Genomic DNA, 72,089 nt, shown 5'->3' with positions numbered 1-72,089 from the left:
AGCGATTAAATGTGTTAAGATTGATTAGCGGTATTTGTTGTAGAAAATTTTTTGTAACAGTATTTACTCTTAAACATACATGCATATAGCGTTTTTAAGGGTCATTAAAACAAAATATATAATCACTATGATTGCATTCCGATATCTATTGCTGTTTACAAAATAGTTTTAATTGTAATTGCGCTTTCAGTGTACAATTTGACGAAGATTAAATGATTTGCAACAAAAGTGAAGTATTTGGGAGGTATAACGCTAATTGTGAGAAAAAATCCGTATAGATTTACTAGATCATGATAAATATAGATTGAAAGTTTGGTATTTTTTTCTTAGGAAATAAGGAATGACATGCATTTACATCATATATGCAAAAATGTAACAAAATAATAAATCTTTGCAGAACAAAATATCTAACTAATGTATTAGATTCTCTCTTCAACAGGTATCGCATGAAAACAATGAGAAAATTAAATTCAATTTCATTGTATTTTAATTTTTTGAATAACAATACTTCACCTTAAAACAATTACTTTTTAACAGAAGTAATTATTATGTGCAACAATAAGAGTCTCTTCTACTATTAAAAACTCTGTATTTCGTTTCATTTGGTGATTACTGAGCTGTTGATATTACAACTTTGAATCATTGCGATTTTTAGAAAGTTTTTTGAAGATTTTCTATGTTATTCTTTAAGAACAATTTTTTTGAAGTTCAAATGGGATTTCTTGCAAGACTAATTTATAACATGTAAGTGAGTTCTTAGTTTTCATTCCTTCGTATTTTTTGTATGAAATTAATTTCATTTATATTTCAGAAGTTCTTTTGCTAATTCATGCAACAAAATCTTTTTCATTTTTTTTATTAAGTAAAAGTTAGTACTATTTAAACTTATTTCTAAGAGTTATTAGGTTATTTTCAAGGAAGAAAATCAAATATAGATTTCATAATTAGTTAATGCATTCCAGATTTCACCCACTGATATAAAATTATGGTAATTGCTCGTGTAAAATTATTTTCAAGAAAGTCATCAAATACTAAGGATTTTGATGGTCGAAGCCAGAGCAGTTTTAACTATCTTAAATATAATTTCAAATTCCCAGAGATATAATGTGGCAACAGTAACTATTTTCATTAGTTTCATCTTAAAAATTTAGCCAAATTTATGGCTTTTTATCCTTTTTATCCATTCGATACCGGAAATATAAAGAAACTTTCGCAGTTTGGACTAAATATTTATTTTAATTTTGGGAATAGAATTCCGAAATATTTAAAAATGGTTAACTATAGATATGACCTTTGACTAGATTTTTTCTTATAATTTTCATTTAAAAAAATACACTATCAATGTCTGTCTCATAATAATCATGACTGACGATTGATTATTAAAGAGTCTACAACAAGGCTACTGAAGGAGAATTTAATTCACGTCACATTACAGACACCGGACGACTAAATGACTTTCGCAATAATACACAATAATCACAAGTCTTTTCTGGATTACAAAAAATAATTGTAAAAAAATTATTATAATTTCACATATGGTTGTTTCTATATATTATAAAGGGTTTTATAAATATTTAATGAAACCAATTCCGTCAGTAAATATCAATATGCTGCTCGAAGAATAACATAGTGATATTCCATTTCTCACATAGCCCAACATTTCGGTTCTCTTACTGCACAAGCAACTACGATCCTATTAATGCCATTTCTATTAATATCTTCAAGTGGCGTTACAAAAATTATGCTGTTTATGTAACCCCAAAAGAAAAAATCTACACGTGTTATATAAAGTGAGCAAGGAAACTCTGGCAGATTGTGATGCGCGGGGATAGAACCTCTGTCCTTGTGGTTAGCAGTCCAGGAACATAACCATTATACTAAAGCAATTATTTGGGTAGAAGAGCTGTTAACTGGCTTATATGCTATTCACCACAGACTCTCCCTCCAATGAGTCGGAGGTGAGACGAACGATATGGATGTTGAGTGGTGATGTACTTAGCTGTTGTCTTAATGGGCCTGTACCCAGTTGAGTAGCGCCAAGCGTTATGGCGAGCGTTTTGTGGTTGCTGATGCGCCAAGTGAGTCTGACGGCTTTGGGTTGCTGCGGCCTTTTTGTGTTGCTGCGTCGTGAGTCTATTCACCCTATCCTAGTGAGGTGATGATGATAAATTTTATGTGGTTGAAATCCTTGTAACTGACACACAATGAACAGTTCCAAGAGTCTAAGCACACTTTTGCCGTAATAGTTCTTTAATCAAGAAAAAAGGTTCAATAATCTTGATACTCAAAAGGCAGCCCCAAACATTCCCTTTATTGATATCTTCTTGCACCTCCATGGAAACGTGTGGATTCCAAATATGAGCATTATTCCAATTCCCCCTTTTTTCAAACGCATGAAAAGTCGATTCATCGGAATAGAAAATATAATTTAAATAATTGTTGTGGATTGAAATTCGGTTAGGAATCGCAATTGAATATTCAGCATGTTTATGATTGATCATTTAACAGCAGAGCTTGAGGAATTTATATTTCATAAGCAATCAAATTAAGACAACTCTTACCCAAAAGTATTTACAGTTCACATGATGCACTCCACACAGACTTAGTAGGACCTGCTCATATAATCGATGGAAAGAATCCACTTTTAATTCCATTACAGTAGGCCTATAATTCCTTAAAAGATCGCAAATGCTACCAGATTTTTTTATAATTTTCCAAACCTTTCCTTAACTGACTTCATGTCTGAAGATCTTTGATCATAACACATGACAAATTGAAACACATTGAGCTTTTTTTCCTTCATTGACACCATTTTGATAAAAATTGAGTGCAAAATAATTATGAATGCATTGGTTACCCAAACTACAGGAGAAAAAAATTAAGAATAGGACTATTCAATAATAAAAAAAATATACTATTATATCCAATAGTATTTTCGTTAAAAGTTTTGGTAATCAGCTGAAGATATTATTATCATATTAGAAATTTAAAAATTGGTCATTTATTTATTCAGTACTGCAACTTTAGAATTAATTAATTAAGGAATTCATATCTTATTTTGTCATTAGTATGTAAAAAGTAGTTTTTTTAAAACAGAAATGTATAAAAGCTCATAATATCTCTCTCTTATTTATTCGTTGCAGCGTTTACAGTCTGAAGAAAACACCTGAACCGAAACCCAGAATTATTCTAAGGAATAACTGGGATCTCAAACACTATCTCGAAGCTGAAAAACAGCGATACTGCAAAGATATGCAAAATTACAATCGCATTAAAAAAGCAAAGGCATTTCTAGGCATACAACACAATAAAAAATTCGAATTTATTTTTTGAATATTTATAAATTATAATCACAAAGTTTCTTTTCAAAACATTTCATAGATTACCCAAATAATCCAGCAATAAAATATCCAAATAGTCTAGTAAATTTTCATCAATTTTGGGAGCTACATTATAAGTTGTGTCTTGGAAATGATCCAGAGTGTCTTTCAACAACGTTTTTTATTGAAGAACACCATAACTTTATAAATAATTTGTTTGGCCTCAAAGGTTATACATTTTCGTTAGCCAACTACATCAAAATAATGTGATTCTTCGAGATTTGCAGCCTGGGCATATCCATGTATACCAAGAAGAATTTTAATGATGTTTCATCATTTCCTATGTTTAAAGAAAAAATAACACAATTCTATCTCTATGCAGAAAATCATGGGTGATCTGAAGGCGTTTAAAAACTATGTAATGATCACAGATTTTGAACCAAATTGCTTTGAAATTCCAAGATATAAAATCATCTCACTTTCACCGTTTGATAAATTATACACAACAAGCGGAGCCTCCAGTATCTGAGAACTTCACCCATCAACCGATATATTCTAGAAATTTTCTAGAAGGATATTTAGAGCTGAAAGTGCCAGTGGAATCAATCTTGTGATCCTGAATTTAATCGCATTTAGGTCATTCATTATGTAAAGAACATGGATCAAATAAAACCGAACACCAAGAATAATCTTACATTCTGGTTATTTATCATTGGATATTGCACTGATTATTTATTACAGCAACGATTAGCATTTTTGGACTTTATCATCTGAATGCTTACACAGTTTTCATTCTTCTTTTATGCTGATTATTTGCTTTCCTGAAATAATAAAGGGAAATATCATGTGGATTCAGTGTATCTAAGAAAGTCATTTTTGCCCTCAACAAACAAGATTAATTAATGAAAATTTAAGAGACAGAGAAAAGTCTTAGCTATGTAGCACTGAATACTGAGTTAAACTGGCTTAGAAGACGTCTCTTTGAGCCAAGCTATAAAAACTTTGTAACTGCTCTTGCCGGATAAAATAACCAGGTTAAATGATACAATCCATTGGATTGCTGTGATACACATCGTAGATATTGCTCTTTTCAACTTCTCAAGTAAAGGGAAATAAGCAGGTTTAAGTCCTATTTCACACTCTTTCGTGTTTCTCAAGATTGGTAATCAGACATACCATTGATACTTTTCAATGTAAAAACCAATTTTCAACAAAAGACATCACTCGTCTTCAAGTAAACATTCTTAGGTAAGATAAAATCAGACATCAGAAACAATGCTGATTTCCATTGACTTGACATGAAAATGTATCACAATTCTTCACAATTTTCCATATATTTTGGAAAAAAATGCCCATTTTCTTTGAATTGAACTCAAATTTGTTTGTAATTTAGATTCTGTGAATCGTGATAGGAGATAAGTCACCTCGAATTCACACACACAATTACCCTTCACAACGAAATCGAACGTATTCGGGAAAATAGAGATCAAATAAATGTATCTATCAACCGAACAGACTTGTTTAGCACTTTGAATGTTATCTTTAGATGAAGCATTTTTCTATATAATAAGCTTTCAAAAAAAAATAATCGTAGTATAAATTTAAAAAACAAGCAAAAAAAAAAAACATAAAAAATGGGAAAAAATCTAATAAAATATCATTTAAACGAAATTCCCTATTGAAAATGACTAAAGGTAGCAAAGCTGAAAAAGAAGGAAATAAAACTGCAAGAATTATTTCAATATCTTGATATGGATGACATACATGGTATCAATTGTCCAGACTCAAAATTCTGACGAAAAACTTAAGCAAAATGTTTTTAAAAGGGAAAATTAGTGGAAACAATGCTCCATGAATTGATTAAGAGATTTCAAACAGCAAGAAAACAAGCGAAACATAAGAAAAAACATAGTTCTCTTAGTTTTCTTTTTTGTATGGAGAGTATGGAGGCCAGATCTTTCCCAACGAAACTCAGTAAATGTCATAAGCTTTCACAGCTGTCTCCAAAAATGACATTTTTCATTCCACATTAAAAGAATACAAGTAGCATAAACCACACTATACATGAATATTGTGTTATGACCAGTTTTTTGGTATTCATGAAGGCAAGTAATATAAGTACATAAACATTCTTGGCTCGAACATGTAGAAATCCATGATCTCGCACATAATTCTGAGCGAGTCTCTAACAATAGTTTTAAAATACTCAAGCGCCGACAAGGCCTAAGGGTAGTGCGTCTTTCCTTAATCTGGGCGCCCCAGGTTCTAGTCCTGGTTCGAGCATGGTTGCTCTCTACCTTGTGTTCTATCTGTGAGGTGCATGAATGAGCCCCCCTGTAAAAAGGGGTTGTGCAAGCGAATGTGTGTGTTAAACTGTGGGTGAGTGAAGGAAATGTATGAATGAAGTCCGCCCCTTAAAAAGTGTTGAGATGCAGGAGTAGCTAAGACGTACTCTTGGCCCTAGATGGCGCTACTGAAAATAAGAGATGCTCTCTCGACTTAAAATCCCTGACTTTTTCAGCCCTTATTTAACTCCTAATGATCCGGGAATCAGCCTTCCATTTCCACAGAAAACAATATTCATTTTATTTCGGAAAAAAGGAATTAGTTCCAAAGATCGCATGATAAAGAAACATTGTCATTGTGATTAAATCCTTAAAATATTTACGGATTCACGTTGATATTTTATTCAACGGACTGCAACATATAAACAAACCAAAAAATAAGCCATCAAAATGCAGAAAAGTCTTAAAAGAATCGCCAGTGACACTTTGAGAATATCTTAAAAGTTCCGAATTAAAGAAAAGATGGCTGAACGACCCATAAGTCATTACTGTTGGACTTCAACCCAAAGCATGTCAGGAACAGAAATCATTTTTCAATCAGAGACCGTTCTTGCTCTACATAAGAAAGCATATCACACAACCCAAATTACAGCCTTACTAGCAATATTGGCATTCAACCCCTGCACATGTAGTACATTTCGACGCAAGATTGGTATCAATGTATCGACTTCGAATCCCTCTTGTCCTTAACATAACATCTACCCAACTGCATGACGTGGGAAGGAAGACAATTGGTTGGTCTACTCACCCTTCACAGCATCTCCATTTCTATAAAATATCACAGAGAGATTAACGTATTAAAATTAATAATAATAAAAAAATAACAACATTAATATATTCATAGATGACTTAAAACTTATATAAGAAGTTCGAGTTCAGCCCTCAACCTTGATGAAAGAAATCTAGACCTAACAGTGAAAGGACTGCATAACTAAAATTAGCTTTTCAGTTGAGAGAACCGCATTTCACGAAGCAGTAGACTATGGATATCAATACCCAAATAATATTGCTTTCAAGATATATATAGACAATATAGAAATTATCATGATATCCTGCAATTAAAAGAGTAAATCCAAACAGCGAATAAAACAGTTACAATTTTTGTGTATCCAAAAATAAAACTATCATTGTTGAAAACGTATAAAGGTAACTTAGAGAACATGAAACAGACCAACAAAAATACGTTATAACATCAAATGAATATTTCTACGCACTAACCAAGCTGTCTAAATAAATTATAAGTACAAGAGAATGAATTCTTTTAAGAATGGTAACATTTTGGCTCAACGGTAATGGAGATAAAAAAAGTCTGTAACACCATTCCCTCAAACAGTCTTAGTCCCTTCAGCTGGATTAAAGAAGAAATTTTTCTGGCTGAATTTGGTCCATTCTCTGTCCTACCAACCCTTTTGGCAATGATCAATGGGACCGGTTTGGATCAGCATGGTACTTCACAACGATACGAATTGCTTAATTATAGCATCATGGGAATAAGAGGAAAACAGTAAAAAAGCCTGGAAGAAGAAAGACAGAAAAGACTACATTTCTTCCTGGCAAAAAAATCCATAAAATAATTAAATTATTGGTGAAAATCAGAAATTCCTTTCTACATCCTAGTTTTCAGCTTTCACATGTAACCATTCCAACAGCTTCACAGATTCTCTTCGCCCATTTATATATACTATATTCATCTCTGTAAACGAGTTTCTGTTCGTGTCGCTTATTAATCAAGTATCAAATGTTTGATGTATCAAGTATCAAACATATAAATATCAAAAGTATTAAAATGTACATTAAAATTTTTTACTGCTTTAAAATCCATTATATTAAGGCAATCGATATAATAAATACTAAATTGTTATAATGTAATTCTTTCATTATTTTTGTAATTATTTCTGTCACAATTGCAACGTTGAATATTACTTAAATTGGATACATTATCTCTAGTTATGTATATAAGTTCTTTCGGCACTTTGGGATTATCCCGTCGACTATTTTCGCCAAACCCGATATTATCGCCAAACAGTAGCTTTGCGCTAATAACCGTAAATTTATGATGGCTATGTTTTTCATTATGATGGCGCCAAAAGATTGGTGCATTTTCATCAATTGTTTGGCTTATTTTTACGAGCTTTGACAAGTCGACGGCATAATCCCATTCTTTTTGTAAATGCTATTATCTATTATATATGAAAAATAATACGGGATATTATAAATTATTATATATGAAAAGTGGTTATCAATGCTAGAACTTCTAAGTGGCAGTTTTTTTAATGCAGCCAATTCATATAAGGTCACAGTTCATATGATTAACATCATTGAATAAATTATCTAATATTAATCGTATGTTATCTGACTATGTGCAGTAATAATATCCCGTCCCCACCTCCCTCTCAAAAGTGGAATGAAATAGCAACAACCGATTTGATACTTATCACAACAGCATAGAATCGATTCCAATTCTTTTCTGTGATACTGTTATTGATTACAAGAAACAAAATAAGCTACAGTGCGCTCAGTGCGTTTTACAACCTCCAAACAAGGAAAACGACAACAATCGTCGCTATTTATTTGTGCTACTGAACTCTCATTTCTCACATAATGAAAAGGCTTTTGAAGATATAAATCATTCCTGGTTATCACTGAAGAAAAAAGCCAGCGAGATCTCATAACATCCTCTCTTCCTCTTGTATAATTATTCGCTCCAGATAGAATTCCAGATCCTTCTTGATAAAGGTGACTGATCTGTGCTCTTAATGTCTGAACACTAAATGGCACACAAGATTGATCTGAGAATGATTGATAATTATTATTCATGATTCTGCTTTTCTATTCCAATACCTATATAAGTACGGATGTGATTGAACTTCATAAAATAAACACAAGGTGGCGCCAACATATACACATCTGAATAAGCATTGCATAAGCAATCAATTATATATATATATATATATATATATATATATATATATATATATATATATATATATATATATATATATATATATATATATATATATATATATATATATATATATATATATATATATGGATGACTTAAATATATGATGGTCTAAAGGAATTTTAAAAATGCTGGGCTCTCTTAATAGATTAATTGTTGACCGATATTTTCCAGATTTTATAAATAAAGTTGATTGATGGAATTCCAAATACCGTTTAGTATGCTAGTAGCATTTAAAGATATTCTCTATCAGTGGATTCTATCTATCTATCTATCTATCTATCTATCTATCTATCTATCTATCTATATCTATATATATATATATATATATATATATATATATATATATATATATATATATATATATATAATCATGCACCGCCGTCTATAACGCTGGATAGAGTTAAAAATATCTCAACCCGTTTGATTTGAGTCATTATATAATGCAAAATTCCAACTTCTGTTTTGCCATCAACAATGGAGGTAAGGCTTTTTTAATGATTCATTATATATTTAAGACTATTGCTTATATTTTTTTCAGCATATTCAATTTTCTAAATTCGAAATTGCATTTTATTCTGTTAGTGGATCATTATTTGTTTCAATCTGATTTGTAGAGATTTGTTTTGATTTCATTGCTTGCGGGACTTGTAATTTTATATATGTATAGCGAAAGTGTACTGCAAATAATAATAATAATAATGATAATATATATATATATATATATATAATCACCCTGTAAATGCTCATGATATTTTCTACCACAACTTTCGTTAGTTAATCTGTGGCAATTTGAGGTATTGTTAACAGCTAGTCCTAGTAATACTATTACATTTCATGTTTTCAACAAGAAGCACTTCAATTGGTTTAAATGCGGAAAGTACTGGGGGAAATTTCAATGTTATTTTTCGTCAAGAAGCAGCAATGAAAAGGTAGCATTATCAAGAGGATAGAGATAGGTAGGTAGGAAAGGTAGCATTATCAAGAGCATCAAAAGGGTTCCTCTGTTTGTGATAATCATATGAAGATGTAATGGATCTGATTTAATGGACCATTCTTCGTTCTAAAACAATTTTTGAATGTCTGACATCACGAATTATTGCTGCAAGTTCAATGAACGTCTCCAGTCTTGGTGTTCTTGTGAAAGAAAAGTCTAATTAATCTTTACACTGAAGAACTACCCTACTCATTTGACATAATAACGCCCCCACCTTCCCACATATGACCGTACATGGTTGCAAAGACGAACGAAGATTATTAGGTATCGTGTAATTTGTATGTCTCTCGATAAATTCAGATACTATTTAAGGAAATAATGCTGTTTTAATGCAAAAGAGGAAAATTGTACTATTAATTAATTCCTCGAAAAAGAAATATCGAATTAATCTATAAACTAGTAAATTAGTTTAAACATGTAACCTTACAAGATCAATCGTCTGAAGTATGACATGATAAAATTGTGAAGACAAGCGAAAATTAATAGTTGCAAAATTATCATATCGCCACAAGAAAATGATACTACAAGAAAACATGAATATACAGCAGCAAAATACTACTAAAGCCTACACAAAAGTGACATTAGCAGTAAGTAAACATCAGCATGCTAGCAGTAAATCTCTATTAAACAACTAGAATAGTGCAAAGCGCTCTAAGTGAAGCCGCTGAAAATCAACATTCTAAAAACTTCACTCAATCCTTCGTTCTTTCGATTTGACTACTGAATATTTATTCACTCTCATCAGTGTTTATAATTCTCGTGAAAGGGAATCGAATGTTCTAGACAAACTCTAAAACTAGGATCCTTTTAGAACCTATCGCCGAGATTCGCGAATATTCGGTACTTTTCATTTTTGTAGCCAAGTCGCCAAATGGTTATTAATTTTGTTGCCAAGGATGAGAATTTTTCATTGGACATCCATTCAGTATCCATTAAAACTAGTTGTAAAATTCTTTTTCTTCCTATGAGACTAATTGAGCCGGGGAATGATATTACAAAGTCATAACAATATTTTTGATAGCTGATTGAGATATCATATGAAGAAAAAAACCTTCTTTATTGAAAATAGTGAAAAACTATTCTTTTAGTTAATTAAAATCATGAAATGTCCGACAAATGATAAAAATTCTGTATTTGAATTCATTTATTTTTAGCATATATGTGATGTATGCTAGTATATGTGTGAATGTATTTTTTTGTATTATGCATTTGAAGAATTTCTATACAATTAAATGTAATATAATGATTTATTCTGAAACTATTCAGAATAATAGATATGAAAATACATAAAATAATGTATATTCTCAATAGAAGACACGTCATATTTAAAAGAGATATCAGTCACAAGATTTAGTTTTTTCTTATTAATTAATTATTATCATGTTTATAAATATTTTTCCTCGTAATTATTTTATTATTTATTTATCTTGAGATTTGCAAATTTATCTTTAAGTGTAACATATTTTTATCAAAATAACTATCGCATGAGCTTTTTTGAATGAATCGATGCAATTAAAAAACATTTATAATCTGCATTTTGGCAATCACTCGATGTCTCAAGAACTAAAATCACGTGATTAAATGGTTCATGAGAGAGAACAATGTTTAATTTATATCTTTTCACAGAAATGATTCTACAGAATTGAATCTAAATATTTAAAGAATTTAAATAGAAAAAATAAACGGTTTTGATGATTAGTTTAAAATTTTGAGTTATGATTTTATTTCTAAAACGATTTTTTATCTAAAGCGCTTATTGGTGCATGAAATGAATGTTGTTTTAAATAAAAGACTGTTTACAATTAAAATTATTTTAACGTTGTCATTTAATAAAAATAAGCTAATATTATAAATATGCTGTAATTTTATAAATAATTTATTTTTATCTTTATTTTGTTAATCCTATATCGATTATGTTCCAGTATTCCTATTATTTATTTATTAAATTGACATCTTGTTATTAAACTATTAAAACTCTTTGGGAAGCCATTCCTCTTCAACAACGATGACATCGGAAATGGCAATCTACAGTCTTCAAGCGACTTGGCCAGTTACTCATAGAACAAAAACATTTTATTTTCATTCATAAATATAATTAATATCGTAGGTAATTCAATACATTTCAGTCAAATATGCTGGATTTTTTTATATTTGAAACTACTTTCTGTTTTGTTCTAAAATCTAAGGCAATCAAATTAAGAATCTAAGAAATTTAATGAGGAATGAATGAATGAAGAAATAATGAATCTAAGACAATTTCATTAAAAAATGAATAGCATATTCTGCTTTGAGAATCTTACACTTTACAAATTAAAATTTTAGTTCCTTATTTTGTGTAGGAAGAATAAAGATGTACTCATTTTTTACTGTCTAAATTCCATTCAGCTCTGTTCTATTTTAAAATTCTACGACGTTTTTAGTTGTTTTATTGTAACATTTCCTTCCTTTAGTACCGGAGAACAAGCCGAAACGGAGAATAGTTTACTGATAGTCGTCGTCTTGAAGGAAAATCAGATTTTTCATTTCGATTACAAACTGTAAGATAAACAATCATCTAAAATAATAATAATATCGTTATACTTAAGTTGAAAACAATATCGCTCACTCATCTCCCAGATATGTAGTCATTGTGCCCGTAGGTTATATGCAGAAACCAGTTATTCAAGAATCGCTTTCATTTCAGAAATATAATATTACTCACCATTTTTCTTCCCTTTTTTCATTTTTCTTTTATCCTTTGTGATTTTAAATTCGAAAAAAGTATTGTTCTATGTAAAAAGAACACAAAAAAATTTTAAGGAAAAAAAGAACTCAATTTCCAACGGTAACTTAACGAAACAAAAGTTGTTTATCAACATCAAAAATATTCTTGAATCTCGACGAGTAAACGACCGTTCGGTTTTCTGCATTTCTCGTTCTTTATTATTTATTTATTTTTATTCTTTACTCGCAGACGATAAATTCTAGGCTCTTAATGAAGGAAATTGCGTTCGATTTGCGAATTCAATAAACATTTTTTTTTCTTTTATTCTTGACCAGTAAAAGGTCATCACCATTTTGTCCTTGACTGTAACTTTCACCTCACATCAAAAACGATAGGGGAAAGAAATAGAGGGGTTTTCAGTTGAATTCACTGTTCGTTGAAGCATTTCGGTTCATTACATTCTTTAAACTTTTATTATTAATGTTTTTATTCTATCTTATTCGGAACAGCTTTCGCAAGGAGAGTTTCTTTTATTTCTTTTATTCTTTTTGTTCCGATCCTCTATTAAAGTGCTGTTTTTTTTTTTTGTTTCTTTCTTTGTTTCTTTTTTTTTTTTTGTGCTTGGAAGTCTTTTAATAGTATTTACATTCAGAGAGCAGTTTCGCTCGTTCGGTATATTTAATCACTAGGAGATGTTCCGGTTCAAAATTCGCAGTAAAGAAAAAAATTAAAAAATACAAAAGTTTGTAATCATCATCCATTGTTTCCGACGCATTACACACCAGAAATGCTGGTTCAATAAACAATTTATCTGCAGGAAATAATTACTTTTTTGCTATGCCTAACAGTTCCGATAAAATAGTAATTAAAATTCAAATATAAAGGTAAAAAAAAGAATAAAAACAAATTTGAGCTGCTGAAATAGTAAATAGTATTCCGTAAAATCTTTCGAAGGTTTAGATATTCGCAAGGCATCGTAATAAATAGAGATTTATTTTAAACGAAGCAATCATCAGAAATAAGTGAAAGAAGTGTATAAGATGTAGATGAATTTTTTGCAAATAACAGACAAATAAACAAACAGTTTAAATATAATTTTACTACCAAAATTCGAACAAAAAATGATTCCAATGTGAAACTGGCTTCAATCTTTCCTACCAGATAAATTTTAACGTCGAAAAAAATAGTCTTATTATTTATAAAGGCATTTATGACAGATTTATTTTATGATTCGGAGCTCAAATTTTCATACTTAATAGAATTTTTTCTCACCATTGGCAAAATTATGTAATAGAATTGACAACATCTACTGTTATTTCGCCAAATCTTGGTTCAGCTAATCGCTAAATCTCGGACCAATCGCCAAATCTTGTCAAGCCAATCACCAAGTGACGGCAGAGTTCTCCAGTTTTTAGTCCTTTATAACATATTTAAATTTTAAATACTGAATATTTTAGAGACAGATTTATATATTTGATTAAAGATTTGTTTAAAAACGAAACAAACACTTTTAAGGGAAAATGAAATGGCTGCTTGAATTTATATCGCAACATCAGAGACGAATAAAAATTACTTTTCGTTCTAAATTTAATAAATATAAAAATGATATTAAAAAGATTATATTTTTAATATATTATTTTTATATATGTATTTTATGTATAATTATATATTATTTACATATTATATTTTATGTATAATATTGTATTTATATTAAATATATAGACGAAAGCAATAAATTAATTATGCACAACTAGAAATTAGTAATATCTTCTTTCATTTACTTTCTGTCTAGCTAAATATAATACACATATTAAAGGTAAAGTTATACTTTACTTAAATATACTTTTAAATTTGCGTTAGTAAATGTAAGCCATATTCTTTCAAACAAACGTGATTTTTTATTAATCTTACAGAGTAATTCCAAAATATTCTTCGGATAATTATTCAATACATTTTCAAAAAATGTTTCAATTGTGTAAATAATTACAAAATAGAAAACGGAAACATTTTGATTTTTTTCGAGAGAGTTTTAAGTATCTTCTTTTCGTTCTGTAGCTCACATCTCTATAATATCCCAATTCTCCCAAATATTTTGTATATAAATTTGCGTTAGTAAATGAAAGCCATATTCTTTCAAACAAGCATGACGTTTTATTAATCTTACACAGTAATTCCAAAATATTCTTCAGATAATTATTCAATATATTTTCAAAAAATGTTTCAATTGAGTAAATAATTACAAAATAGAAAACGGAAACATTTTGATTTTTTTCGAGAGAGTTTTAAGTATCTTCTTTTCGTTCTGTAGCTCATATCTCTATAATATCCCAATTCTCCCAAATATTTTGTATATAAATTTGCGTTAGTAAATGAAAGCTATATTCTTTCAAACAAGCATGACGTTTTATTAATCTTACACAGTAATTCCAAAATATTCTTCAGATAATTATTCAATATATTTTCAAAAAATGTTTCAATTGAGTAAATAATTACAAAATAGAAAACGGAAACATTTTGATTTTTTGCGAGAGAGTTTTAAGTATCTTCTTTTCGTTCTGTAGCTCATATCTCTATAATATCCCAATTCTCCCAAATATTTTGTATATAAATTTGCGTTAGTAAATGAAAGCCATATTCTTTCAAACAAGCATGACGTTTTATTAATCTTACACAGTAATTCCAAAATATTCTTCAGATAATTATTCAATATATTTTCAAAAAATGTTTCAATTGAGTAAATAATTACAAAATAGAAAACGGAAACATTTTGATTTTTTTCGAGAGAGTTTTAAGTATCTTCTTTTCGTTCTGTAGCTCATATCTCTATAATATCCCAATTCTCCCAAATATTTTGTATATAAATTTGCGTTAGTAAATGAAAGCCATATTCTTTCAAACAAGCATGACGTTTTATTAATCTTACACAGTAATTCCAAAATATTCTTCAGATAATTATTCAATATATTTTCAAAAAATGTTTCAATTGTGTAAATAATTACAAAATAGAAAACGGAAACATTTTGATTTTTTTCCGAGAGAGTTTTAAGTATCTTCTTTTCGTTCTGTAGCTCATATCTCTATAATATCCCAATTCTCCCAAATATATCGGATCATGCTGTTGTCTATGTTCACTAAACTGCTTGTAATACTGTTCTGGCTACTTTTATTTGTCATATAGTAGATTAATCAGAATCTTTTAATCTAGTAGTAAACAGGTGGTCTAAATAGGCTGTGTAGTTTGCTAATTGTTTCTAGCTTTAGCATAGAATGTAATAGTTCCCAAAGAAATCTGAAATAATTTAAATACAAATTTCAATATCTGCTTTATCTTCCTCTAATTAGCTTTGAAGACTATTATTAGCCCTTTAGCACACGTGCCCATTTTCTGAGCATTAGCATCGCTCAAGATCATTTTGACCCCAAATTGTCAGATACTTACCCATTATCATATTGGCTATTTGTATAAAAATAAAATATTGTCAGAATATATAAAGGCTATTTTCCATAGAAATATGTTCTTACTTAAGATACAAATGCGAGTTTTAATAAGAAAAATCAAAATTGAACTTATCCCCCTTTTTCCATACCTTTTCTGTATTCATTTCTATTTTTCCCATTCCATTCATATAAAACTTATTGTTTTTAATACAAGTTTTTTTTCGATGTAAAAATATTGGTGAAATAAGAAAATCTACATTTTACATATAGTTTACAATTGAAATTTTTTAGAAAAAGAAGCTTAAACATATCACTTTGAAAATTCATATTTTTGTCTTTCATTATTATATACATACTCAAAAAATACTTTTATTATTTTTCATTCAAAATAAAATGAATTGTTAACATAAATTTCAAGATAATTTATTCATATTATATTTTTTATAATGATTTGTTACATTTTTTAAAAGCAGCAAAGGATTCGATTAGATTTTCTGGAGTATTCAGAATCTACGTTTTGTTTCGGTTCAGTATCATGACCACTTTCCAAAAGTTCGGGTCACCAATGTAGCAGATTGCGATGAGTGAGGATAGAACCTGGGACCTTGTGGTTCGCAGCCCAGTAACATGACCAAGATACAAAAGCAATTGCTCCGGTAACGTAGCTGTTAACTGGCTTATAAGCTTTCATCACAAATATATGACGAACCAGAGCTATCATCGTTCTGTCTATAAGTACTAAGACTTGCGAGAATATCTCTGAATCTATGTTGCTAATTGACATGCTAATAACATTAAAAGAATGTGAAATGCTAGAGCACACCAGGGTGGATTTGACTCAAACCCTCTTGTAAAAAATGAGATTTATTCTTTCATTGATTTCTGTTGTTCTAATCTTCCTCTTCTAACTCTCTTATAAAGATATAACGAGTAACAAGAAAAAACTTTTATTTATTCCTAGAACTATTATGGATTTCTTAACAAAAGTGAGAGCGTGGGGTCAAAAAGATTCCGTGTGGGAACTGATGGGTTAATAATGTTAAAGTTAAAACATTTAAAAATTCAATAATTATTTAGAATTATTTTGTATATATGTTACCGTTAAAGTATATAATACAGTTATTTCATAGAATAATTGATAGTGTCCGTTAAAGCGTATAATATGTTATTAATTTGACACTTTAACTAGTTATTCTATGAAATAACTAGGCATTCTATGAATTAACTAATGAGAGACAGTTAAAGTGTAAAATAAACAATTTATCTAAAATGAAATTAAACTAATGATAGACAATTAAAATGAAAACGAAGCAATTTATCTCAGCGTATAAATGGTATTTATGGAAACGTACCATAAAATCATTTGTTACAACAAGGATTACTAAAATGACACTTGGAATTACAAAGAACATTATTTCTAAAACAAACAAACAAAAAAAACATAAATGCAGTAGGGGTGGAAGGTAAATGTATTTGTCGTGCGAGATATATGATATAGATTATTTTACACTTTAACGGGCTGCAGATCGTTATTCTATGAAATAACTAGTTAAACCATGAAATTCAAGAGAGTTTTACGTTTTAACGGTCACGATCAGTTATTTCATGGAATAACTAGGTATTCTATAAAATAACGGATTTCATACTTTAACGGTAACATATATATAAACGATGCACTAACATTTAACTTAAAACTTATCCAAAAACTTTTTTGCTAGAAGTTCCATTAGTATCATTTGTTTCCAAAACTGAATAGAAGAGTTTTTTTTAAAGAGAAAAAAAGTAGTGACAGCAATTTGGACGCAAAACAAATACTCGGCCCGACAATAAAAGAATTTCTTTTGTTTGAGCGGGAAAAAAAGGCAATCAGTCATCTTCCAAGCCAATTTTTTGATGCAAAAGCTGGACTCGTAGTGTTATTGGAAGAGAGGCGAAATATGGGTAAATTGTCCAATAAATTTCGTTTTCGTAAATTATTATCCTTTTGTCCCTTTTTTCAGTGCGAAAGGTCTATTGCAGCCGAGAAAGTAATGCTTAGTTCTAACTTTCTTGGTAATTTTTGCTTCCTTTCTTTTCTTCTGAAGTTTGAGTTGATAAAACATAAGTCAAGAAATTTCAGGTGTAACTTCTGAAAATTTTAAATAGTGATTTTAAAATGAAATAATGTAGAAGTCTTTAAAATGACTATTCTATTTAAATGTGATTTGCATTGTTATACACTTCTAATTTATAAACCTAAACTATTCTATAACTTATTTTCTCCTTTCTTAATTTTGAAATAATAAAATGAAAAGTAAAAAAAAAATTCGAAATTGAATTCTGAATTTAGGTTTAAAATTGAATAATAAAGAAAACTAAAAAAATGATTATTCTATTTAGAAAATAACTCGAGTTATTTCGTGTCTCTAACTTATTAAGTACAATATGTTTCGATGACAAGCTTCATTACTTATATGGTAAAACTTGGTTTGAAAGTTTTCTTAGTTGTAATTTTTTTTCTTTTTATTAACATTTACCTTTGAATTTTCCCTTAACATAAACATCATTTATATTTCAAATTTATGTTGAGTCATTCAAAAACAAAATCAAAATTATAAATTACAAAACACAATACATTTTTACAACTCACTATCTACAATTTTACAAAACATTTATTACAGAATTATTTTCTTTACCTTTGCATCATTTCTCTTTTGTGCTGGTTAATAAATAATTTTTCAAGATTCCTTAATTCATTCAAGAACTTAAAAAAAATTCGAAATTGAATTCTGAATTTAGGTTTAAAATTGAATAATAAAGAAAACTAAAAAAATGATCATTCTATTTAGAAAATAACTCGAGTTATTTCGTGTCTCTAACTTATTAAGTACAATACGTTTTAACGACAAATTTCATTACTTATATGGCAAAACTTGGTTTAAAAGTTTTCTTAGTTGGAATTTTTTTTCTTTTTTATTAACATTTACCTTTGAATTTTCCCTTAACATAAACATCATTTATATTTCAAATTTATGTTGAGTCATTCAAAAACAAAATCAAAATTATAAATTACAAAACACGAATACATTTTTACAACTCACTATCTACAATTTTACAAAACATTTATTACAGAATTATTTTCTTTACCTTTGCATCATTTTTCTTTTGTGCTGGTTAATAAATAATTTTTCAAGATTCCTTAATTCATTCAAGGACTTAGCTGAATTTACTCAAAAAAAATAATTAAAATATATCTTTTGATTAAAAAAGTTGTAAGTATTTATTGAAAATTATATGGTTTAGATTGAAATTTCATTTTATAAATATTTAAAATACCGCACATTATTTGTTTATTAAAGTTACTCGTTTGCTTATTGATATTAATGTCTTTCAAATTTGAAACTCCTCAGTTATAGTAATTATTTTATGCATCAAAAATGTTACGTAATAAAAAATTGCCATTTTTAGTTTAAAAATTGTCGTCTAATCTTCATGTATATAGCATTGTTCGATTTAATTTTTCGCCGGCGTTCTTGCATAAGGGTAGCGCGTCTTTCCTGTGATCTGGGCGTCCAGGGTCTGAGTCCCGGTTCGGGCATGGTTGTTCTTCCTCTGTGTTCTATCCGTGAGCTGCGTGAATGTGTCCCCCTGTAAAAAGGGATTGTGCAAGCGAATGTGAGAGTTTCATCTTCATATGAGCTAGAAGTAAGACTTCTGCCCTCGGTTAATCAGGGCTATTTACCATCAGAAGCTAGTGCACCCCATTTCCGTGGTAACGCGGACACGACATAATCTTTTAATTTTTCTTAAATCGAACTTTTAGATGAATCGAGTTCTTTTAATATACAGCCAATTCCGAATTCGTCAAGTTGCAATTTGCATTTTTTATTCAAAATAAATAGTTTAGCTCCTTGATTATAGCTCCTTGAAAAAAATTTTTATAATTTTTTTTTCATTTTAGCATGTCCTGAATATCTTTATTATATATATTATTTTGAAACGTGTTCTTATGTTTTTTGAAGAAATAATACTGAAAATAATTTTTGAATTTATCGGCTTTACACCGCTAGAACACTGACAGCATGAAAGTCACTTCCACCGTTTTATGAATAACCGGATGTCTATATGACCTTCTCTAAAAATAGTTATAAGCAAGGCTATATCAACATCTCAGTTTCAAAATAGCTTCATTTTCGGCAATTATTGCACTAAATGCGAAACAATTCTCAAATTTTAGATGGAAAAAAAATTGTTCCTAAGAAATGATGAGCTTGATGTAATGATACAAATTTCTCGCTTTGCCAGCCAACTGTAGAACTTATCTGAGGTTTAATCTGAAAAAAAAAATTGATATAACAAAAAAAAAAAAAAGAGTGAAATAAAAAATATCCAACTAAAGAAATAAAAAAAAGTATGTTTGTTTTTTCATGAGCCATCTTTTTTTTTTTCCTGAAAAGAGGGAAGATTTTCTACTTTTAGTAAAGGAATTTCTTGTTTTTCTACATGACAAACGGTGGTACAAAAAATTTTCTTATTTATCTCAATTTTCTCAAAATTTCAATCAGAACTGTCTATGTTGTCAGCTGATTGTCAGCATAATTGACAGTATCATAAAAATCTTTCTTTTTACCATTTGTCATAGCTGTCAGTAAGTTTCTAACAGAGTCGTTTATATATTATCCAAATATTAATGTAATTAACAATGGTAAATAATTTCTACCATTTATCTGTTGCTAACAAATGTTTAAGAATGCCATTTACGGGTTTATATGACAGTTAGCATAACTAATACTGGTGCAAAAAACATTCTTTTCGTCCATTCATTTCATTTGTCAGTAAGCTTCTATTTATTATTCTATTATTTACAATTAAAAAAGATAGAATAAATTTCCTTTCTTTTATATTCATCTCAACTATTAATAAACAAAGATAGAATAATTAACGTGGTTAACAAAGATAGAATAAATTTCCTTTCTTTTATTCATCTCAACAATTAATAAACAAAGACAGAATAATTAATGTGATTAAGAAATATAGAATAAATTTCCTTTTCTTTATTCATCTCAAATATTAATAAACAAAGATAGAATAATTAATGTGATTAACAAAGATAGAAGAAATTTCCTTTCTTTTATTCATCTCAACTATTAATAAACTAAGACAGAATAATTAATGTGATTAACAAAGATAGAATAAATTGCCTTTCTTTTATTCATCTCAACTATTAATAAACAAAGAATAATTAATGTAATTAACAAAGATAGAATAAATTTCCTTTCTTTTATTCATCTCAACTATTAATAAACAAAGAATAATTAATGTAATTAACAAAGATAGAATAAATTTCCTTTCTTTTATTCATCTCAACTATTAATAAACAAAGAATAATTAATGTAATTAACAAAGATAGAATAAATTTCCTTTTTTTATTCTTCTCAACTATTAATAAACAAAGAATAATTAATGTAATTAACAAAGATAGAATAAATTTCCTTTCTTTTATTCATCTCAACTATTAATAAACAAAGATAAAATAATTAATATAATTAGCAAATATAGAATAAATTTCCTTTCTTTTATTCATCTCAACTACTAATAAACAAAGACAGAATAATTAATGTGATTAACAAAGAGAGAATAAATTTCCTTTTTTTATTCATCTCAATTATTAATAAACAAAGATAAAATAAGTAATACGATTAACAAAGAGAGAATAAATTTCCTTTTTTTATTCATCTCAATTATTAATAAACAAAGATGAAATAAGTAATACGATTAACAAAGAAAGAATTGATTTTTTTTCCTTTTATTCATCTCAATAAAGTTTTATCATGGAAATTTTAAGGGTTGCGGGAGCCATTTTTAGCAAGACATTTAACATAATTTTGTTAAAAAAGTATAATGAGTAAGTTGATTAACTAATTATTTATCAATATTATGTTAATTAATAATTGATTAATTAGTAATAATTTTATTCGTTATGTCTTTATTATCTTAATTACAATTTGTCTGCGGTTTATTTAAATGCACGTGCAGCCAGTCAGATAGAAGCAAAATGACAATCCGATGAAAACAACCCTTTATATTTAACATGGATAGACAAATATAAAGCAATTAATGAATAATGTAAAGACATCGCCTTTTCCTCCAAGGGTTTTATCATATTCCTCATGTTATTTTTTTTCCCAGGCAGATTCTTGACTTAGTCGCAAAGTATGCATACACAATTAAGAAAGAATCTAGATTTTGCTATCAGAAAGAAAGGAAAAAAAAAAAAAAAAAAAAAAAGAGAAAGAATATAAAGTGGGAAAGTTTTTTTTTTTTCATCATTTTTTTTCTCAAACTTATATAATATGACATTTTGAGTTTAACTTCGAATAAAAATGAAGAGAATGGAGAGTACATTTTTTTATCTATTCCTTTCGATACATGGATCAAAATTTGATAGTTAATTATAATTTGGAAATCAAAAATCATTTATAATTTTCTATTTTTAGTTCATTACACTTTTTAAGTACCACTTAAAATAAATAAGTATACTTAGATATATTACCCTTTACTGTAATAATATTATATGTCAAATTTCATCTAATCCATTGTATTTTTTATTTATTTAATTCACATGAACTCAAACGAATAGATAGACCATCAGATAAAATGTTCCAAAAATTGTATTTTTTAAAAACTCTTTTCAATCGAAAATTGACAGAAATCTACAATTTTGAAGTATAAAACATATATCAAATTTCACTTTTTGTAATTCATCATGTTTCCGTTATCAGAGACAGACGTACAAGCAAAATTCCAATAGTGGTTTTTTGTTTTCAGACTTCCGAGATAGTGAATCTCAAACATGCTTATTCATCAAAACTTCAAGGTGAAATTTTTGAAATAATAATAATACAATCGTATCCTTATATAAATGCTAGGAAGTAACATCAAAAATAAATTAGTAAAAAGCAAATTTATTTATTGCTTATAATTTAGAAGGCATATACTAAGGGTGAAGTTGAATATAATATCATTAATTTAAAGAATTTCCTGTCATTTTATTTTTTATTCAAACAGTAGTTTAAAATAGGGTCGTTCACTATAGGCTAGACAGGCTGTGGTTTAACACAGCACAGACAGAAGAAAAGAAGGATGCAGCACTACTTGTCGGAAAAACCGGTATTCTTTAATGACGGCTTGCGAATCGGAGATCATACTCTTTTTTTCTTTCTGTTTATGCAGTTTGTCAACCTCAACTTCAACCAACTTAAGGAAACAATTAATTTCGTGCTGCCATCTATGTACTAAAATATTAATTTAAACTATGTGTAAAGTATATAGTAAAATTTCAGGAATTTTGGAGGCAATTTAATTGGTGCTGCCATCTGTGTATGATGAGTTGTAAAAATGTGCAATTTTAGAAAAATATTATAATACTGAATTTTAATTAATATTAAAATACGCATAAAAACAAATTTAGAATAAAAAAGAATTTTTTTTTAAATTTAGAAATTGATAAATTTGTGCTAAAAATTGTTGCATAAAGATCTTTTTAATTTTTTCGAAAAAATACAGTAGAATGAAAATAATTCCATAGACCATTCATTATATACTAGATGCAAGATATTTATATTAGAAATTATAATAAATGACAGTAATGATATTAATTACTGTATTACAAGTTTTCCTTTTATTTTATAATGTAATAATAATCAGTTTGCATAGAAAAAAAACTGGAATTTTGAACATTTAAAATATTTTAGTTACAGAATATGCAATTTTACATGCTTCAGAAAAAAAAATTGGAAAGCTGATAATTTATGATAATTTAATATAAAATCACAAAAGCATTTTGTGCTTTGGATTTATGCTAAAATATTTCTCTTCAAAAAATCATTATAAATATGCAATATTGACACTTATTTATTTGGAAGTGAATGAAATTAACCAATTTCAAAATAGCAACAGAAATTGTATTTATTCATAGCAACAAAAGTATTCGAAAAATGAAAATGAAATATTTGCAATTTAAAATTGATACTAAAAAAACTGCATTTTAATCCATGTAATTAGAAAAGAATGTCCAGTTATTTGGAAAATGATATATTCGAATAGAAGATTCCCTATTCCCTGATGTTTATGTTCTTTTTTCACCTCCTTTAATTTCAGTAGTTATAATTTCATGTTTGTAAAGGCGGGATTTAATTTAAGATTAATCATTCACTTTCTTATTCAGCAGTGTTTTAAAATTTCATACCCTTTTGCTTTCTTGAAGGAAAATGCATTATATTTTATATATTTTCACTTAATTTTCAATTTATCAATAAATTTAATTGAGTTTTGATTCCATACTAATAGCACCATTTATCAATGTTTAAAAAATAATTTCGGAATTCCGTTATATACATGAAAATGAATAATAAACTAAAGACTAAAATGTGATAATAATCAAAATTAAAAAAAAATCTGCTTTTCAGTTTACTGATAAATGTACTTTCTGAAACTGACTTTATTAGAATTATTTATATTAATTTATGTTCTTTGCATTTAAAAAAATAGAAAGTGACGCTGTGAATCAGTAATATTTCTATGTAAGAATGGGCAGTGCGATGTGATTCTTACATGGCTTTTTTTCTTTTTTTTTTTTCTAACACATATTTCGACGTTTGAGATATAGTACTTCAAATATTTTTTCTGAAAAAATGGAAAGGAATTATTTTGGTGATAATGTTAAAAATTAATTTTTTTAACATAATTTAAATTTTATATTTGTATAAATTTATATAAAGTCATCACATATATTAGAGTTTAAATTTTTCTTTGAAATCTTTCATTGCATTTTACAAAATCTTTTTTTGACAGTTTAGTATGAATTTTAATCAAATTAAATATAATATATCTAACAATATTTCATCAATTCTTTTCTAGCTAATGATTAAATAAAAGCACCAAGACATAATAGCATTAGGGATCAACGTACATTTGACATTTATTTTAAATGAACTTCAGTAACACTAAAGTATTTTAACTGCAGTTAATAATTTGCATTTGTGAAACCCTTTTCTGATTCGATATTTTTACATACGCAAGTGATTATCTGGGATTTACACCTCTATTCCTCTGATCTCTTAAAAAGTGTAAAAGTGATTTAATATTATAAATCAAAACTACAATAAAAAACTTTTTGTCATTTTGGAATGGCGAGAATTTTCTTTAAAAACGTATACATCAAATACTAGTCCAACGATCCATAATTTGAAAAGATTCCACCAGGAACTTGCGGAACTGCCTTAAAGTTACTAAATGCAAATGGAGTATCTTCGGAATTATACTAATTTCAATCTGTTTCTGTAATATTACTTCCCATGAAGTAAGTCTCCTGGTAAGGAAGACAATTTTACGAATAGATCTGATGGATGCTGAATGGCTGAAGAATTAATGATTTCTTAGTTTTGGCGATAAGTTTGGCAAACATTTGGCGACAAAATCAAAGATTCCAGTAACAGCATGAATCTTGGTAATAGCTCCATTAGGACGTGAGTAAAGTCAATCTTTATAGAATATTCGTTGCATTGTCACGGAAATTATGAAAAGTCAAGACACAAAGTTAAAAGTCAGTCTGTTTTGAGTCCGTAGTAAGGAGGTGAGTTCAACGAGTAGTCAATGATGAGTAACAGATGTTCGGGAGGTGTGTATAATAGAATGAAATCTCTCTCCCTTCAGAGTTCTCTCTAAGCTTATTGTACTACCATGATTGTTTACTACAAATTAGCTGCTTTTGAGCTGCTATTATTGTAAGTGCTGTTCAAGCTTCGACTGTGTTTTGTTGCCAGTGTATTCGTGCTATCGTGTAGAATAAAATATCATTATTTGCTATTGAATCTGTTTCGACTGTTTCGTTGAATACCCACATTAATGAAGCCTTGTTTTTTGGGATTTTAAAATTAGATAAGTAAGAAAATCACAACAATTTCTGTTGTCATTTATTAAACAAATAAATAATTTATTTATTTGCTGTCATTCTTTTAAATTAATTTTTTACATACTGTCATTTTATTAAACAAATAATATTTGATATTTTACTTATTACAGAAAAATGTTAAGAAACTAACAAGCTTACATTAATTTAATCGAGTTTTGTTTTGCAATAGGTTACTATTAAGTCTGTTTTCTCAAAGTAAATATATTATTGTCGTAGTTTCGCGTCTTCAACAGAAGATCTTTTATTAATGAAAATAACATTTGCAACTAATTAAATTTGGAAAAATTCTCAATCAAAATTTTCTAATTAATTATGCATTTTTTGCCTCATAAAACGTAAAATAAAAAATCAATACTTATTAAAAACTTAATAATTTTTTGGGAATTAATTTCAATACCCTCATAAAAGTTGATATTTATTCTTTTAAATTGAATAAATTTCTTTCTTGACGTTTTAAAAAGATGAGAAAAAAATGTAATATGCCCTTCAAATTCAGAAATATTCCTAGAAAAGTAAAATCATATTTTATTTTATTTTGCTGAAAAGATAAAGACATTTAATTTCAGTAGATGGCAGCACGGCAGTGCTTCCATGATTCTTAGTATGATTGTGCAGTAATTCAATTGTTACTATAACTTGGCTCATGCCAGCTTAGGTGAAAGAACTCAGCGATCAAGCGGGTCTTAAAAGAACAATTTTGCCTAATATTCTTCCTGTTTTTTTTAAATCTAAACATTTTTAAAAAAATCAATCTTCAACTTTCAGATAAAATCGATGTGTTCCTCTCTTCCATCTGAAGCAATAACCTTTTACAAATTTAAAATTAAGGTGACAAGATTGCATACAAAATTTCTTTTATTCAAATTTTCCTTTTAGTATTCACATATCCACGAATACGCAACTCAACAGGTAGTCAACTCTTTGGTGGATTTGGTACAAATCTTCATGAATATTTACAATTTTTTATGATAAAATCAATCTTTGCCTCATTACATTTTTTAATTATCATACTGATATGCATTTGAATAGACGTTTTGTGTTGATATGCTTTTGTATAGACTTAGAAATATTTATACTAATCTACAATTTTGGTTAAAAATTCATATAACAAATTTCATTTATTTAGCTGTTGTTATTTTACAGTTATGACTTTCACAGGTCGACAAACAGATGCAATTAAAAAATTTTTTTTTTCTTTCTGATTTCAGATAAATTGTAAGCATAGAGAGAGTCATCAAAAACTGGAAGTGGAAATTCTTTTAATGACTAAATTTTTTCCTGTTTATATATATATATATGCAGAAAAAAATCAATTCTGTCAACTCCGATTTCGTACGCTCTAGTAATGCCACCCAAAGCATATTTTCTGCACGTTTCTCCCTACCAACACTTCCAATTAGGTAGTTTTTTCGCAAGTTTTTCATTTCTGGGCCAAACCGATCGCTGTTAATATCGGCAACAATGTCTTATCATTATCGATCTATGCAAAAATTATCTTTTTAAAAAATGTAATACATACACTCATTTTGTATCAGCAGGGTTCTTTTAAAAATTTACGGTTACTACCGAATTTTCAACTACCTTATATTTACTTAATATACTCTAAAAATTTATTTATTATTTTGGCAGTGATAGATGAATAAAAAATTAAAAAATAAATGTTTGGCATCTGGAGATAGCAAAAAAAAAAACAAAAAAAAAAAACATAATAAATGTTAATTGAATAAAATAAATTGGTTTCATCTTATTCTATTAATAAATAGAATAAAAGATAAAACTTTAAATAGAAATAGAATAACAACAACAACAACAAAAAAAATAGCATAAACATCTTCTTCAATCATTAAGCATGTTGATTTTAGACACATGGAAATTAAATACATAAAACCCTTCTATGTATAGAAATTCTAATCATTGCAGAGATTTTCTTCACATTTTTCTCACAATACTATGAAAAGTAAAAAGGGCTTTAAAGGAAATTTTTCGGTAATTATTTAAATAATTAATTTTCGATGAGTTAAAAATTGCGATTTGTTAAATAATTTTATGTTGAATGCTGCTATTCCCATTGAATCTAAAAACACAAATATTTTAAATAATTTAGCTTATTTTTTTCCTCTAAATTGTCGTTTGCAATCTTAATAAACAAATAATCATCTTATAAAAATATTAATAACTTACGGACTAAAATATATTCGATGGATTTTAAAAATTCTGCTGTGTATTTAAATTGCCATTTTAATTTTAACCAGTTAAGTGGTCTCCCATAAACTTTCTCGCATACTCACTAATAAATATGTTTCTGTATTATTATCCAAATGCCATTGGCGAACAAAAATTATGAAAAAGCCAAAATTAGCTAAAAATTCCTGTTTGATAAATCGCTGGAATGCGGTTATTACATAAGCAGCAGAACTATAGGTGTGTTTGCCGACCAATTGAAATCAAAGTCATGGAATTATAATTGCAGATACTTAAGAAATACTTAATTGGAGATACTTAATTTTGAATTTTCTGATGATTACAATACTTTCTCTTTGTGCACTTCGTATTCGAGAAACTAGAAAAGTCGTAGAAGATTAAAGGATTTTAGTATTTTGTAATAATATATATAAAATATTTTTTGCATTAAAAATTTTGGACATGAAATTATTTTTATCCCCAATTCCATTAGCTAATACAACAATAAATTCAAAACGATTCAATTGATGTCTTCCGGATGAAATGGTCTTTTTTTTTAATTAGCTTCAGATAATTTTTTTTAAATTAACAGCTCAATTAAAAAAAAAGAGAGATGGCTAATAAAAGACGAATGCCTTAAATTTATGTACGTTTCTTATAATGCTAGCTGTTAAATAATGTTACATTCTAATCAAAATTATGTTAATATTAAATATTTATCAAGAAGTAGTGACTGTTCCGCCTTAGAGACGCCTTTCCCCTATTCCAGCTGTAGTCATCAGGAAACCGGCGCATGCGCAGTTTCTGTTGAACTTTGATACGCTTCTTTTTTATTACTTTATGATTCAGAATTTTGTAATGCCTATTAGAGATGTAACGGATGTGTCTCCTGTTGCTGTGTGTGCGCGTGCTTTTGTGATGTTCTGTTAATGTGCTTCAGATGTCTTCGTCAGTAGCTGCTTTAGGTATAATAAATAGAAAAAAGACAGATCAGGTCCCCTTTATTTGATTACCCACGAACATTTTGGCGCCCAACGTGGGGCCTGATCTAATGGAAAAGCAGCTATAAAGATCGAAAGGAATCAGTAACCAGAAAGGTGAGCGAATATTTTCCTTTATTTAAGAGAAACTCGGACATTTAAAATAATTTAATTTCATGGATTGGAATGTCCGAAGTTAAAAGGAATGAATGTAACAATATAGTGAAATTTGATTTTTATTTGAAGTTGAATTTTTGTTACATATTAATACTATATTCGCTTTAAAGATATTGGTTACTGATAGAATACTATTGAAATATTGATTGATAATGTATGAATAAATCTAAAATTGATATTGAAATTTGATGTATTAGAAATACAATTTTAATTTTGGAGTTTTTGAATATTAAATATAAGAACGATGGATGAACTTTCTAAATTGAGAAAAACCAGAGGTTTGCATAGATCTTCAGTTACAAAGTACATTAACAAGATTAATAGCGATTTGGAAGAGAAAATAGATTCTCTTACCACCAAAGATTTGCAAGAGGCCTTAAATTATTTGAATATATCGTCTACACAGTTAAAAGACTATGATAAATTTATACAAAATTTAATCAAAGATGATAAGGAATTCGAAACCGAAATTGAGTCGGCTTTCGAATACAATGAAAAAATCATAGTTTGTTTGTCCAAGTTATCAGCGCAATTAAAATGTTTACAAGACGAATCAGAGCGCCAATCAATATCATCAAATGTTTCTTTATTAGGCGCTACAGGAAATCCTAATTTAGATGCAATAAACAACACTCAGGAAAGTTCAACCATCGTACCTGTAAACGAATATAATTTTAAGACCATAAAATTGCCTAAACTTACAATTGAAAAATATTATGGAGACCCCTGTTGCTGGTTAGAATTTTGGAATCAATTTCAAAATTCTATTGATAATAACAAATCTCTGTCAAAAATAGATAAATTCTCATATTTAAAGTCACTATTAGGGGGTGCGGCCGCTATTGCGGTTAATGGCTTTGCGCTCTCAGACGAGAATTATGATCAGGCTTTAAAATTGTTGAAACAAAGATTTGGCAGAGAAGAACTGGTTATTAACGCACACATGTCAAAATTACTAAATCTTGTACCAGTAACTGATTCAAATAATATTTATGGTCTTAGGAAGTTATATGATACCGTAGAGATAAACTTAAGAAGTTTAGAATCATTAAAAGTTACTTCAGAGATGTATGGGCATTTACTCTATCCCATTTTAATTAAATTGATTCCCGAAGATCTTGTCCTTGAATTTAATAGAAAAAAAGTTGATAATTCGGTGAAGTTCGAATTTAATGTAACTGAATTACTAAATTTTTTAAGAATTGAAATTGAATGTAGAGAATCCTCTGCGTTTATGCATACCTCAAAAGGCGATAGACGCAAAGAAAATTCGCTCCCGAAAGCGAAACAGAATCCTTTCAACAACTTCAGTCGAAACACAGCTAGCTCGCATGATATATTGCGAAGTCCAAGGTCAAGCGCAAAACCGAAAGATCTTCAATGTTTTTCCGCGTCAGCATTAAACGAAAATTGTTTATATTGTAAAGGAGAGCATCGATCGGAGTTATGTTCTCAAACCGACTTAGAAACGAAACTAGGTGTTTTAAAACAAGATGGCAGATGTTTTTTATGCTTGAAGCCAAAACATCGAGTTAATGAATGCCGCCAGAGAAGATATTTGACATGTGAAATATGTGGAAAGAAGCATAATAAATCTATTTGCTCTCAAGCAGAATCTAACATGTCCGATTTAAATAAAGATAATAAGAACGTAATTACCGCAATTTCACATTACGATAAAAACAAAACAAGCTTCTTTCGCGGTAATATATTTCTTCAAACATGTGCAGCCCTAGTACGCAATGATGAAACAAACGAATTTGAAACAGTACGACTAATGTTAGATAATGGAAGTATGAGAACATTTATAACACGTGAAGTTTCAGAAAAATTAAAGTTAAAAGTAATAAGAAAAGAATCTTTATCGGTATACTCTTTTGGCGCTAAACAAGCAAAGGAACATTCTTACAATATAGTGAGAGTAGAATTAAAAAACCGTGAGGATCCCTCTTTACGTATTGAAGTAGAAGCTTTGGTTACAGAAAACATTTCAGCCACTACTCTTCCTGCACCTAACAACAATATTACTAAAACGTACAATAAATTGAAGCATTTACAGCTAGCTGATATTATTGATAATAGAGGCAAGAATATCTCAATATTAATTGGTGTAGATTATTATTATGAAATCGTTTCAGGCAGAATAAAAAAATTAAATAACAAACTGGTAGCGACTGAAACAATTTTTGGTTGGTGCTTGCAAGGTCACGTAGGTTTATCAAATGATTTAATGACCATGAAGATTGTAGTAGATGAAAAGGATATTTCGGACCAACTTAAACAATTTTGGGATCTTGAGAATTTAGGGGTAGAAGGGGTTGAAGAGGATGATTTCGAAAAACATACTGTAGATAAAGAAATTATGAAACAATTTGAAGAAAATATTGTTTATCAAAATAAAAGATATACTGTAAAGTTTCCTTGGAAAACAAATATGAAAGAATATTTAGCTAATAACTTTGAAGTGTCTAAAAGGAGGTTTTCGCATTTAAAATCAAAATTTATTAAAGATAATTCGTTGTTTTTAGATTATAAAGCTGTTATTGAAGATCATTTAAAAGAAGGTATCATTAAGAAAGTTATAACATGTGAAGAAGAAAAACCTTCATTTTATTTGCCTCACAGGGCGGTAATAAGGGAAGATAAAACTACCACTCGTTTGAGAGTGGTATTTGACGCGAGTTCTCATGCGAAAGGACAGTTGTCGTTAAATGATTGTTTACATACTGGTATCAATCTCATTCCAGATCTTTTTGAGATTTTAATAGGTTTTAGAGAACAGGCTGTTGCCATAACTGCCGACATAAAGAAGGCCTTTCTGCAAATACAGATTGCCGAAGAAGATCAGAATTATACTAGTTTCTTCTGGACGGAAGATCCGGAAAAGGAAGAAGAGGAAATTTTCAAGATGACTCGAGTTCTTTTCGGTGTCAAATCAAGCCCCTTCCTCCTTGCAGCTACAATCCGACACCATCTAAAGAGGTATGTAGAACAATTTTCTAATACTTGTCAAATGCTAGAAAAATCATTGTATGTCGACGATTTAATCTATAGCCAAAGAGACTTTGATTCAGCTTTTAAAATAAGCCTAGAATGTTATAACATCTTTAAAGAAGCGAGCATGGAATTAAGGAAATGGAAAACTAACTCAGTTGAGCTTCGTGATAAATGGAGAGAGGCAGGTTTAGAAATAGACGAAGAAAAATATTCAATTAATGATAACTCTGCTTTAACACCTTGTAAAGTGCTAGGATTGGCCTGGGATTCCGATTTAGATGTATTCCAGTTTGACACTCGAAGCTTAGAGAAATTCCTGTCTAAAAAGATAAATTCCAAACGATATGTTCTTCAAGTAGCTGGACGCATTTTTGATCCAGTGGGGTTTTTAGGACCTTTTACCATCAAGATAAAATGTCTAATACAGGATATTTGGTGCTTGGGATTAGACTGGGATGACCCTCTCCCGAAAACACTGACCACTAAAATAAATGAATGGTGCGAAGAAATAAAAAATTTGCATCTTATTAAAATACCTAGATATTTTTTCGCCGAAGCGAAAACCACTGAAATAGTTGAAGCTCAACTACATTGTTTCTCCGACGCCTCTAAGAGGGCATATGGAACTGTAGCGTACATTAGAGTCTTATTGAAAAACGGGGAAATCAAATCAAATTTGGTCGCTTCAAAAAGTAGAGTAGCCCCTCTAAAGACACTTTCGATTCCAAGATTAGAACTAATGGGTGCTCTTTTAGCAGCAAGACTAGGCTGTAAAATAGTTAAGTGCATTAACTTTCCTGTTACACGATTCTTCTGGACTGACTCTTCAATTGTTTACTATTGGATGAAGGGTGACCCTGAAAGATTTAAAGTGTTCGTAAAAAACAGAATTAAAGAAATCCAAAATATAACCAATCCCACTGAATGGAATCACACTCCTGGAACTGATAATCCGGCTGATCTAATATCAAGAGGGTTAACGGTACATGAACTGAGAAACTCTAACTTCTGGTGGCATGGGCCAAATTGGTTGTTAAAAAATGAATGTAAATGGCCTAAATTAGCTAAAATAAATAATGAGACAAATATCAAAGAAGACGCAGACAATTTAGAATTGAAAAAGAATGTTCTAATAAGTTCTACAATAGCAAAAGTAAATCCATTAAATGATGATTTGATTAAAAGATATTCTTCTTTCAGCAAATTAATAAGAGTAACTGCATGGTGTTTAAGATTCTTACATAATTGTAAATCAGCTCTGCAAAACAGAAAGAAAGATCATTTAAATGTAAAAGAATTACAAAATGCTACAAATTCTTTAATAAAAATTATACAAATGAGAGAGTTTGAATTTGAAATAAATTGTCTAAAAAGGAATAAAGTTCTTCCAAAGAATAATCCCCTTCTGAACTTAAATGTATTCTTAGATAATGATGAACTTTTAAGAGTAGGCGGAAGATTAAAATTTTCTGATCTTCCAGATTCACAAAAATTTCCTCTACTCTTACCAAAGAAACACCATTTCACAGATACACTTATAGAATACTTTCATAAAAAAGCACTCCACTCCGGTGTTCAAACTACTCTGTATTTAATTAGACAGCAATACTGGATACCAGCTGGTCAAGCCAAAGTAAAAAGTGTAATCAAAAGATGCTTAACCTGTTTTAGAGTAAAAAATAAAACTATTCAACAGATGATGGGCGATTTACCAAGAGATCGAGTTATCCCATCTCGACCATTTGAAAAGGTGGGACTCGATTTCGCTGGTCCCATAATTACTAAACCTAATCTAAAAAGATCTAGGGTGACTTTAAAATCATACATTGCAATTTTCATATGTTTTAGTACAAGAGCTACTCATTTTGAAGTAGTGTCTGATTTAACTACTGAGAGTTTTTTAGCTTGTCTTAGGAGATTCATAGCTAGGCGGTCAAAACCCTCAATCATATGGAGTGATAATGCCACTAATTTTAAGGGCGCAAAAAATATTTTGGATTCTCTGCTAAAAGCATGCAAATCGGATTCCGTGCAAAGATTTTGTGCCAAGGAAGGTATAGTGTGGAACTTCATACCTCCAGCATCTCCTCACTTCGGTGGATTATGGGAGGCAAATATTGGAGCTATGAAACGGATCTTGTTGAAGGTGACTAAATCAACAGTGTTGACTTTTGAAGAGCTTACTACGCTGGTGACACAGATTGAAGCAGTTTTGAATTCAAGACCACTGTGTCCTCTTTCTGCCGATCCAGCTGATCTTCAACCTTTGACACCTGGCCATTTTTTGGTGGGAGCACCACTGTTGTCAATACCAGAACCCAGTGATTCCTTGACTAACATTTCTTTATCTTCTAGATGGTCTCTCATCCAGTCTCTTAGATCCAAATTTTGGAAAAGATGGAGCCAAGAATATCTCAACTCCTTGCAGTCTCGAGCTAAATGGAAACTACCTGAACTGAACATCAAACCCGGACAGCTGGTACTCCTGAAGGATAATAGCAAGAGCCCCATGGAATGGAACTTGGCCCGAATTGGAAGGACATATCCTGGAACAGATGGACTAGTCCGTGTCGCAGACATCAGAACCCCTAAAGGAATTTTTCGGCGAAGTATCAACAGACTCTGCCCACTCCCTTTCGAAGAAGGTGTTGGACAACTGTCCAACGCGGTCCGGGATGTTCCGCCTTAGAGACGCCTTTCCCCTATTCCAACTGTAGTCATCAGGAAACCGGCGCATGCGCAGTTTCTGTTGAACTTTGATACGCTTCTTTTTTATTACTTTATGATTCAGAATTTTGTAATGCCTATTAGAGATGTAACGGATGTGTCTCCTGTTGCTGTGTGTGCGCGTGCTTTTGTGATGTTCTGTTAATGTGCTTCAGATGTCTTCGTCAGTAGCTGCTTTAGGTATAATAAATAGAAAAAAGACAGATCAGGTCCCCTTTATTTGATTACCCACGAACAGTGACAATAAAATACAAAAGATGGCAGCAGAGTGGGAGTTAGTCTATTTGTTTATTTATTTTATGTGACTCCTTTCTTAATACAGTGGCTCCCAAAAGTGTTCGTACACCAACAAGAATCAATTAAAAACCTCATTATATATTCTTATTTTTACATGAAAATTTTTTCATATCATATTTTTACAGTTCTTAATAAAGCAGTGAAAAATAAATTTTAATTAAGATGCAAATTATTTTTTTAAAAATGACAGTAAATAAAATTGCACAAAAATAGGACACAAAAGTGATCATACACTTTAAAAAAACATCACTAAATATGATATTTTCTAAATTTTTATAAATGTTTAGTATTTATTAGGATATTCTTTATTCTTTATAACAGCTTTTAAACGTTTGGGCATAGATTTAACTAAACGGTCGGTTACTTCTGCACCGATCTTGTTCCATTCTTCGATCATTACTGCTTTCAGTTGAATTTTCGATTTAATGTCGTGACTTTTTATTCGGACCTCTAATTCTTTCCAAATATGTTCTATAGGGTTTAAATCCGGTGATTGAGCTGGTGTTTTAAGGGTTTGAGGGCAATGATAGAGGCAAAAAAGACGAACATTCATGGTCGTGTGCTTAGGATCGTTGCCCTGGTAATACACAAAGTTGTTTAAAATGCCCAATTTTTGTGCTGACATTTTAAAATTATTATTGAGAATATTTATATAAACTCTACGATCCATTATACCATCAATGAATACTAAATTGCCTACTCCGGCCGCTGACATACACGCCCAAACCATAACACCTACACCGCCATGTTTTACTGTTCCAACTAAATTCTTGGGATTAAGTTCTTCGTTTTTTTTTTTTTTTCTCCATACAATGATTCTCCCATCCGACCCAAAGATGTTAAACTTACTTTCATCTGCAAATAAGACGATTCCAATAGCTCTCTGGTTGCTTTATCATAGATTTGGCAAATTTAAGCCTAGCAATTCTGTTCTTCTGACTTACAAAGAATTTTCTTCGTGCAGAGCGGCCATGTATACCAGCATTCCGAAGAATTCTACGAATAGTTTCACAGGAAATAGAAGTTCCATTTGATTCATTATATTGTGAAGTAAACTTTATTGCACTCAGACGTGGATTTTTTAGAAATTTACTCACAATATTTCTGTGACTTCTAGCTGACAGAATTTGAGGGCGACCATTACGAGGCTTGTTTGCAATCCTTTTTCCCTCTCTGTAACGTTTTATTATGCTTTGCACCGTTGAATGAGGTAGATTAGTTATAGTTGCAATTCCTCTAATTGATTTTCCTGCTTTAAAATGAAATATAATTTACTTTCGTACGTCTAAACTCGTTTCTTTACGAATGCGCATCATATCTAAGAATAAAGTAAATAGAATAAATAATTGTGATATTAAATACTGAAATCAAACGATTTTAGTGTATTTTTCAATTAGAAGAAAAATAAGCCTCAAAAGATATTTTTATGATGAATTTAAATAAATAATGTTTGGATGTACGACGACTTTTGTGTTCTAATTTTGTGACATTTTTTATTTATTTATTTTTTAGAACAATACTACTTGATTTTTTATAAAAATATTTGTTCAGTTTTATTAAGAACTATTTAAAGATGCCATTAAAAAAACCAATTAATAAAATGCTTTATTAAGAAGTATAGAACACAATTTCTGCAAATTTCTTTAGTGTACGAACACTTTTGGGAGCCACTGTATGTGATCAGTTTATAATATAAAATGGAATTTATATAGAAAAATCATGGAAAAAGTATCTAGAGTAATAAAATTCTTGAAAAACGATCCAGAATTATTAGTTATTCTTTTTTTTTGTAAATAAAAGCATTTTATTTTCACGATAATTTATAACTAACTAATAAAACTTCAAACAAATTTAACTTTTAACATTTTTATTTAAGAAGATCTACCAAGTAGAAAATAACGTATAAAATCAATTATATGAATAATTAATTGTCCTGTATATAATAAATATGCTATTATTTTTATAATTATTTAAGAAGAGCTTTAATAATTCAGTATAAACGCACACAGAACGCAATTCTAATATTCCAAAATTTTTAGAATTTCTATTTTTTATAAAATTATTTATTTGACACCATAAAATAATATACAATTGGTTATTCTGTTGTTCGATCCTTTTGTTATTTACTGGTGTACCATAAGATACTAGAATCTACAATCTTGAAATAATGAGATATCAAATCTGAATTTGAGCAAACTAAAGAAACCGATAAAGTAACCAATTACAAAATTTCGGATAATTGATTTATATTAAAAATTTCTCCTCCTTCAATTCAGACAATGTTACTTAATGATAATTCAAAATTAGTATCTCAAGAATCTTACCTCTTTAAAATCACTTCATCGATTTCTGGTTCAGAATCAATTTATCCTATCCTATTAAAAAAATTAATATTTCCAGACAACAAATGTCTTCTGTCATAGACGTATACCGATGAGTTTTCAAACCAACAAACAAAAGCGTGATTTTTCTATGTTCCGTTAAAACTTGATACGTATGCATCTCAATGGCGCCACATCTTTTTTTGTATTTTCGTTATTTTTTATAGAATATAACCAGGAACATGTGTTTTAAGATTAAGCGAGAAAAGTATGTCATATTTTCTTAGCATAATGTTAAATCGTCTGTGCTGACGCAACAACTGAAATTTTTTTTTTTATAATTTGTTGTTACAGTGGCGTATTCTAGATCATTTCCATAAAAAAGATATAAATTAACATTCATCATGAATGAAATCATAAAATCACGTAAATTATATAGTTATAGAAATCTAACGGGAGACGTCTCTTTCTTTCTTATTATTTGTTCTGATTTTGAATAAAATATCCCCTGTGCTTAATTTGGTTGATCATATATCCATCGGTGGATGATAGCAGATAATAGAACATGAATTATGTACGAAACTTCATTTAATATTACAGATAAGAAAAATGTGATAATAAATATAAATGAAAAACATTAAAGGTAATAAAATGTTTCTGCGAAAAATTTTAATTTAGGAGGGATAATATTGTCATGCTTTTTTAAAATCACCTTGATATTTGTTTTTTATTGCATTTGTATTATCTGGAAATCGATATAATTAAACTTTTATTAACATTATATGTGGAAATAACAAGTTCATAATTTCCGTAATTTTCGGATGTACTAATTCTTACTTTATTTAAGTAAAAGTGGGAAAAGCGGTCCTTAAAGGATTTATTTTGATTTAAGCAATATCGGCCATCTTTATAAAGAGGTCTGGGTCCAAAAAAATCTTTTGGAGCTATAAAATATTTTTTTAAAGATAAAAATAAAAGAACTAAAAATAAGCATTAAAAATATATTTATTTAAATACGCTTCTTTCAGGTTTGTCGACGCTCATATGATGGGACATGTAATTTTTGAAATACCTGTAGGGTACAGCATCATAATTAAAACTTTTAATAAATTATTGTCAAGTCAGAGAGAACTTATTTCCCTACGTGCCTTCCTTTTTTTTCTGATATGCGCCTCTCAGACATTTTCTGTACACCAACGATGAGATAGTGGTACGATCCCCAAGCATTTGATTAGAAGCATCATAGAAATTTGCCAATTCTTATCGGAACGACTCACTATCTTTGAAGATCGTAGGGGTGGGAGTGAGGTGGTTATGTTCTTGTGGCACTCCCTAGAAATAGCATTATCTTTTGTCCATTTATTCCCTCTACCTGACTGAAATTTGCATTAGTTCATCAGGAAACTAAGCATGTGGGTGCAAGAAAAGAGAAAATTTATCTTTTGGTGATTTGCCCCCCCCCCCCCTTCAACTCGTGGGACCCCGCTGAGTAACACCCTCTGCATCCCCAATGGAGGGCCCTGTGTACAAATAAAGAGCTATGAAGCTTTGGTTCCATGGTAAGGTGTTAAAAGATGAGTGCACTAAATTCGTGGAGTCGATATCAAGAATTCAGTAGATAATTATTGTTGAGGAAGAACATGTTTCAAACTAATACAAGCATTAATTGGTCTAAAGAATGTCACAAAAAGATATAAAGGTATAATTTTTGTAAAATATTGCTTTTTTTTAAATTTTGTCCTAATAAGTTTATATTATATAATAACTGAGTCAGATAATTTTGAAGAGAAATGCAAAAGAGAAAAAATGACAGATAAAGATATAATTAACATCTCTCATGTTACCAGTGAAGCTACAGAAGTTTAACCAACTTGAGAAACGGAGAAAAAAATATTCCGGACGCATTTAAGACGACACCAATTGATTAATGATAGTAATTCCCATTTGTACAGAAGTTTTCTTTAATAAAATTCTTTAAAAACAAAAACAAAAATCTATTCCACTCTATTTCCCAAGTTTCCTTCTAAAACTTTTTACTACTTAAAGCATATCCACCAATAGAAAAGTTTTATTATCGTTAACTATACATTGACTATGAGCAAAACTGAAACTAACTATAAAATTTATTAGAATTCTGGAAAAGATTCCATTTGTGATATTGCATGTTTTGTTTATTATTATGCACTTACTATTGTTGGTATAATATTGATATTCTTTGTAGGTCGGAAATGTTGATTATAAAATAGCGCAAAAAAGGTGTGCATTCAAAAAATAGCAAGACATACATCACCAAAATATGATGTTCAAAAAAATAATTAGCTTTCTATCTCTAGGGCTTGAACTTTATTTTTTTCTTGGTAAAGAGGCTTGATTTTTGATCTAAGGCCACATTCAAGATTTTATGCTTCTGTCCAATAGATATCATGATTTTGATGAATGGTTTGCTCATTCCAAAGCAAGTGAATATGCTTATATTAAAAATTTTATTTCTACTTTTAGGGCTTTTGATTTTGAATTTTGGGTGATACACTACCACATGCCTATGTTTTTATTAGAATTTTTAACCTTGAAAATAATTAATTGATACCAATCAGAAAGTACGCTTTAATGAGGTTTATCTATAATTTTATCAATATACTTCAGATAAGCTTTATACTCCACACAATTTAAAAAGAGAAAAAAAGGCAAATAAATGACCAACAACAATTTACTTTTTATATATCTTTATTAAAAAATATATAAAATAATAATATCTGCATTGCAATAGCAATGTGTTAACCTTACGTATAATCCAAATGACAGACAGTGAGTCACGAGACGTGCAGATCTTGTAACAACCTTCCTTTCGCGAAGGCTCACATATAATAAAAATAACGTCTTCGACATCACAGCTCGGTATATGCAGTAATAAAATAAAACACAGTAAATGAGAATGCTTAGAATTTACAACACTTATCATCCAGACCTCAATGGAATGGCTTTAACACTCCGGGTGGAAACATACGATTGGTCAATATCATTCCAGAACTTCGTTATTTCATTGGTTCTTATATATCCTTTGCAGGGAAAAGCAGTACAGCATCATTGATGGCTTTGGCAACGTATTCCACGTTTTTGTCGTTGAGGCCGCAAATGTTGATTCGGCCAGCAGTTGGCAGGTAAATATGATATTCCTGGATTAAATATTTCACTTGCTGTTCTGTTTGTACAAAATAAAAATAAAACATCAGATTAACATTTAATGAATTGGCAGTGTGATGATCAAATCATATTAATGTAAAAAAATAGAAACCAATGTAAATGGTTACCCCAAATCTTTCAAGTATACTCATTAAGAAAGGTATAATTTTACACGACATAGTTATGCTTATGCTATTTAACACAATATAGTTATGTTTTTTTCTATTTGAACTTGTTTTACAACGCTAATTGTATCACTTTGAAGATAAATTAACTATCACGAAATCATTTTTTATTTATTAATTCTCAATCAATGTACATTAAAACTGATGTTAAGATTGTCCAAATTTGGTAACCTTCTCCAATAAACTATTATGTTGTATCTTTAAAAAAATGAATTCTCGAAATGGTACAATTCGGTTATAACAGTGACCAAAAAGCGTCAAGAAAAATTTCACCAAATTATGAAAATGTATTGAAGTCGCGAATCGCATGCTATATAGTTTGACGATTGAAATCTCCAAATTGGCGAAATTTTTTATTGGCGCTTTTCGGACGCCGTTATAACCGACAAGTACCCTCGAAATTATATAGTTATTTGAATTTCACGAGAAACTGCATCCCTTCACATTGGCATGAAAATTAAAATTCATTTTTCTGTCTTCTCGCTCATGTGGATCATGCTTTGCTATTATTGGTTTTTATCAAACAGAGAAATGTTTAAAAGCCGTGGAATTAATAAAAGATTCCAGTTTTATCAGAGTTGCTTTGAATGACGTATTCTACCATTCAGTAAATAGAATTTGTTAGAAGGCTGGATACCCATAGTCCTGTCAAGAAACCTGATCTTGTGGATGCATTTTAAATCCCCATATTTTTTATAAAATTTAATATTAAGATTACTTTTATTGTTGTTTAATGTAACAAAAATCTGGCCAAAGTTGTGATAATTCAAAGTGTGGCTAACTTGAAATGAGACATCTGTCATTAAACAGGGAAATGTCACGGACTGTAATTGTAATGGATATCAGAAATGTTGTATTTAAGCATTTGGAAGTCAAATTACTTATGAAGAAAATGGGTCGCAAGATCGGTTGTGTAGAATTATGCATAGATCGCTTGTCTAACAAAATAAGAAGCAATATTGCTTATGTATGTATTAAATAATGATAATCAAGACAATATGACATTTTTAGATGATGATTTTATGATTTTATTATCTTATCAGGATTATACAGAATAAAAGTGCAATATGACTTTCAAAATTTGTGTATGTATCTCACTTCTATCTGTCATATTGTTTCTTAGGAAGTGTAGTTTATAAAATATCTGGCTATGTCCTGTTTTGTGATCATTTTCATAACCCAATTGTTTAACTGATATTTGAATAACATTTGAAAGAAATAAAACTTTCACTTATCAAAATATTAATCAATGAGTTATGAATGTAAAATTGGGTCACTTTTTTAAGGTAATAAGTAACAAAACGACATAATATAACAGTCTGGTAAGCGTAACAAAATTTAAACTGATAAAGCAAAATAAATCGAATTTATATTCGTTACGAATATTTGGACACGACAACCGTAACTGTGTAGAAGCCTGATGTCAAGAGAACTTTGTTGATTTCATGACTTTGTCACTGTACTGGTACAAAATGCTCTTGTTCTATATCATTTTTTACACTCAATTTGAGTAGAAGTGTTCTGGCTATAAAAGTCTATCAAATATCAAACAAAAAAGAATTTTGTCAAACATTTCACAGAAATTATTAAATATTTTCAAATTAAAAAAAGATATGAACTACAAATTTTATTTGTGTTTTAGATTTTAAACAATAACTAATCTACCTTTGCTTTGTGGAAAGTATCCCCGATGTTATAGCGAATGATTTATTCAATAATCATTTTCTTTTGTTACCTGTGAGTCCTGAATAACAGAACATTCCAATCTGTCTAGTGATGTGATCCCAATCTCCGGGTGTTCCCAACTCTTGAAGTTTGGTTCTCAAAGCCCAACGCATCCTCTTGATTCGAATAGAAATGGTTTTCAGTTGTTTCTTCCTATGACAGTAAAGAAAAACATTTATTATTTCGGAAAAACTCATGCACAAAATTGCACAATATGGAGGATTAAAAATCTTATCTTAAAATAATGAAATCGATTCAAATATCTAATGATTTTACAGAAATAAGCGAAAATAATTCAGTACTAAATAAATATTGATTCGTTTTTTAAAAGCTAAATGATATTCCTAAATATTAAAATATATGCTTTTTTTAATTCACTGATCAAATGAATACAAACTTTTGTTTTCTTTTTTTTATTATTAAAGATAAATTTTTATGCAGAAATTTGTGTTCATTAATAATGTGAAATTTCCCGTTTGCTGTTTTTTTTTTTATCATGTTGTAAAATGATTCCATTTGGGAGGGGTGGTGGTAGATGTCTAGAATGGCTCAGTTTGAACATATTAAAATCCAATTTTGAATCATTTACAGGATTTTTTGAAATGAGCCTCATAATCTGGAACTGGGGTGAGATGAAGAGCGCGACACCTAGAAATTTAAGATCTGTTTACTAGTGCATCAAGCTCAAATAAATGGTGATCTTTGGCAGCATCGTTTCGAATAGAGAATCCAGCAAATACTTATACCTATGGCCATAGATAGCATATGGTGTCTACAAAAATCGAACGGAGAATCGAACAGAAATTTAATCATCAGAGTACCAAGGGCCATAGATGACAGATAACGTCTACGAAAGGAAAAAAAAGAGACCGAGAATTGAACAGAGATTTAACCATAGGTCATAGATAACAGATGGCGTCTATAAAAATCGAACTAAGAATCGAGCAAAGATTTAACGACCGTAATATTGACGGTCATAGATAGATGACAAATGCCTTCTACGTAAAATCGAACTGAGAATAGAGCAAAGATTTAATAATCAGAGTACCGATGGCCATAGATGACTGATGGGGTCCAGAAGTATAATTGGGCAGCAAATAAGAATTGCAACATCATTAAAATAAATACTTCGGCTTTATTAATAATTTATTTCATTTGCCATTTTAATGAAAAATATACTAATAAAGAAAGTTAATAACAGAGACAACAGAGTTTTATAAAATAACATGTTATAAAATACGATAAGAAAGTTGTAACTGCTGGAAATGTGTTTGATAACCTTCAGAATCAAATCTTAAATAAGAAACTTTTAATTAGTTTTTACACCAGTTGGTAGACGAAATATCGTTTATCGTCTTAAAGAGAAATTTCATTCTCTTGGTATCACTATTCAATCATAGATTTTGTTTTCAAGTGGTTCATTGTTAATTATCAGATCAATGGTTTTTTTCAAACTTCTGATTTCATACTTACAAGAAGTGCCCACCAAAATTTCCCCAACATTCCAAACACACATGTCTTATAGCAACAATAAAATATCCATCTAACTAAACTAACATTGATTCTTGATAATCTGGGGTTTGCATGTGCAAATTTCAAATTTTGCGTTAGAATAATATTTAAGTCAACAATTTTACAATCGTCAATTCTAATGGTCACTTGCACAAGCATACTGACCAGTCATCGATGAGTCTGTTGTCATTGAGAATCCTGGTGGCAATGCCGGCTCCGTGGCGGGGTGGATTGCAGTAGTTGCCTCGGATCATCATGGTGATGTGAGAGCGGACGTTCGGAATGACTTCAGGGTCTTTGAAGACTAGCGTCAAGTTGCCCACACGTTCGCCTGAAAAGATCCACTTGTCTTAGAAAAAATGCAAAAAAAGAAGAATGTGAGAGAATGCGTTTGTGCTAGGATTTGCTAGCCAAAATCAACTGAACTTCGTGACTAATAATAACAGATGATAATAATGGAATGATTAGTGATTCATAGAAAGAATATTTCATTTAGTAGTTATTTCACGTTCGAAAATTGGCAAATCAACACCATAAAGAGAGCTATCAATCATGATACTAGATAACTTGTTTTATCAAATTTAATAAAGAACAGTTAATGTATGAAAACATAGTGTGAAACTGATGATTTTCTCTTGGGTTTTTTTATTAATGATAATGCCCTTAATTTTCCATTTCTGTAGGATTTTAGTTAACCATATATATACGAATCATCATTTTCTAAATTTAATTGCTTATTTCCTACACTATCTAGATGACATCTTCTGTTTTGGGAAATTTGTCATATCATTACAGATACGCTTCTTGTTTTTCAGTAGAGCCAACTGGGGCCAAGAGTACGACTTAGCTATTCACGCATCACATTCGCTTGCACAACCCCTCTTTACAGGGAGGCACATTCACACATCTCACAGATAGAACAGATGAAGAACAACCCTTCCCGAACCGGGACTCGAACCCAGGACGCCCAGATCACGGGGAAGACGCGCTACCCCTATGTCAGGACGCCGGCAGATTAATTTTAGTTCTTATATAATAATTGAACTGAAATTTCTTTATAAAAGTGATTTAATTTAAATTTAAATATGAATTCAATTCTTTAATCCACAAATATCCGATGCACATATTTGACGCTTAAAGGGCAAATTAATAGTATAAATATATTTTTCCAATACACGAATCTAAGGAATAAATAGGGAATCACCTTCGCAAAATGTCTATATAACTGATTGACTTCATGTGTCTTTATAATTACAGAAAACAAAACCACTTCCTTTCAAAACGCTTATATAATGAAATGAATGCAAATGAGAGTACTGTCTAAAGAAAGAGAGGGCATTGCCTCATAGAAGTACTGTCACAAAAAAGAGAAATCAGTTCAGTTCAGTTATATTAATATTGCGTTTTATAGAAATAGTAGAACAATAGATCAAAAATAGTAGGAATTTAATATATATATATATATATATATATATATATTCTTAATGAACGAAAACAGACACATTCGATGCATAACCGGACTGAGGAAAATTCATTCGTTGCATTCGGTTAATTTTAGTTTAGTTATATTAACGTCCCATCTTTAAAGCAACCTTAGGGCTATTTTGGGACACCTTACCATTTTGAACCGCGGACAGATGACGAGGACGACACCTGAACTGGCAACTTCTCACTAAACTTCCACATTACACCAGCAGGAGGACGTTTGGTCCCAACAGTTAAATCGTACACCAGACCCGCTTACACGACGGTTCTTCAGTGGAACACAAAAAAGAGAGAGCACTGTTACAAGAAATTACATGTCAGCTTACATTTCAGTACGACATCCTGACATTTTCCCTTTAGTAAGATGCAAAATGGGTTATTAAACCGGCACATGCAATGTATGTCTCATGCATGTATATCATTTTTGCGTCCCTTATTTCGTTATAACGACTATTATTATTGCTCTGTAATTAATGCTTATTTTTAATTGAAAGTTTCATAAAAATGATTATTATTATCTTTCAATTATAGAGATATTTCATGTTATTTGCTCACTGTAGAGTCCCATGTTTTTGGAGAAGGACTGGGCACACAGCAGTTCGAAACCTCTGGAAGCGAAGTAGCGGACTGGCCAGGCGTCTTTCTCCAGATCGCCAGAAGCGATGCCCTGGTAAGCGCAGTCGAAGAACGGGAAAAGACGTCTTTCCTGCAAGAAAATATGAAAGTTGAAACATTGGATAGGAGAAAAGTGAATAAATGTTAATGATCATCAAATGTGCTTGTTCTCAAGATTGTAAGCAATAACACATTGGTAGTATTCTTTTAAATGTAAAAATGGATCGATTTCTAGATAATTTTAATACTTTGTTGCTTTTGTATCATCCTATGTAAGTGATTAATTCTATTTATTCATGGATTTTAAAATCTAATAATTAGGATTTTAAATATTAATCATTGATTTTGTTGTATTATATACATTTTACATAAAATATAAGATAATATTCCAAAAGATAGCAAAAACAAATGGAAGTTCCCTTTCAAATACAGACTTATCCCATGTTCCGTTTCTGATTTTAAAACATCATTGCTAAGCTCGCTGCACTGATTTCCGTAAAAATCGGTAATGGATTGGATGATCTAAAATGATTTTAATTTATAATTATTTTTCATTCTTTAAAGGTATATGTTAATACTAGAAGAATGAATATCTATTTTGGATGTCATCGAGATTGGAAAATATTTTAAAATGATGTCTACTGCATAAATGAATGGGTGGATCCTAGCACAGCCCACCTCTTGGCGTCTTTTTGAATTCTCGCCAAACGAGTGGCGATAACGTCGTAAATGTGTAGATGGATTTTTTCTTTATTTTTTATTATATGTATTTATTTATATGTTTATTATTTTATTATTTATTTATTTATTTATTATATTTATTTTTTATTTTATTTATTTTATTTTATTTATTATTTCTGGCCTTCAAGTATCGTTTTTTAATTGAAAAATAATAATAATAACAAATATTCAATTAGTAGTCAACTTGGCGGGATTTCAAATAAGTCGCCAAGAGGTGCGCCCATCTAGGATTTTACCCGAATGAATCCCTTTATATTAGGTGTATGATTTTTAAGTCAATTGCTAAAGATTCAGAATAAGAATTGCAATCTGTAAATGACTAAGATAAAAGATATTTCCCTTCAGTGATTTGAAAAGGTGGGAATCTTTTCTCTTCTTCAAAATCCCCTCATTTAAAGGACATTTGAGATTTCAAATGGTTGTCTGTTGAGATGAAAACATTCGATAATAATAAATGCTAAGAAAAGTTAATAATAATACTACCATGTTCAAATTTTTATTCAAACTTATAATTACTGCTAAAATTTTAGACAGCAAATATTTATTCATTAAATTGTTTAGTTGTATTGTAAAAATTTAATTGTAATTAATTGATTTAATGATTGTAAAGTTTTGAAACTATTAAAATATTACGTAGTCATTGAGAGCAAGCAGTAGGAAATGAATTAAAACTGATTGCAAAATTCTGGCATTAAAAATAAGAAGAAAAAAGCCGAGCCAAATAAAAAATAAATAATAATAACTGACCTGCATGACGTCAGCAATTCTCATCCATTGGTCTTTCGATGGGTCTATTCCAGTTGGGTTGTGAGCACAAACATGAAGGATCACAACGGAACCTGGAGGTGCATCCTTGGAAGGGATAAAAAGAGCTTATCTATTAGAGTACTTTTATTATATTTTATTTGCATGACTTTAAAACATTTAGAGAGAAAGTATCATAATCAACAAAAAGGGATAGGGAGATTATAATGAATATCGACGTTTCAGACATCACAGGGAGGAGGGGTGTATGGTAACCCACCCAACAGACTCAATAACAAATAATGGCATTTTATTCTATACGAGACCACATTCGAAGCGTACACAAGAATAGTCTTTGCAGTAAACAGCAATACACGAAACAACAAATCGGTAATAAAGAGTTGTAACCGTTCAAATTTCTCAGAAAAATCTCTCTCGCAGGAGATAAGAGTTGTAATAAAGAGTTGTAACCGTTCAAATTTCTCGTGTGAAATCTCTCTCGCAGGAGAGAGATTTCACACGACTACTCATGCCTCTTAACTCGTCTTCTCCTCGCAGTGACTTCAACACTGTCTCCAAGTTTTTTATAATTTTCTAGACATGGCAAAGAACCTTTTATATAGGCCATTGAAACGTGCTAATGGAATTATCGCCAAGATTCTTATAGTTTCTGTATTTTTGATTTTGTCACCAAGAAGTCAACAAGCCCAAGGATCATTCACTCGTCATTAATTCAGAATTTAAGAGTTATCTGTAAAATTATCTTCCTTACTAGCATAACCTACTAGGGTGGAAAGCAATATTACAAATTTGGAACATTATCTGTTCGTGTGATTGTGAGTATGTACGTAAAAGGAACCCAGTTTTCAAAAATGATTAGTGTTTCTGTAACATGCTTTCCATTGAATATATTCTTTATTTAATGTTAGAGTCATTTTTACTATTAGCCAACGTCGGACGTCGCAATAATGTGGCGCTTGTCCATTACCATTCATTTGCTATAATAAACTTTATGTTGCAATATGAGTATATTGTAAATTACATTAAGTATTATTAAGTACTAGCCTCTTTTGACGACCAGCTGTCCGCCCAAAATATCAGTAGTACTGATTTAGTCATGTCAATCAAGTTGATATATGAAATGATACAACTTTGTTAAATGAAATTCAGTGTTTCAGATTCTTGTTAAAATGATAATCTAGGGTCGAAGTTTAAAATCATTCGATCAAAAAAAGACATCTAAAAGGCATTGACCCTGTAAAAAGATCACACTTTTACGCGGATGAAAGCTAGGACAACTCCTTTATTTGGGGTATGAGAGAAAGCTCTGGAGGGACCACACCCACTGGAAGTTTATAAAATTGTATTTGAATTTAATTCTACAGACAAATATTTCGTAGCAATGCTCGTTTCTCAGCTGATAAACCACCATCGTTTTTATATTTATTTTTTAAATTTCCCGCATCGTTCTGGCTTAGCCATAGGGTATAAACAGACACGAGTCATCGCACCACCATTGGTTTGTGGGAAAACATCGAAAACCTTGCTTGCATGTGAATCATTCATTTTCTATAATAAAAAAATTGTAGTTTGCTTAAAATGCTGCGCTCATTCTTGAATACTTACTCTTAAATCTTCAAGCAAGCCTTCTATATCCAAGCATTTCTTCATGGAATGCCAGTACCGATAGATTCGGCAAACAGCAAATCCGGCATAAGGAAATACGAGATGATGGCTGGCTGTAATAAAAAGAAGACATTCTTCAATATGAAATAAACGATACTTTCTTCAAAACGCGTGTTACTTAACAACTGCATTTATAAATACACTAGTTGATGCACCTGTCTTTGGTCAGAATTAAAATACTCTCAATATTCTTTTGAAAATTTTAGTTTTATATAAAATACTATAATATATAAATTTCGTTCAACGTATAACAGTTTTTAATTAAAATGAGAATATCAATTTAACCAAACGATTTTAAAATATCGTCAATAGCTAATTTTGACGATATTAATATTTTAACGTTATTATAATTTGAATTATTGTGTTGATATTTAATTAAAATGAAAATATCAGTTTAACCAAACGATTTTAAAATATCATCAATAGCTAATTTTGACGATATTAATATTTTAACGATATTATAATTTGAATTATTGTGTTGATATTTAATTAAAATGAAAATATCAGTTTAACCAAACGATTTTAAAATATCGTCAATAACTAATTTTGACGATATTAATATTTTAACGATATTATAATTTGAATTATAGTGTTGATATTTAATTAAAATGAAAATATCAGTTTAACCAAACGATTTTAAAATATCGTCAATAGCTAATTTTGACGATATTAATATTTTAACGATATTATAATTTGAATTATAGTGTTGATATTTAATTAAAATGAAAATATCAGTTTAACCAAACGATTTTAAAATATCGTCAATAGCTAATTTTCTCTTTAATTTTTTAATATTTATTATAAAAATACTTCAATTTTTGTCTACAAATACTGAATTATAAGAAAGGTTTTAATGAGTATTTGGGGATAATTAATTAATTAATTAATATTTAATAGGTACATAAACACACCTATAACTGTAGGTATATCTGATATGAATTATTAATCGTCTGCTTTCCAGTTTTTTTTAGTATTCTTCTAGAAGTGGAAAAAAAAAAGAAACAGAAAGAAAAATTTAATAAATAAATGTGGAATTCTTTAAAGATTCCCCATTGTCTAGCAACGAAGTATCCATAAATGTCTTTCATTCAAAATGGTCTCCAACTATTCGATAACATATTAAATTTTAAATAATAAATAATTTTAAATAATATTTAAATAATAAATAATTTTAAATAATATTTAAATAATATAATTTAATACATTTGTGAGAAAGTTACGCAGATGTAAAATTTTTAATTTTAAGATGATTTTTAAAAAAATATTTCTTCAGGAATAATTCGGGGATAAAAGGAAAATTTGTTACGAAAAAAGGGTGTAAATTCGATTCATTTCTAAATAATTGAATATTTAATTAACATTTGTGCATTTCAAATTTAATAATACTCTTTATAAATAATATGTGATCAAAGCCAGGATGAATTAGGCTTTCTTTTTGAATATACATTTAAAAAGTTTGTCAATATTCGGAGAATTTGATCTCAATATTTTGATCAATTTCTTCATTTAAAAAACGATATTTAATTTCACTTTTTGACATAATATATGTAATATAGTTGAAAATGGCGGGAATTGCATATATGATGAATAAAATAGAACAAAAGTCTTAAGTTAGAAGAAAGAGTAAAATTTGTTGCGTATGTCCTACATCAATATTGAAATCTGATCCTTTATTAACATTTGAAATGTTTGTGTAAGTCGTCATTCAGACTTAATGATATTGAGCCAGATTTAAAAATAACCAGAATATGTTATGACAATCATTTTTATGTTTAATTCATTTTTGGTCCAAATAATATGCTCCTGAGAAGATTCTTACTTCAATATTAATTGTAATTTGCTATGCAAAAAGTTATGCAACTAATTAAAAGCTATTTTAGTCGTACGTATATCTTAGTTTTCATCAGATATGTTTTCGAAAATGACCAAATTATCATATAGCATTCAGTAGATTTGTTTTAATTAATTGTCATGTATTAATATTATTATTAATCAGATTTATTTTTTAGATTAATCAATTTAGAAGTAATGCTTTGTTTACCATGGAGATTAGTAATTTAGTCAGAGCAAATAACTGCTTGGTGTACAAAGAAATTATTAATACATCATAGATTATACATCAACCAATTTCCGTTAGCTGCTTATTTACTGGATTCCTACAGTTAGATGAGCAACAAAATTCTTTATATCAGTGGACTTAAAACATAGAAGTGTAAACTACAAATGATACAATCAGATACAAATATCAGTTAAATCAGTTTGCCTGATTGCTAGCACGTTCATAAAATTAATTTTCATTGCAGCCTGAATGTTTTCATTCAAATCATATTTTGTCATACATTATTGATTTATTATAAAACTTCTATGCTTCATAAACTCTACTTTATATGAGTATGAAACTTACGCCAACATGGATCGGCCATATAGAAGGACTTTAGCTTGGCACATTTCACTAAGAATTCTGCGCCAACTCGTAAAGCTCCTGTACCTCCAACTGTCTGTACACCAAAAGCCTACAAAAAAGCATAATAATATAAATTTAAAAAAAGTAAGTAAGAAAGAAAAGAAGGAAAGAATGAAGAAAGAAAATAAATAAAAATATTTTAAAACTAGATGCAGTTAGGAATAAACTGCTGATCAGAAAGCAAGGATCATATTCAATACTTCTAAATTTAAAAAAAAAGAATTCTTTAATGTACAGATCAAGAAACTGAGACGAATTTCTGCTACATACGATAAATAAGATATTGCTTTTTTAATGCATAGATTTTTTTCAAAAGGATAAATGAAGAAAATACAATAGTTAAATTAATGATATTTCTTGAACCTAGCAATGACATTATCATCAAACTTGATTTGAGTGGAATTGCAAGATATTTTTTTTAAATTGAATATTTGTAATTCTCATTTTTACAGATTGGAAGACCCTTGACACCAGAGCGTCAAAACTCATTCTAATCCTTTATTAGTTGAGTAGGAATGGAGTAGTACACAACAGATATTGCATGTCATTGTACAAATAAATGTTGAATAGAAATAGTGATTTATTAAGCAAAACTTTGAAGTTTGGTTTTGTGAGAAAAGACAACTAGGGCAATCATCCTTATTAAACGATACAGTTATAGTGAACAGATATGAAAGAAACTTGAAAACACTATATGAAGAAACTTAAAACTTGATTTGTTTATTACGATTTTATTCCGAAATTCTTTAAACGAAATGTTGACTTGAAAAGCAAGACTTCAGATTAATGCTCGATTTGTCACCAATCACAACAAAATCGCACTAAATTTCCGTAAACACGCCAAAATTCCGCCGTTTTTGATGTTACAAGATATGGTAGCAGACAGCTTTTAGGCTTGTGATAAAAAAGTGCTAGGATGACACTGGGCGAAAAATCAGCCTAAAAAATTCAACTTTGGCAATCAATCTTAAGTTGGGGTTGATTTGATTTTTAGCCGAGAGCCTATTAATTCAGAAAAGCATAAAAAAGTATTATATGCTCATTATCTTTGACATTATTATAATAATGATATTGCCGCATTGAAACGAGGCAGTCGACTCTCAATGGCCGAATGGTCATAGCACTGGTCTCTTAATCAAGAGATCGTAAGTTCGAATACCGCAAGAGACAATGCGATTCACAGTCTGGGTAAGTATTTAATTCCTCGATTTTATGTTTTCTTTTATTTCATGTTCCAGAAGATTTTGGACATTTCTTTTGTTTACCAGGCAAGTGTTCTGGACTTTTCTTACTGTCTCCAGAAAAGTATTCTGGAACTTTCCATGCTAGTACAAAAGCAGAAGATCTGTCAGTCACTGTGTTCTCATTTCAGAGTTGAGTTAATAAATTGGTTTAGCTCTACTTCTTGTGTGTGTCATTGAGTTCCATACTAAAGTACCTACGTGACAATATATGGAGGTCATTATAATATAGTCTTAGAGAAGAGTGAAACAGAATTTTTTTTTAAACTAATAGATAGAAAGAAATAAGAGATTTATAAAAGAACGTTTATAAAATATATATGAAATTATCTAATGCCATGAAAATACAAATAATAAAAGAGAAACAAATAAAACATAAAATATAAAAAAAAAATGGTAGGCTTTCTAATTAAATTTGAAAAATTTATTATTTCCGTGGTTTATGGAAGATATGAAGCTTATTAGACTTCAAAACAGTTTGTTTACGACCTTCTGGAGCAGAGCTAACTGGAATTCTTCGACACGCTTCGACGCTGGTGCACTCATAAGCTCAGAGGATAAGAAATATATCTCATCATATCATGATTATTATACTTTCACAGCTATGGCTCAACGTGCTTGTCAGATTATTGGATAATAATCAGACTCATGGGACAATATTGGAAAGTTTGTAATGGTTAGCAAATGACTAGCAAATATCTGCGAATTTTAAGAATGGAAATTCTATGAATTTTAGAGTCAGACTGGAATCGTACTCTGTTTCAATTATCATCATGTTCTATTAATTCCAAATAAACTCTATATTTTTCCAGAAAAGACACCATCTTCTTCCAAATAGTTAAAATAGACAAATCGTGCTGCATGCTCAATTTTAATCCTAACCTTTCATTTTCTATGTAATGCAGGTTCATCAAAATCATAAAATATTTATGCAAAATTAAGAAATAAAAAAATTGTTCTGAAGATTCGATTTTTATTGTCATAGGCCTCGGTGGCGTTATTTTAAGTAGAAAGTCTATGTTGTTAACAAAAGTGCAAGAAAAACACAGGCTATCTATGCAACAGAGATCTTGTAAATTGATCATCTGGAAGAAAATTTTATTTAATTCCTGCGATTGATTTATATTAATATTTCACTTTACATTATAAAATTGAAATGGAAAGTCAAAACTCTTCAGATTCCTTTCAGAAATAGGAAATTGCTCACAAGTGCTTTAGAATTCTGCTTTTGCCAATCATGATCCTCATGGTATTGTAATGAATTTTAAAACGCCAGTATTTTTACCACGTTTCAATTGGTATATGAGATTTGAAACTGACTTCAGCTAATTTAAGATAAGTGCGTCTCTGTGTATTTAATAATTACAAATTCTGTCCTGTTATGCCTGGTGAACATAAAGTCTTGCTCTAATTATAAAAATTTATTACCCACTATTCTACGCAGACAGATGTTGTTTTTTTTTGGTAAATCATAAATTCCATAATTAAACTTGTAAATTAGACCAGTTAGCTTAGGAACCAGTTAGCTTCAGCGCGATCTTTTTTTGTATCTCAAAAGATTTCCAGAAGCTATTTTCATCTTAATTGTCCAAGATTTGTTATGTAATATCAGAAACAGCACTTCTCATTCTCGCTTTCAATGATTGTCAATCCCGAAATGGTGAAGGAAATATCCATAATAATGTCCAAACTCCGCTAAGGACAAAAATGGCGCATTTCTTTCCCTAAAATCGTAAAAAAGGATTGCACTTTTTATCTCAGCTTCATTTTGTCAAAAATTAAAATTTCTTTTACTCTCATACGTACGGATTAGACGCTGCTGTAACATCCTCCATTTCCCAGTACTGATAAGACATTGTGTTGTACCGATTCATTGTGTCGTCGCTGTTACTTACTAAACTCCTCGAGATAGCCAGATGGTGGATCTTTTCACCTGGGTGGTCTCGCATCTGTTCATTAGCGACTACAATGAAAGACCACATATGGAATTCCTCGTCCCAGAGGTATCGACAGTACCTTCAAAGAGAAAGGGGTTTCCGAACATCTGGATGCTAGATGTCTCTCTTTGTGAAAGGACCTTCCCACGACCCACTGGCGCCGCTGAGAGAGCATATGGCTGAACCCCGATTGGCCGAAGGAGAGCTCAAATGACCAATGTAAATTAAGAGGCGGAGATTGTCGCCGAAATAAAGCGTGGAGATTTTTTTTTAGAGAGGAGAGAAGAAATGGATTGCAGGAAGTGTTGGACGACGCCCACGAATTCGGAGTTTGAGAAACTACCCCTGGAATGGTCGTGTTGACGAGATAAAGAACTGAGTTTCAAGAAAAACCTCCGATTTTGACTGTTCTATATCCTACTACAGATGTAAATATCTATTTATTTAACCAAGATTAGAACAAGTTGTTCTTTGTATATACAGGGCTGTAAAATAAAGAATTGTCTGGAAATTCTGCTTCGTTATTTGATCAGTCTAGATCAGGACATTACACTGCATTTGTTTGATGACCCAAAAAAACTGAGAACAGGACTGATTATGAAATAATAGAGATTTTATATTATTAATATTATTATCTTCAACGGTTATTTCATGCAATCAGGTTAATGATTTGTGCTCACTCTATACATTGGCTGGGCAGTAAATATTTTAATTATGTACTATATAGAAAGACTCCTTACCCTGCCTTGTTTGAGGGCAATGTTGTCGCTACCAAGTAGCAACTTGGTAGCCGCGGAGCTCAATTCCTCCAATCCCAGCTGCCCCAGGTACTCGTGGCTTAGGTTCTGGCCAGATGTTATTTCCTCCTCCACCTGTCTGACCACTGGCAACACCCAAGGACGACCCTCCTCGTCTCGGTAAGCTACAGGAAAGAGGAGCAAAAAACATGATTTATCTTTTTGATAGTAACTGGAAAAGTACACTAGCACTGGCATTTCAGTAAAGACCGAAAAATGGAACTGATGTACTGGCATACAAATTCAAATGAAGTACATACTAAAGACCTAAAGAAAGGCAATTATTTTTTGAGTTGTCATCAAAAAAATTTATTCACTTATTATCTTAAATGCACGAGTATGATGAATTTTTCAAAAAAAATCTTCTAAAAAAATCGCGTCTTAAAAAATAAAAGAATCTCCAAATTTCCCCATTGAAAAGTGGAAAGAACCATGATTTTTTTTTAGTCCCATGTACTAAAAAAAAAGATGTTGACAAAAGCGCCCCTTATTGATGAGGGTATAAAGCGTTGGCTTAATCATCAAAGGAAGTGGCTTAAAAAATTTGATTGACAAGTCTAATAATACCCAACAAGAAAACAGCTCCTAAGACAGAGCTGTGAGGGATCGTGACCTTCGGAAGGACAACCCGATCCACAAAACTACCCAAAATAAAACTTGCTTTTACACTTTGAAGAGGTTTTCCGAACACTGATACTGTCTTTAGTTCGAATACCAGAGGGACAATGTGCTATACAAATTTGTTTAGAAAAGATATTCTTAGATGTTTTCGATATTCTTAATCGAAACCCCACTCTAATGTGGGGTTTGATACGATTGGGGGGTGGGGATCTACTGTGGGGTTTGATAATGTTAGAAGAACTCTTGGAATATAGAACTCATCAATATGATTAATTATTGAAACACTTCCATTTTTAGACATTTAATCGCTCTGTATAATTCTGTTAATTAATATTAGAGGATCTTGTAACTTAAAAGAAGTGAATCATTCATTATTTATAGCATTTCGTTTGACATAAATTTAATTAATTTACAACCAAATTGCGTTTATCAATTTTTCACTCCAAGTGGAATGGACAAGGTCCATGTGCCAATGAAATTGTAAGACCTCTGATTAATCCCCTTAGAATTTGCTCACTCTTTTCATCATAATTTCGATAATTTTACTACCAACACTGAATTTTAATAAAATGCCCCTGATTGTCTGGAATTTTATAAGTGAATGATTTATTTAAAAAAAATACTAAATAAATTTAATTTGGAAAGAAAACGAAACAACAGAAGTTTAAATTCTTAATTCTTGCCACGTATTTCATACGTATAAGATGACCTGATGTCTCTGCGTATTTTTCTTAAAAAGTCCCTCCCAAGTCAAGCAATGTGACTTCGTTTTTATTTATTTGACACTATTGCATTAAAACATATAAAATCAAAAGACTTCCAGTTATTACCACAATGAATAGAAACAGTACAACAAATCTTCGACAAAATATCATTGAACAGTCGATGATAAAAAGCTACTGACAAGATGGATGGCATTTAAAAGCCCTGAACAAGCATTTAATCGCCTTTGTTTCTCAAAAGTACAATTTAATTTTTGAAACTGCGAAATAACTCGAAACCGAAAAGATATAAGATGTTTAGATCTCTATTTTTATTACTTTGTCGTATATGTAGTATAGAGGAAATATAGTGATCGTCAAAAAATTCGAACGCGAGATTTTGACGAGTCTCCATGTTTTGGTCCTCCTTGAGCTCGAAAAACATATTTTTGAGAAATGTTCGTCTGTCTGTCTGTGACAATGATAACTTAAAAACACCTTGAGCACCTGAAAACACAGTTGAAATTCGGTATGCTGTCTTTACTACAAATTTGCAGATTTTTATCAAATTTTGAGAAAAATCTGTTCAGGGGAAGTCTGTCTGTCTGGCTGTTCAAATACAAGTTTGTATACGATGACTACAAAACGGAGAAAGCTAGATAGATAAAATTCGGTACACAGAAGCATCTATAGAGTAAATACTTGGCAAAATTTGAGACAAAACCAACCTGATGGTCTGTACTTTCAGAAACATTTTAACTTGATAATTCGAAAATGCAATGACTTAAATATATCAAATTCGGTAAGGGATTTTGCAACTAAAATTGCAAATATGTCCCAAAAACGCAAATTCTAATTTTTGATACAATTGAAGCTTGTCAGGTATTAATCGCCAAATAACTAGCCAAAGATGACACAATAGATTCAGTAAAAATGCTAAATTCGCGCGAAAAGTTAATATTTCGTCATTATTGTATGCCAATACCATGGAAGGCGTACAATATCTCCCACGTGACAAGTTTATTATAGAATACGCAAGAAAGTTTTGTTAAGGACAAACCCGTTGGTTTATTTTGAAAATTAGCTATCACATTGATTTTTCACTTTTCTCTTGCCGATTTTATATTCTGATGCTCCTTTAATTTCTATGATTTCTAGAAATGTAGACCATTAATTCGATTGGGTTTCTAACGTACTGAAAAATACACTTCCTCTTTATCCTAAATATAGAAATTAACTTCAATGTAACAAGATTTCTTCGAAATTTAACGTCGCAACTTTTACTGGAAAAAACCCATTGCACATGTATCTTGTCATGGTCATTTAGTGACCATTTTCCTCTTTTGTATGTAGTTTAAATTCTGATCACTGACGATCAGATCGCAGATCTTTTAGCACTAATTACAACGAAGCCATGAGTGATAAATTAGCAGAGCTTCCTCGATGACCTTCATGAAGGTGATTATAGCAGATGATGCAAATGTCTGGGAATGTGTACAAAGCTTTGATTTCTTTTTATTGCATTAAACAAATAGAAATAACAATAAGTAGTTTCGCTTAAAGTCAATATGGATAATACTATTAGAATAATTTATTTTCAAATGTGACCAATTTTGATTTTCTTTTCAGTATCCAATCTTTCAAATCGTAAGAAATAAATCTTTGTTCATAATTATTCTAAATTTCCTTGTTCTAAATTCTTCATCATCATTGTTCTAAATTTTGCATCCATCTGCTTTAATATGTGTATAAATGTCAATTTATTTTAGCTAAACGATTATTTTCTAGGTGACCTTCCTGATTGTTATCAGTTTTATAGTAAGATGACCTTCAAGCCTGAGATAGTACTCTGAACTGTGAAATGCTCTGCATCTATCAAGTGGAAATTACAATATATAGTTTTTTTTCAATATCATTCTAGATAATATTATCTTAATTGTAGATCTTCCGCTGCTAGAAGTTACGACTTATTTGACAATTCACTTTGTAATTTATATATGTAGTTAAAAATTTTATATCATCTACGTCGTATCACTTTAAATTTTTTAATGCAATCTGATTGTTGAGGGTCATTCAAGTGAATGTGATACATGTGATGTGAACCAAGTCAATTTAATTTTTGAAACCATTGAATACTGGGTGATTCTAAAGTCCATTAACATTTGAAAATTCAATATTCACGGAATAATGTAGGTAAAATATTCCCAAAATAGAAGGTGTCATCTTATTAGATAGTAAAGAAAATAAAAAGTTAAGCGGTTAATTAAAAAGTAATTAAAGTAGCAAAATACTTGGAAAAATAACAAAAATTTTATGATTTTTCTTAATTACAAATGTAAGCATTTAATTATTTTAAAAGATTATGAAAAGTAAATTTCAAATATTAGAATAATAATTATTATTTTACAGAGACTATTAAATGGAATATAATATAATTAGCTAAGAAATGATTAATATTTCATTGTTTATATAGTTCACCTTTAATTAGTGATTTTATTAATTCAATATATACATATATTTTAGTATTAATAATTTTTTAATAAAAATGTGTTTTTAAAATTTATTTATTTGACAACTAGGCTAAATTTTTAATCGACTTCCCTTACATACGACTTCCTTTTCAGTCCAGCAACTTTAGGCAGATGCATGGTCTGCCTATTCAGAAATCCTCCATTGATTATCTAAGTAAAATGAATGAATGTAGAATCGGAGAATAAATAATAAAAGCTTTTCGTTTGTCTCAATATCTAATAAATGCACATACAATATACGCTCATTAGCCGTTTTAAAGTAATTACAGTGTTAAAGTTTTTCTTTCAATTTTTTTTTCATTTATAATGTCAATAGGAACAACTATAATAGTTAAATTATCAAAACATGATACAAATTAATTACATGTTAAATTATCACACTATGGATACTATGCCTACAAACTATGCCTACCATAGGATAGATTTTACATTAGAAAAAAAATTACAACTAATTCGAGTAGCACACCTGAATTGTACAGTATTGTAGCTTATTAAACAATATTCGAAATATTGCATAATATAACTGAATATTGAATAATATGATACAATAGCGCACAATATCGTATACTATTGTGCAACATTCTGTTCTACCTGGGAATGGTATTCGAATTCTTTATTTGAAGCAGAATTTTCAAAAACGATATTCTGTGAATTATCGATGTTAATGCTTTTGAGCCATTTGAAAGGCTGCCAGGTCTAATTGAATAGTTAAGACAGAGATTAATGCGTAAATAGGTAATTTATAACAGATTTCCCGTATAGACTTTTGAATAAATCGCTTCTCAGAATGACATGGGAGTTGGCCTTGATTTAAAATAATTGTTTATACTTTCTCATTCTGTTGAAATCGATAACCTTTGAATCTTTTCTCACCAGTCAAAGAAAATGACCCTTAGAAACCTCTCCCGGATTAATTTGTCAGCTTTTCGACCTCGCGAAACACTTGAGTGCGTCCACGTGGCAAGAGAAAAGTTAATCCGATATTCGGTGAATAACTCGCGACTTTGTTTATATCGGTCTGTATATTGTGTAATATTCTTTACCGGCAGTGAAGACAGTTGTTATATTTACCTCTATTGTTTCATGGTTGAACAGTTTTATTATTACAGATTCTCTTGTTTAGATAAGCTAAGATAAGATGTTATGGCTATATTTATGGGTTAATAACATGATAAATACTGTAAGCCAATATTTGTCTTTGATTACCGATTTATGTGATTTCAGTTTTAGGATTTACTAAATGCAGCATAATATTCTATTTATGTTTTTAGGGTTTATAGTTTCTTGCCTGATTTTAGTAAGAAATAAGTGCAGCTTTTCTATTTTAAAAGATTAAAGAGTTTGAAGACAGAAAATTTGAGACATCCTATTTTGTAGACACAACACGGAAAGTTTATATGAAAGTCAATGGAAAGTTTCGTATGTCGAATTTTTTTCTCGAAATCATGGTTAATAGATCAAATTTTAAAATATCATGTTACACATTATGAACATTATATGATATTCGGCAACGATATTCTAAATATACTGAATACAAATAATCAGATTTGAAGAGATTCCTAAATAATGAGATGATGCAGCTAATGACATATTTCAACCTCTACTAACAGAAAAGAATAACATTAAAGTCAACATATAGGAAAGTCAGCAGAAGGTAAATACATTATATTCCATGGCCCATCAAAGATTAACAACATTTGTTTCATTTGGTCTATGTCTCTGAGCTTGAAATGTCATTTGTTTCTGTCTCTAAGGTATTTTTAATGACATATGGTTGGTTAGAAAAGAGGTGTTGGTTAGCAAAGGAAGAGTGTAAAAATAAGATGGCTATAAAGCATTACTACATCTCAACTCGTCTTGAGGGTGGAGTGTTTCGTTCGTGAGAAAGAATGTTCCAATGTATAAGATGGCTTTAGTTTATTTTAATTGGGTTAAAATCCTATTTCGGAACAATATGGCGACCATAATGAGAGGAATCGCATGATTTGAACTAAGTTCATATTATATAATAAAAATATGCCTAAGTCACACTAGCGAGTGGACATTTGCCATTGATATCTGATTTAACATAAATTAAGTTCACAATACTGGCAGATCTTTGGTAGATTATTCTTTTGAATTTTCCTCTTTGGAAAGCTAAGGACATGCTACGTTTCCGTTTTCACTTTTCATGGACAATAAAGGTTTGAATTACTTTTACGTTAATATTCGATATAGTTACAGATATCATACCGTAGATGTTTTAAAGGAAGTAATGAGATTCAGACGTAGGATGTTATACTCTTTTGTAAGCAAATGACATTCATGTAGGTTGATTATGCCGGTTATAAATACTAATGGCTTTTTATAGAATATTTAATCTTATAAATTTTGAATGAACAAATTATATGGCGATGGGATGATAAAATTTGATCTAATAATATATTAGGTTTATGTAATAAAATATAAGTAAAAGAGGCTGGGAATTTAGTTATGAAATTAAATATAGAAATATACAAATAATTATGAAATGACAGATAGATACTCATCTTATTAAATAATTCTTATTTACGATACATTAAAGAATAAATTGTTCCATAATGGTAATTTTTACTAAGAAAATATGTTATCTAAGTCTAATTAATATATAGGTTAAGAAAGATTTTATTATCCTTCGTCTTACAAATTTAATCTAAGTTTCTCAAAAAGTTCGTCTATTTTACTTATTAAATTGTAATGCTCGTATTTCATATGATATTTAAGCATGGAACATTGAAAACTGAAAATATTTCTGTTCAGTATTTCTATAAAATTAACTTGTAACGTCACCGTCAGATGGTATTACTAGTTCGTTTATAATATCTTGCTTTTAAATAATTATCTCGCTCCATCACAGATAGGAGATTATAGCTAATTACTCGCATTCTTGCACAATTTACACTTTTGCAATATGCAAGTTATGTTTGCAGTTAACAATTTTTTTTGTATATAATTGAACTCTTATAAATTGTAAGCGTTTTTTTAATCTGTAAATATTGCATGAATATTATAATATAATCTTAAAATCAAGCTTCATTATATTTATTAAATGTTAAGAAATATACAACTTTTAGAATATTACAGTAATACCCAACTTGTGATCGAATTATTTATCATAACTTGTTACTTCAACTACTGCAATTAAACATATTTTAAAAACGAAAAGATAAAGCTGTAACAATCTAGTCTACTTAAGATCATACATAAAAGTGCTTCACAAATTTTCATAACTTGTGGTATATTTGAAGTGGAATAGAACAAATGCATTCATCTCTGATTCTTTTATTTGGTCTAAAGTGGCCAGATCATCTGAATTGTTAAAAAAAAAAAATGTTTTCTTATAATGTTAAAGATGTAGAAAATCTGTCCGTTCGAAATTGTAAGCTCTAACGTATATAATTCAACATTTACAAAAATGAAAGCACGACCTACATATGTAATTTAAATAATATTGAAATTGTATTTATTGTTCCTAAAAGGAACTCTTTCACAAAGAATAAATAGCTATTATTCAAAATTACAAGTACAGACTACAAACAGATATAAAATAAAATGTTAGAAAATAATATGAATACAATACCGAATGAAACAAAAAATTTTGCTTTTAAATGTAATAATGGCTCTAATTATTACATTCTATGATAATACATGTCATATCAAGTATTGTGAAACATTTTCCCAGCCACTATTGAATGTTTCATAGCCACCTGCTCATTTTACATCAATGAGTTATAATTTGAACTTTTATCAACATTTATAGCAGTTATCTATTTATTATATTTACTCTAAATTCTATTATTTAAGAATTTTTTATCTTCTTTCCCCTATTGTATATAAAGTTGCATCAGTTGATATTTTAAGACACCGCCTTTCTTTGTCTGGTTTCCTATTCTATAAAGTATATATCGCTTAGAATATTCCATCAATTTCATTTATTTTATTGATGTCCTGTTCTTCTAAAAGAAACACTGGGATTATTTTGAGGCCAAACTAATTTTGTAGCCTGGTTAAATGACAAGGATGACTCCATCTCACGCTCAACCGCGCCAACGGTAGAACAGTTGACCCCTGCAAAGTTAGTGGCATCAGGCCTGCTTACACAGCATTTCTTTGGTAGAATAGGGCCTCGAACAGAAGAACCTCCGGTTCCGAAGCTTAAGCCTCACCACTAAGACACCGCGAGCCAAAAATTTAACTAATCGTAAAATTATAACGAATCTCATCAGTAAAATTAAATTTAAGCTAATCGTAAAATCAAAAATCGCAATGCATTTCATTGGATGATTAGATCGTGTTTCTAAATTTACTAGACATAACTTCTATAAAAAAAAAGGTGAAGGGAAAATTCCAATTAACTATTTCCATAGGACAGTAACAAAAAAAATGTTACTTTATCCACACAAAAAAAAACATCTTAAATAAAATATGTTTTCGAAATGAAGCATACACATTTTTCTTTATATTCAATTCGAATTAAATTTCTTTAATTATTTTTAAATAATATAACATATTCAAAATGTAGTACAATTATACAAGCTATTGTTATTAAACATCACCAAATTTTGAAAAAAACATCCTTTACATTTTTGGAAAAATCTGAAATAAGTTATTTCCATATAGTTCTGAAAAAGTATAAAAAATTACAAAAGAGTATTTTTTTTTCTTTTACATTTGTCGTCTAATGAATTAACGTTGAATGCAAACGATAATTACAGAAAATCTTCTTAGCTTACAAATCGTCATTTTATCGACATAGAATATAAATTCTATTGAAGGTAAAAACTCCACTTTTTTTTGTCTCTTGTCCTAATAAATTATTTGACTCAGCGAATTTGATAAAAATGTTCATGCATAACACGTATTTTCAAAGGCCTTAACGGTTTTACTTCCTGGATAAAAAATTAGTATATAAAATTTACATTTATTTCAGGCTTCTTTTATCATTGAAAAAAAATACTAGCCATTTGTTTTCCATTTTTGATAATTAAAAAGGAGGAAATTAGTGAATAGAATATAGAACGATAGTTATATAACAAAAGATCATATGGTAAGATTTTCAAGGTCCTTCTATCAAGATAATTAATTTTATCAAGAATGCAAACAATGAATACATAATTTATTATGCAAATCATTTGACAGGATTTAATACTTTATTTCATATTCTTCACGATTAGCTACAAACATATGTGCTTTGATGATTTCTTATTAATTTTTTTTTGTTTTTTTTTATCTTATGGTAGTATAATATTAATATTATTTATATTTCATTTTAAATTATTTATATTTTGTTCTAAATTAATGTTATTTATGTTATTTTCTAAATTACGTTTTATGTTATGTTATTCCAGATTCTAATCTGTCTTCTATCTGTGCCTTTAATTCAAGTTATTTTGTTTTAGTCTAGCCTAAATTAATGCTGTTTATGTTCTAAATTCTACATAATGTTATTAACATTATAATTAATTTTATTTTTCATTAGTTAAGATTAGTATGTATTAATAGTTTTAAATTCATGTGATTTATGTTATGCTCTAAATACTACTTTATGTTTTACCTTATTTATGATATCGTCACAAGCATGAAATGAATATGCGAATAACCAAATCCAGTTTAAAAGAAATAAATTGATTGGATGACTGAGAATAATTGTGTCAACTTTGAATTTCTTGATGTTTCTAAGCTCACTGGATGCATATTTAGTACTCAACAAAAGAAACACCTGCCATCCAATCAGTTTAAAAACATTACGGTATTAACAAAAAAAATCGTTTGGCATTCAATCAATCTATTTATTTTGAAATAGAGTTGGTTATTTCTATATTTCTTTCATGCTCGTGGCACCATTATAGTAAATCTTCCCAACTAACGCATATGTTTCTTATACTCTACTCACAGTTAGTGTTAAATAAATAATATGCAAATACAAGCGTGTCACACATAATATGCAATATCTTTTATGAGTGATATTAGTATTTTGTTATTTTTAAAGGAAGATATTTTGATAATACTTTATTTATAAAAGATTTTAGTTTTTGATATCATCAAAATTCTAAAAACTAATGATAAATTCTTAATCAGAGTTTTAACGATTTTTTTTTCTGCTTTTAACTTGAAGGTGACGCTTTCCACCTATTTAGCACACAATAGTAAAAAATTTTCCTTATTCCCCGCTTTTACTGAATATGATAATGCTCATTAAGGAGGTCAATTTTTGTTAAAAATTATTGCATGCTGTTTAGATAAGTTCGTTTTATGCAATTAGTGTTCCATTTAGAAGTAAATGTAAACTATATTTCAACGAAATTACGACCCATCATTCTGAATCAATTATTTTTTACCCATCATTCTGAATTAAAGCGGTATGGGTTCGAATAACCAACCCCCTTTTCTCATAATATTAGCAGACATAAAATTTTCTATACTTTCTCCAAAAGACTGAAAAAACAAAAATCTATAATTATTAGAATTCTGATACAGTATCCGAAATGGCATTATTTTTTTTACTTTTTCGTATGCAAAGCATAGAAAGTGAAAGTACTGTAATAAAAGAACAATTCGAACTCGAAATTTTGACGAATTTCCAAATTTCAGACTTCCCTAAACATTTTGAAGAAAAAAAAAACATTTGTGGAATTACATCTGTGTATGAACATGATAACTCAGATAGCTTTGAGCTAGACGAATGAATTTTGGATACGCAATTTGCATCAAATGTGTAGTTTCTATCAAATATTGAAAGGTAATGATTAAATAGAAGATTGTATGCTCGGCTGTTACAGTACAAATGAATGCGATTTCTACAAAATGTAAAAAGGCTTGACAGATAAAACTTGGCATAATGATTTAATATCTAAACTAGAGATCCTTATCAAATTTGGAACCAAATTTGTCAAGTGGTTACAGTCTATACTTTCGCATTCATGTATATGAAATTTGGTGAGCGTTCTTGTGATTACATGTGTTGTCCTGTGTCAAATTTTGTTTTTGTGACCAAAAGTCAAAAAGGCTAATAATAAACCAATAGATTTAGTTTGGAGGGCTTCTATAAATTAACTATATCTTAAACAAAAATTAGATATCGGCCAATAGCATAGGGAAAATCAAACAGCAATCAGTGCAATATATTTTCTCATTCATCTTTCTTGTTTGAAGACTTCTGGCGTTTAAAACATTATTTTTTTAAAAGTTTTGTATTAATGGACATCTTTTCCCGAAAAAAGAAAATTTGATTCACGAGAAATTGATACATCCTGTGCCATACCACTTATAAACAATTTCCGAACTAATTCTAAATGATGACATTTTTGATGGAATGTGAATTTTATGAATCAGAACAACTAGAAAACAACATTCTCGAATAAACTTACCACGCCTCATTATAAAGACAAGTAAATACACTACTCATCATAAATATTTTTGGATTGCCCCAAAACACTTATCAGAAATCTCTAGATACTCGAATCTAAATCTGCAACATTAATATTCCTCACGTGTTCGCCAGAAGACGAAGTCAATCCACGTTTCAAGCTCAAGTTGGTTTGAACTTCACGCTAGAACTTGTGACCTGTAACCAATCCGATGGGTTAATCAACTAGATGGATATTGTTTACAATGACCCATTCCCTCAAGTACCTCTCAAATACTCTTACTTTTCCTTCTCCCACATGTAGAAACTAGGCGGAACCTCTATTTGGACATGGAACAAAATGCATTCAGAAGGTTGTGTCAAACCTAACTTTTTTGCCCTGGTTAATTTTGAACGTGCTTCAGAATTCTAATCTACTCTTGGACAGAAACGAGTTCAAGACATCGTTCTAATCATCTTTATAGAGTCCTAGTAAACTCTCTCTCTCATTTGACCGTCGCCGTTGCATAACCCTTTGGCACCAAAAACAAAAAGGCTTCAGCACTAAATTCATAGCACTGCTTCTACGTTAAATTTATTTTCCATTGGCAGCATCGTGCAGGTTTTTTAAGTGAGTAGGAGAATTTATAATGAAACTGTGCTGAATTGCTGTGAATGTGTTGGCGTTAAATTTTTATGTCAGTTGTTAGCAAGTCAAAACACGAGATGAACTTTCATTACTTTCCAGCATTTCGTAACAATACGGCGCATGCTCCAAAATCCTTTCATTTTTGTTTGAATGAAAAGAATTTTTAAGAATTTGCTGCCCTTTTATGACGGAATTATTAAACAAAAGAAAATTTTTGTTAGGAAATCGTTTCCTATGTTATTTTGAAATCTTTTTTTAAAAAAATAAAATCTAGATTCTCTTGTTATTATAAGTGCATAAATCTTGAGCAGATTGCATCTAAAATAAAATTAAGACAGAAAACAAACATTTTTGGGGAAACAAAAAAGTTATTAGATTTTCTTTTTGTCTTAAATTAGAGATTCTATGGACCCCGGGAATCTCAGCCTGGGACTTGGTTGAGTTCTGGGTTTCTCTATTACTCAACTTGTGTTGGGTGGTTGATGGGGGTTGAGGTAATCTAAATAAATACATAAATAGAATTTAAAATTAGGAAATCTCAAATAATGATGTTTCAAACCACCAAAACGAAGTGAAAATAAAAAAAAAAAAAACATAAACAATATTTTATTATTAATTCTGTTATTTTTTTACAGGTTCATTCATTTATTTGGTCATATTTGTACAATGATATTATATGTATAATATTATGTATGTATTTTTTAAAAATTATATCGTATACTTTGTGGCTGAAAATTATTTTGATTACAATAGCTCCTTATATAATATAGGCCATGAAATTGAAATTTTGTAAAGTTAATCATATTCATAATATTTGCTCACTTTTTAAATCTACTATTTTGAAAACCAGGATATGTAATGAACGAACAGTTTTCACGGACATTTAACTTATTGTGAAATTTAATGCCGCATAATTTATCTTATAAGAAGTTTCATGAAAAAAATATTCCTTAAATTGGTGAAGAAAAATTCTGTTTTGGCAGAATTATTTCTAGTGGAAAAAATAATAATTGCAAATTACACAAAACCTCTTCAGTTTTAGTCTTAGAAAAGATTGAGATTTATATTCCACAGTTTATTGATAAATAAAATGTAATTTAAAAATTGACGATATCGAAGAATATTGTATTTTTAAAACTCAGAAGTATTTTCCTAAAATAATGGCATTATTTTCACCTCTATTTTATTTCCTATTTCAGCAAATTTATTTGAACTAAATTTATTTATTTGAAACTTCTTTTATAAATAAAAAAAATTTAATATATTTTAAAAAGAGCAAAATCCAGAGACATAAATTAAAAAGATAAATTTTCTGATTCGTCTAATGCATTTTGCCACACTGGCAGTACTGTAAGGTTCCAAATTTAGACAATCGACAAATCTATACGGCCACTGTTTTAAGCACTAAATTTAAATATAGTTTAACTTCCATATAAAAAAGTATCATATTCTTTGTACTTTTTAATTGCTAATTCATTTTGCCTATAAATTTTTAAGTGTTCAATTTATCAAACAATAACCTCCGAATCAGATTCAAATAAAAAATGATTGTATTTCATATTCCGGAGTTTATATATCGCCAAAAAAGACGATCGTAATATAATTATAGTAGATATTCCATTTAAAAAGTTTATATTTTAAATAAAATTCCAAAATTATAAAAATAGAAACACTAAATGCCATTATGAAATATTATCAAACCACTTTAATTTTTGAAAAAGATAGTTAAATGTTTATTAGATTTTCAAATAGGAAATTGAAAATTTGAGAATATCCATGAATAAAGCTTTACATCGAAAATATGCGCCAGAAATTTCAATTAAGCCTAACGTTAAACTTGTCCATTTACTAATTTTGAAATAGTCATCAAATTCAGTTAATGGACAATTGTAATCCCAATCAGTTAATGGACATCTTATTATATTTAATGAATCTATTTTTGAATAGAATATTTAGAATAAATAATCTACCTAATGTAACTCTTATTTATAATGACTTAAAAGCAATTCCTTCCAATAGAAGTCAGTTTTCGTAAACGTAGTATAAATTTTAAGGTATTGTTTCTTAAGCTAATCTTTGGAATAGTATTCATAAATTAAAACATTATTTCACCAGTTATTTAATTCTTTGGCAAAAGCTTTTCCCTTTATTACTGCAATTCTTCATCCGATATCACAATGCATTCTGTTATACGAAAAGTGATATCGCCTTGTTTATTTACTATAGCTTCAAATTTTGAATTGACAAGAGTGGACACGATATGATGGCCAAACATCATTCTGTTAAATATGCCATCCATTTTACATATTATTTACAGTTAACGATATATTAACATATTTATGTATGAAAATCGTAGTGTTTCCAATATTCCTTTGCGATTTTATCGTAAGTAAAATTATATCTTCATTTATGACAAATGCAACCATAAGAAGAACAGCAGATAGTAGTTTTTTTTCAAATATCTTTCTATATTTCGTAACATATACCAACTTTTATCATCTATTTATAATTAATAAACTGCTAATAATTTTTACATGTGAAAATTTTCGCGTTCCTATTATTTTATACCTGTTTTTATACCTGTTTCTATTATTTTATATTGGAACTTAATCATAGCTAAAATTATTTTTCCCCAAGTTTCCTTTTTTAATGACAACATTGTAAGAATGGCTTAAAGTCTGAAAAGATGTGAAGATATTGACTGTCATTTAGTTTTGACATTTTCCAAGATTAATTATGTACATTCTGCGTCTTCTGTCAATTTTATCCATTTCAAAGTGATCTATCTTCATTTTCTGAAGCAATCAAGCGTTGACAGTTTCGCAGCTTTAGTCACAATATTATTTAGAAACTATTGGTCTGCTTTTATTTATTCTCAAGTGTCAACAAAAGAAACCAATCAACTATATCTAAAGTTTTCTCAGGACTACGTAAAGAAGAGACGAAGATGTTTTTGAAACAAAATATATACAAAACTTGGAATCCTTTGGAGCTGAAAGTTAGTTCATATATAGCTTCAAATGAAACTAATACTATAATATGAACTAAAACTGAGTAATAATATATGATATATTACAAAAAAATGCGGATTAATGTTCTTGCTTGGTGTCAGTTTTAATACAGGAGATTCATAAAGCTAGCTTAATGCAAAATTTATTTAGTAGCCTATGATTGATTTATAAAAACTTCTCTATTACTATAACATCATTGGAGTAATATTTTTAAAGATATCTTAATAAAAATAGGTATACGCAGCTACTCTTATTTCACCTTTTGACTAACTCATTTAGTTATATTCAATAAGCATGAAGAACGCTCAATCATGAGTATAGTATTACATTTTTAATACTCATTAAGTAGAAATATATATTTTTTAAAATTTAAATTCAAATTTTGGATTTGATTTGTATATTTGATGTTTATATTTTTCGATAATTCGGCTTGTATTTTCTTCCCAGTTTTCTAATTTCAGTATAGAATTTAGAATTATTAGTCCGTTTGTTCACATATGCGCATGCATGAAAACAATAAATATATGAGCACTATAATTTTTCAGTCTTTAAATAGTGTTGAAACTATTCAGCAGATTTATTAACATTATAACATATTATTATAATACAGTTAAGTTAGGTGTTTTGCATGACGAGTTTTCATATATTGAGTATTCAGAACTTAATTTTTTTCAATGTTTCAAAGCGCATGCCGATAAATAGTAAGCTTTATATTCATGGCTAAAAATTTTAGGGGCGAAGGTCTACTGTTAAATGAATAACTGTGTACTTGTTTAATATTTAGCAAAGTAACGATACTTTGCCCAAATTGATCTTACCTCCAATGGTGAGATCAACTTTCTGGGGTGATTTATCTTCATGGTAGGCCTTGTGGAGGGCGAAGATTTCCACGGGGGGTGCCGGTTCCACAGTAGAGAAAAGGGAGTCGTCCCCAAGTCGAACATCGGGATGCCCGTTCTCATAGGGGTAGATCATGTCAGACATCATTGTAGTCGGTGGAGTCAGGACCAACTTTCTACCAATGAATTTCCGGCAAGATTACGGTAAAAGATATCGCATAATGATTGTGACTTTTTGCACTTTCTAGTTTTATGCAGGCGAGCCTCTGTTTCGTTCGCGGAGTGACTCTCTGACGTCACCGCAGTTTCGTCTTCAGATTGGTCGGGCCGTGAAGGTCCGACCTTCTGTAATTTGACGCTCCTGCACGTTTTTGTTCCGGGAATATATGTACTGGGATTTGGTTTTAAGAAAGGTAAAAGCGCGAGAAATTAGAAATGTAAATAAACACTTCTGCTTTTTGTTCGTTGTTGTCGGTGGGATCAACAGCCTTGGGGCCATTCTCTGAATATGGATTATAGAATGCCTGACGTTCGACTGTTTTGGTTTACATGCCAGTCTGCTTTTACTATGCCAGTAGTGGCTTCCAGTTGGGGTCATTGAGAATTGATTCGGTTTAAACTGGTTTATACATGCGAGGTGGATTAAGGACATTGGAGCTTTTAC

The 72,089-nt window shown here is 29.7% G+C and overlaps 1 protein-coding gene across 1 annotated transcript; it reads right to left on the bottom strand.

Moving 5' to 3' along the window:
• Positions 1-40,104: 40,104 nt before the first annotated feature.
• Positions 40,105-71,662, bottom strand: LOC129969492 (aspartate aminotransferase, cytoplasmic-like). Its single transcript, XM_056084092.1, has 9 exons — positions 71,405-71,662; positions 55,654-55,835; positions 51,676-51,784; positions 49,212-49,324; positions 47,589-47,693; positions 46,041-46,191; positions 44,166-44,331; positions 42,499-42,641; positions 40,105-40,597 (listed from the first exon to the last, which is right to left on the bottom strand). Exons 1-9 carry the CDS (start codon positions 71,571-71,573, stop codon positions 40,446-40,448), a joined length of 1,290 nt encoding a protein of 429 aa, XP_055940067.1. The 5' UTR covers positions 71,574-71,662; the 3' UTR covers positions 40,105-40,445.
• Between the last annotated feature and the right edge of the window lie 427 nt (positions 71,663-72,089).

The sequence above is a fragment of the Argiope bruennichi genome, chromosome 5 (genome assembly GCF_947563725.1).
Source record: "Argiope bruennichi chromosome 5, qqArgBrue1.1, whole genome shotgun sequence".
Lineage (NCBI taxonomy): Eukaryota > Metazoa > Arthropoda > Arachnida > Araneae > Araneidae > Argiope > Argiope bruennichi.
Note: the sequence above shows the minus strand (reverse complement) of the source record. Positions and strands in the feature narration are given on the sequence as shown.

Bases quoted from the DNA above. Each gene is read 5' to 3' on its own strand.
- LOC129969492 (XM_056084092.1), bottom strand. From the start codon at position 71,573: ATGATGTCTGACATGATCTACCCCTATGAGAACGGGCATCCCGATGTT. The intron at 51,785-55,653 runs GTAAGGAGTCTT...GCTTTTTTGTAG, and splicing joins TTGCCCTCAAACAAGGCAGG to GCTTTTGGTGTACAGACAGT. The intron at 47,694-49,211 runs GTAAGTATTCAA...ATCCCTTCCAAG, and splicing joins GCTTGCTTGAAGATTTAAGA to GATGCACCTCCAGGTTCCGT.